General features: G+C 37.2%; 1 protein-coding gene and 1 pseudogene across 1 annotated transcript; one reads left to right on the top strand and one right to left on the bottom strand.

The window, feature by feature from the left end:
• The first annotated feature begins 5,002 nt into the window (after positions 1 to 5,002).
• Positions 5,003 to 6,349, top strand: LOC118573648 (melanoma-associated antigen 10-like). Its single transcript, XM_036173929.1, has one exon. It carries the CDS (start codon positions 5,003 to 5,005, stop codon positions 6,347 to 6,349), a length of 1,347 nt encoding a protein of 448 aa, XP_036029822.1.
• Positions 6,350 to 28,766: 22,417 nt separating this feature from the next.
• Positions 28,767 to 38,713, bottom strand: LOC118574611 (annotated as a pseudogene).
• Between the last annotated feature and the right edge of the window lie 33,376 nt (positions 38,714 to 72,089).

A 72,089-nucleotide genomic window follows, 5' to 3' on the forward strand; every position in this document is an offset into this window, starting at 1 on the left:
TGGACTTATGAATGGAACCTTCTTTTCCCCCACAGAAATAGTGGGAACACCTTCTTTTGCACCTCAGGTTACTCTGCTTTAGTTATGGGTCAAAATCCCTTTTTTTTCCAGAAGTGTCATGGCCAGAGTCCACAGGAAGTGAGGATTTAGGGGTGGTTTGGACTTAGGACTGCTGGGAAGGGTTCTGAGATAAGATAAACATTCAAGAGAAGGGGGACTATCAGGGCACTAAGGGAAGGATTAAGCAGCATCCCCCTTCCAAAAAAGAATGGAGCTGACCCTGTCTACCCTAGCAATCATCTCTGGCACACCATGGGCTGGAGAAGCAGTGTGCTGTTTCTTGGATTCTGTATTGATAGTCTCCAGGGATTGAGGCTTTTGGATTGTACAGTTCCAACCTTGGTAAACACCACAACAAGACAATAGCAGTTGAGGATTGTTAGTTTTCCCTTTCCCCATAAATATTATGGCCTCAAATCCCATATTTTCAAGCAGCTTCCCTAAAGTCTTGGGGTTGCATGTCAAATTTTGGATGAAATAATTTGTTTCCCTGAATTCCATGTGGAGAATGCAAGGAAGATAAATATTTTATGGAGTGGGCTGGATTCAGGTCGGCAAAGGAAGTGATCTCAGGATTGGGAAATATTGAGAAGAGATCCCCTGAAGAATGAATGGAAGATCCTGATGAGACTTTATGAATCTCCTACTCCCTCACACATATAGGGGTTTGGGCTTCACCTTTTCCAGAATTCTTATGAGGAAACACCCAGAAGGGGTAAGAGACATTCTATTTCTAGCTTATATCTGATTAGCTGTGGGCAATTTTCTGTGAATTGTTTGGAGCATGTAGTGGAGCACATTTATCTTTGGAGAATCCTAGCCTTAAGGGTTAGGGTCCTAAAGGAAAAATGGAAAGAAGTTTCCCTGACCACTATAGAAATAGTTATGTGACTGTGCTCCTTAACTAGGCTGTGTCCTGGGAATTACTAGGCAAGGCTGCAGCTCTAAACATTGTTTCCATAAATTCAGTATCAGGAGTCTGTGGGATCGGAGGCCTTTGGAACAGGCAGGCTAAGACTCAGGAGAAGTCCTAATCTGGAAGGGGAGAAACCTGAAGGACAGTTGGAAGCCTTCCCACCCCCACAGTAATAATTAGGCTTTAGTCCTGTTTGACCAGATTGTGGCTCTGGGAACCTCCAGGCAAGGTTGCAAGTCTCAACATTGTTTCTACGAACCCAATATCAGGACCACAGGACTTGAAGTTTTTGAGAATAGCCTGAAACTGGTTTATCAAGAGCAGTCTCAGCCTCTAGTAGGAGGAGCCTCAGAGACTATTGGGGGCTTTCTTTTTCCGTACAAAAAGAGGTGTGGCCAATTTCATTTGCTCAGACTGTTGCCCTAAGAGGTGTCCAGTCTGTTCCAGCTTGGTGTTTGTTACCTGGAGCTCCGTGTCCGAAGTGTAAGGCAGGTAAGGCCTTTTGTGAGAGGGCACTGGGTTTAGTGGAGCACAGGTTCTGACCTCAGGAAATACTGAGGAGAGAGCTCTGAGAGTGAAATAAATAGTTGAGAGACGAGTGGACCCACACAGTCTGTCCAGTATTCATCTCGGAAATGTTCTAGAAACGGTAAGTGGTATATTGTTGCCAGCTTTCTTCTGGGATACTGAAAGCAGTAAGACATTGAGAGTGTGCAGAACTGGGTCATCAGGGCATAAGTCCAAGTCTGGAGGAATGTGAATAGAGGGCCTTGGAGGGACAGTGATCGGAGATTGGGAGAATTGGTCTGCAGCAAAAATAATAGGGGCTTATGGATCCTTCCCTGGTAGAGAGGCTTTTAGGGAGGGAGCTAAACTCAGCTCATTGAGTAGAGAGATGCTAAAGGATAATGTGAGCTTTTCTTCCCACAGAAAGAGGCATAAGTAGTCTCATTTCTGATGTAGGACCTCTAGGAAGACCCAAGGAAAATGGGTTCATGTTGTTTGTTTCTCTTTTCTGTGCCGAGAGTTCAAGGGAGATGAGGCTTTTTGTCAGGTGGCTGGACTGGCTGGCAGGGAAGCAGTCCCAACTTCAGGAAACACGGAGTAATGCAAGGATTTGGGGCCTATCCATTTCCCACAGAGAGAGAGGCTGTTCCACTTTCTCAAACAGCATTCATCTCAGGGAAGCGTCAGGCACTATGAGGCGTCTACTGCGTCTAGGGTTTATCTTGCAAGATGACAGAGGTGAGGCTTTTGTGGAAGGGCTAGGACTCGGGTCACCATGTGTCAGAATCTGAACGTTTAAAAGGAGGAACTTGAGAGAGCAGCCTTTTTGCTATCCCCTCCCCTATAGAAATTGAGACGGAACTTTAGTGCTGTTTGTCCAGGAAATTTCTTAATTAATTAAGCTCTAAGCCAGTGGTTCTCAGCCTGCCTAATGCTGCAGCCCTTCAATACAGTTCTTCCTGTTGTGGTGATGCACAACTATAGCATTATTTTCATTGTTACTTCATTTTGCTACTGTTATGAACTGTAATATCTGATATGGGGGATATCTGATCTGCGACTCCTGTGAAAGGGTCATTTATCCCACATGTTGAGAACCACTGCTCTAGACCATGTCACAATACAAAGTGCTTTGCTACCCTGGTGAAATGTTCAGGGACTCACAGAGGTAACATTTTAACATCTGATATTGACTTGGGTTTTTCACTTTAATTCCTTCATGGAGAAAAATCAGGGGCAGATCTCTAGGGAGGACTGGGAGGACTCTGGGGAAAGATGAAGAGTTTGCCTGTCTTCCACAGAAATAGACCTCTGCTGCTATTTTCCTCAGCTCCTGTCTCTGTGTGACTCTAGGCAGGCCAATCAATGGGACATTTCCCTTACTCTATGCTGAGTCTTTTCATCAGGGTTTTAGATACCAAACACCATACTTAGGAGTTCCAGTCTTGAGAGACACGAGTCTGAGGGAAGAGTCAGAGCTTTTACTCCTCCTACAGAAATAGTAGGGAAACAGCCCTGCACACTAAGGTACTTGCTTATTGATCATTAAGGAAAAATAACCTGAAGGAGACCTGTTAAAATTCTGAGCGAAGAGGAGGATTCCTTGGAAGAAGGAGTGAAACTCTCCCTTTCCTTTCAGAAATCAGTCGTGTTAGTCCTGCTTCCTCAGGCAGCTTTACCAGGATGGTGAGACAAGGTGTCAGCAAAAGCACTTTTTAACCACAATTCTGTGTGCAGATCCCAAGGAAGATCTGTTCTGTCAGAAGGGGAATGTATTCCAAAAAGCTGGGAAGGATTCTTAACCTTGGAAAATATCCAAGAGACTGCCCCAGTGATGGAGGACTAGGGAAAGTCTGACAGAGTCCTCTCATTGATATTTTACAAACCTCTGCTGCTAATTACAAAAGGCCTCCCAAATTGAAATCATTGACAGAGCATACCTACCCCCTCTCTGTCTGGAGCCCCCAATTACAGACAATCAGATGGAAGGGTAAGTGAGTTCCTTTACACCCTCCCCTATAGAGTGTACTCCAGCACCTCCTAAAAGAGCCTCATTAACTTCAGAGTCCCAACATGGAACTCAAGAATCTGTAACAGTTCTGAATTACCTGAAGCATCTCAAGACAACTACCTGGCCAGTTAGGGATGTTTTCCTTTAATTCTGTGGTAGTAGAGAAGACTTATAGTTCTTAGGGTAAAGCTTCCTCAGTATTTCACCTCCTCATTGTTCTCTGTATTCTCAGGAAGTAAGCATCATTAGAAGAGAAGACCATCTGGAAAAGAGGAATAGCAGATCAGCAGAGAGAAAAATCTGTGTGGAGAGCAGGTAATAGTCCTGAATGAGTAATGAGGACACAGTCCTTTTCCTTTTAAGGACAAAAGGCATGCTAAGCTCGACTAAATCCCATTGCCATCTCTTGGAGGAGCTGTGTACATGGTCATATAAGGTTTATACCTTATCTCTATGTTCAGTTAATTGAGTGTTTGTTCTGAGGGGTAAGACCAGGAGCAACAGAGGGAGAGCTCTGAAAGTTATCATTATAATGAATGAAAGATCTTACAGCAACTTGATGTGTCATGCTTTGTTGATATCCATGGGAGGCCTGCCTCTTTCTGAACAGAAACAGAAGAAGAGTGGATTGGGGGGAGCAGAAGGGAGGTGAGGGGAGGAAATGGAAGCATAAGAGAGAGGCAAAACTGCAGTCAGTATATAAAATTAAATTGATAAATAAATAGATAGATATATAATAAAAAGAAAAAAGAATGAAAGAACCTCTAACCTAGGGGAAATGTGATCCCTGCAGTTTGGTTGGCACTACCTTGTCATTCAGTTAGCCTGACCTGGTTCGAAATGGTGCTCCATCACTTCCGCTTCACTATGTTAGGGATGTTAAGTCTTGTCCTGTGAATTTGACCTCAACCTACCAGATGGGTATAATCCATCCTTTCCTAGGGAAAAGATAAGCACAAAGAGGGCCTTTCACCCCACAACTGTTCAGATTTCAGCCCCAACAGCCAGGAGAACACACTGCTCTACTTTTATTCTTAACCTATAGATGCCACCTAGTTTCCTATTACAAAACTTCCAGGAACTATATGAGTACCTAGGGGTTAGTTACATGTTTTCAAAATCATAGAACAAAAGAGACTCAGCAAGTGTTAAGAGTCCAAGTTAGATACACACTTGAATATGAACAAACACAGGGACTCCAAGGCAATTGATCCCACATACTCTAGTGTACTTCCTGAAGCCAGACTCTGCCACCCTAAATACCTTTATCACTTTCTTCTATAGGTTCCTAAAGGACAAGCCAAATAGAAAGGCTGCAGAACTCCGAGGCTATACCATATCTCCTGGAGAAGAAACCTGTAAGTTGGCTTTTGTTAGAGTCTTCAAGAGCAGATATTTCCTTTTGATGCTGCCCACTCTGTTAGTTTTCTTGTCTCTCCATGCCTGTGGAATCCCTTCACCCTCACTCCTATTTACATTTCTATCTTCTGTCTCCAGAAAGCAAAATAATGTCTCGCTACGGAAAGCACCCACGCCTCAGCCTGGAGGAAGGTGTAAACTTCCAGAACCCAACTGAAACGGATGAGTTCCCACTGGTTCCCACACCTGAGAAGGAGGAGAGAGAAGGAGAAGAGGAGGTAAAAGTAGAAGAGGAAGAAGAAAACAATAAGCAGAAAAATGAGGAAGATAACGAAGAGAAGGAAGAAGAAGAGGAAGAAAAAGGGAAAGAAGATGAAATGGAAGAGTGTGGTGATGAAGTGAATGATGAAGAAAATGAGAAGGGAGAGGAAGAAGCAGATTTAGCTTCCATCTTTTTTTCATCTTCTAATGTCTCTTCTCCTACTTTTACTCTTCCTTCTCCCTCCTCTCCCTTCTTCTCCCCTTCCTCCTCCCCCTCTTCCTTCTCCTCCTTCTCCTCCTCCTCCTCCTCCTCCTCCTCCTCCTCCTCCTCCTCCTCCTCCTCCTCCTCCTCTTCCTTCTTTTCTCTGTTTCAGAGCAACCTAGGGGGGAATGAGGACTATGCTGCTGGGATGCTGAGCATTTTTCAGAATGCTCAAAGTTTCTTCCCCTCACCTACTTTAGGGGAGAATTTAGATGAAGCAACCAGCCACCAGGAAGAGAGTTCAGATGCCGTTCAGTCTCCAGAAGACCCTGAAGCTTTGCTGAATATGGTGATACAAGAAAAGGCTACTGATTTGGTGTTTCTTTTCATTTACAAGTATAGAATGAAGGAACCCATCACATTATCAGAAATTTATGAGGTTGTCACAAAAGATTATGAGGATCATTTTGCTGTCATCTTCATTGAAGCTTCTAAATGCTTGGAGATGACCTTTGGCATTGATGTAAAGGAAAGTGATCTTCTAAGCAGTGCTTATGTCTTTGTCAACTCACTGAACCTCACCTATGAGGACATGCTGAATGACAATGATAGACTGCCTAGAAATGCTTTCCTCATAGTTATTTTGGGTGTAATATTCATAGAAGGGAACTGTGCTTCTGAAGAAAGAATCTGGGAATTTTTGAAGCTGGTAGGAGTGTATGATGGGGAGGAGCACTTCATTTGTGGGGATCCCAGGGAGTTCCTCACTGTAGATCTAGTGCAGCAAAATTACCTGGAGTATCGGCAGGTGCCTGGTAGCCAGCCTCCATGCTTTGAGTTCCTGTGGGGTTCAAGAGCCTATGCTGAAACCACCAAGATGAAAGTTTTGGAGTTCTTGGCAAAGATGAATGGGTGTGACCCAACCGATTTCTCAATCTGGTATGAAGAGGCTTTGAGAGATGAGGAAGAGAGGGCCTGGGCCATACATGACTCTGCAGATGGAAGTCCAACCACTTGGTTTTTAGAGCGTTGATTATCAGTTTTTCTTACTTCGTGTGAGGGACCTGTTTCTGCATGGATTCACTGTAATTGTGAAAGGAGCAGCCAAAATTTTAAGTAAGGGAAAAATCAAGCTTAGGCTCTGTAGTAAAGGTTAAAGAATCACTATGTTAATTGGTGGTTTGCTTAGCTGTTTAATTTTTGGTTAATTTTAAATGTTATTCCTTGTAAGCAAAAGTTTATTTGCTTTACAATCTATGAAACTGGTAACACTTGTTATAGTTTTTTTTCAAAAATACAGTGGAAAATTGTGTAATGTAGTTAACTTTTGAATTGGTTTGAACCTTTTAGTTTATTCTGTAAAATTAAAATGCAGTGTACATTTATTTACCAGACTCATGTAAGAAAACAGGACATATTAATAAATCTTAATAAAGACTGCTCACTGACTCGTTCACCAAATATGAGTGAATCTTTTCTGTTTTGGAAAATAATATGATATTGAGGTTAGGTGCATAGAAAAAATAAGACACGTCCCTCCAGAAGGAATGGTAGAGTCTGTGAACATCTATCATATAGGGAACATGGTGAGATGTGTGTCAAGATGTAAAGATCAAGTGGAAAGAAGGAACAAATGAGGAGAAGGGTTTCCAGTTATCAGAAGCCAAGTGTAGAAGCTCAGAGCCAGTGAAATTGGGGGATTTGGGAAATTAAATGTTTTGGGATATATTTTACATTAAGCCATGAAAGGCATCACAGGCCACAGGCTTGGTAAATCAAAACTGAGTGTTCTATACTTAAAGGTCCAGGGATTTCCTAGGTGAAAGAGATGCATCCTGTCAGTCTGCCTACAAATTATCAGTGCATCATTTGCCCCCTGCCCTAGGAGTCAGAGCCCTCTCTCTTTCAACACATTAAAGTGGGTATTCTTGACTGCCATTTGTCCTAATTAAAACACAGTCTAGGATATGGTGGCAGTGAAGTTACTGTACAAAGCATATACAGAGAATGAACAGTCAGGAGAGAAAAAAAGAAAGAGATAGCTTTTTCTTTTTTCATTTTTAAAAGAGATTTTCTATTCATTTTACATACAAACCACATATTCCCCTGTCCTCTCGCCTCCTGTCCCCTAGTCTTCCCCCCAACCCAATCCCCTATTCCCACCTCCTCCAGTGCAAGATCTCCCATGAGGAGTCAGCAGAGCCTGGTACATTTAGTTGAGGCAGGTCCAATCCCCTCATCGCTGCTCTAAGGTTGCACAAAGTGTCCCACCATAGGAAGAGCTAGCTTTTTACTTTATTGGGAGCTTCCAATTTTTTTTTTTTAGCTAAGCACACCCAACTTAGCCCCCAAATAATATATTGTCTATAAGAGGGTATGTGGGTTTTAGTTGTAAATCACTTTTTTTTTTCTGATTTGGTATTCTTCCCCTCCCTGAGTTGCATTTCGTGACATATTCTGGTTAATGACAACAACAAAACCCAGGGTCTATACTCAAATAATATTCAAACTAACTTTCATTCATTAAATAAGCAATGCATTCTCACTCTGCTACCACATTTCCCAAACCTGCTTCTGAGAGACCAAATAAAGGCTTCTGGTTCTTTGTAATTATCCAAAGAACAGGCACCTGGTATGTGGCCAGGCTTGGACAAGAGTTTATCTATAGCACACTTTGTTCCCTATCTCCTAGCCCAAGGCATGCCTTTCGTTTCTTACTTCATTTCTTGCGGTTTCAAAATGTCTCAGCTGATGAAAAGATGCGGTCCAAATATTCAAAGCATAATGAGGATAAAAATTGTGATTGCTTTTCACATTACTAGTAGGGTTACCTTGCCCTTGTAACCAGAAAATTTCATAGCTGTGTCTTTGGAAGTAAACAATAGCTTTGATCAAATGTCAAATTTGCTAGTCTTGAAATTCCCAGCCCCCAGAAATATTTCATCATTCAATCAGAAAATTAATCTTCACACAAAGATGGTTAGATTTATGCAATAGCATCAAGATTTTTGGGGTTCCCATGGATGTGATTTAAAAATTCAATACACCACTAAAAGCTTCTTATCAAACAGGAGAACCATGGATCTTCTCAGAAAATTTATAGTCAGTGTATAAACAGACATGACCTGAAAGGCTATGGAAATATCCCTACATGAAAAAGTGCTGAAGTCCCTAGGAGCAAATGCAAAACCAATCCAGAGCCACATCATAGCTGCCACTCAGGTGTGATATGAAAGTTCAGTATAGCCTGAGGTAGGGTCCAGAGGAGTGAGGGTATGGAATCTTGGTAAGGACTGTGGTCATGATATACAATACCTTACCTGACTTGGCTTAGTGTATTCTTGAATTTCCAGTCCAACTCTAAGATTCAGTGTGATCTGAGCATGTAGGTATAAGGAGTGGGCCAGAAAAGTTCTAGATAACATATGTTGTGGTATAACACCTCTGGGTCAGGGAAAGTCAGCTGTGTTGTCCGTCTGCAAGATTCTGAGTGAGCCACCTCCTTTGTCCACTCTGATGGGTGTCTATGGTCTCTCAAATGTGCTTAATGCTCTCCAGATGGTATGTATTTCTCCTCCATGTTGGAAAAGATGACTCTGTTAATAGGGTGAGGGCCATGTGTCCTGTGATTTAAACAGGCAAGAAAGAAATCCAAGTTCAGTGAATAAAACTGTTCCGCTTAAGGATGAAGAGTTGAAATGGAAATGTGTAAGGATGAAGTGCTGAGTGAAACACATCTGGGAACATCATCCATATGATGTCCCCTTCTTAGACTTAGCCATTTTAATTTCTAGGTTTTGTCACCTTGGTAGGTAATTCTTCTAAGTTTGTCACTGTTGTTCCATGTTGTTACCAGATATTATCTGAGGTATTGGAACAAGGTATAGTTATCTTCTTCAGCATAGATAGAAAACATATGCAGCCAGAATAGATCCTTTTTATAGTAAAAGAAATATGTGACTTGAAAGACAGGGAGGGAGCTCCATGGACCACACTTTTGAAAACTTCTTCATATTGAGAAAATGTTTAGGTGTGAGGAGGAAATGTGCCAAATGACACCATGCCTTTGGTCCCCATTGAAATGCTGAATGAACAGATCATTGGCACCATTTCGATTTTCTACCAAGGAGGTGGAAGACCATGGTAGAGCTCATGTTCCACATTTTGATTCAGCACATGTGACCGCAATTTTATGCATTCATTCACTCTTCTGATCTTTCTTTGATTAAATATTTACTGAGTAAATGTGGAGAAAATACCCAGACAGCACAGGATTATAACTAGGTATCTAACTTAAACAATGCAGGAAAATAGTTCTAGAGAAGTTAAAGAATTCATGCATTGAAGTGGTGGTAGCCTGTGTATACTACCAACTAATTCCTCAAAATTAAAACAAAAAGGTCTTTTAAATTTTTTTAATCGATGATTCTATGTGAATGTCACATTATATATCCTAATCCCATTCATCTCCCTGTCCTCTTGCTCCTTCCCACTGCCCTTGCATCCCCCCAAAAAACAAAATTTAAAAGTAAAACTAAAAACCAAAACAAAACAAAAAGAAAAATCAAAACATTATCATAACAAAACAAATAAAAAAATCTCAGTGTGGAATTTATAGTGTGACACAGTGAGTCACACAGTGTATCTCTTAGTCCACACATTTTTACTTTAAGTGTTTATTGCAATTCGTCATTTGTCTTGTTTGAAACATCTAAAAAATACTATCAAACTTTAGCTGTCAACATAAATAACAAGTGATCCAGTATAAGGGAAATTTATTCTAGGAATTATTGATTTTAGCATCTCAAAGTAATGTATTAACATTATATAAAACAATGTTTAATAGTTAAATGATTTAGTTGGGAACGATGATGTACTACTAGCTGCCACCATGTGACCCAGTAAAACAGAAGAATCCGAATATGAAAAAAATAGACATATTCTAAACAAATAAGGAGAGGAAAGTATCAGAAATTCACAAAGATGTTGACAGAATATCTGAAAATTGTGTAGGAAAACAGTGGTGACTCATGAAAACCAAGCAGAACATAGCTCCAGATTCCTCAAAAAGATAAGCCAGGTGGTCTGGAAGATAAGGATCTTGCAGTCATTCCTACCTTCAAAAGAAGCCCATAGCCTTTTAAGACTCAAAAGCAGATGCAGGTTTTGCTGAGAGAGTTGACCAGCAGTGGAGAGAAATTTCTTTCTAACAGGTTCTGTAACTTGGAGAGAAGGGACAGCATGCTAGTACAACTTTAGATGCAAGTATGTCTCAATTATTATTGTGGGGGTGGGATCATACCTGTGAGTGCTAAGGATGCACTCTCTGTCCCTGAAAGTTAAATGTTTCAAGAGGGCAAGCATGTAATGTTGCTGAGCATGAAAAATGTTACCGAGTAGGATAAAGAATAGTTTGAGAAGTTAAAGAACATTTGGAGGGCAGGGATTAAGTTGAACAAAATATACTAAACAGGTATTTTGAAACCTTTACTATATTTTTCTTAGTTATAAGGCATGCCATTTTTTTATCTAAAGTTTAAACAGGAATTCTTGACCCGTATAAAAGCAAACAATTTTTCCCCTAGTGCACTAAAAGAAAATGTGTTCAAGACATGTTGTTTAATGTGTGAAAACAGTATAAACTTCAGATGCCTGGTTGCTCTAAAGATGACTTTTCTTTATGTACCGAGACTGGCAAGTCCATACTCTCAAGTGGAAAATGTCTGCTTCCTAGGGACTGTTTATAAGTGTGTTCCTCATACTACAGTCTAGAATAAACATTCAGTGTTGTACTACCCCCCCCAAAAAAAAAGATAACTTATCCTTGGAAACTGAGCCACACTGGAGCCTCCAGGAGGAACAGCTGCAAGATTAGGAGATGACATGTAAACAGCTCTAGGGTGAGAGATAGCCCAGGGAAGCAGCTGTGGGAACAGACTCTGGAAAACTCATAAAATGCCACATAGATTCAATCCAGAAATAGTGTGCTCAGGGAAAGGAGCCATGTTCTTGGTTGTTGGAAGCAGATCTCAACTGAGTGATACTGGAATTTGATTTAATTAATCTTGAGATCAGCCTAATGGTCATTCACTGCTTTTGAGCCTGAAAACTCTAAAACTTTTGACTCATACTCAACACACACACACATCCAGCATCAGAAGATCATGGAATTATAAGGACAGATTTTCCACCTATACAGATTTCATTGCTATGGCTTCTTTTCAATGTCCTAACACAATTGGGAGGCACCTCCAGGTATCCTTCCTAACTTAGCAATACTTTTATATTTTACTATTTTTACAAGCATATTTTGCTCCTTATCTTCATTAAAACATTCATCTAATTCTGTTTATACCTTTAGTCATTATCCAACAATCTTTTTTCCCATTTTTCTCTCTACAATAATTTTCATATTATTTTGTTGTTCTTTAAAAACAATGCTTCCTATTACCCCAAATGCACTTATTTAATTTTTCATGTTATTTTTTGTCTTTTGTAATTTCTTTCTCTTTTTACTTCCCCTCTTTAACATCCTTATCTACCTGTCCTCTCTTTATTTCATTTATGTAAACTAGCTTCTTTCATGTTTACCTTTTCTCTGTCTCCTGCATTTTTCACATTCACTATTTTTAAAATTTATCCCAAGGAGACTTTAAAATTTCTTCTCTAATTTCCTCAATATATTTTTAATTATCCAAATACTTACATAACTTATTTAATTTTCCTTATTATTGATTTCTGGTTGCAATTCACTGTGGTCTCATTGGACACAAAAATTCTGTATGTGAAATTGATAACCTATTTTGGTTTAGGAAAAGTTGCATAGATTTCTGTGAAAAGAAAAATGGTTCTCCTTTGCTGGTTTAGAGTCATTGGCGATATAAGCTTTAATTCAATTTTGAGTGTCTTTCTACATCTTGTACAGTTTGATGTTGTTGCCATTGGAGATGAAGCTCTCAAGAATTGTCTGCTCAAAAGGAGGAGCTACAGATAATGCAGGGAGAGATATCTGATGAAATAGATGATCAAAGTGTATCAAGGGAGTACAACAGGTGTTAAAAAATAAGCAATATGTCTCCTCCAAAAAGACAAAGTCAAACAAGCAAACAAACCCGAAAAAAAGAAAATGACCTTAGCTCCTCAACTACTGAGTCAAAAAGTAAAATATAAAAAATGTGGATAAAGATTTCGCTGGGTGGTAGTGGCACATGCCTGTAATCCCAGCACTTAGGAGGCAGAGGCAGGCGAATCTTTGTGAGTTCGACGCCAGCCTGGTCTACAGAGTGAGATCCAGGAAAGGTACAAAGCTATACAGAGAAACCCTGTCTTGAAAAACGAAAAAAAAATGTGGATAAAGATTTCAAAAGTTTAGGTATAAAAATGAGCAGTAATTTCAGACTACAAGTAGATAAATGCAGTGCTGAACTTGAAGAGGAAAGTCAGTAACATAACAGAAAACATCAATAAAATGGATAACAAAATCAGTAATATTGATGAAAGAGCAAACAATATAGAATGAAAATTCATGGATGAAATTGTGATCTACAAACCAACAGTGAATGACAGACAAAATTAAGAAAATAATTTTATGAACAAAACAATAAAATTATAATTAGTTAATATAATACTCAAGATTGAGTTTTATATAATATATACATAAATTAATAATGAGAACCTACAAAATTGGACATTGTGGTGCATGCCTTTATTCCCAGCAATCGAGAAGCAAAGGCAAGTTGATCTCTTATGAGTTGGAATCCATCCTGATCTACAGAGTGAGTTCCAGGACAACCAGGGCTGTTCCATAGAGAAACCCTGTCTTGAAAAACAAAAAAAAAAAAAAAAAAAACGCATAAATATTGAAATATAGAGTACAGAATAATTAAAAATTGTTTATAAGGTAATTAATACTTGCAAATTGGTCTTAGAATCCAATGCAATCTTTAGCAGTAGTTAGAAACTGGAAAGCTTATCCTAATATTTATATTTACATGGATATGGCTTTGAAGTAACAAGATAATTTTGATCCATAAGAAAAATCAGATGATTCTCTTTTCAATTTTAAAGAAAATGAAATAACCAATAATCTGAGCTATGTATCTGTGACTAAAGAAATAACCATTGTTTTGTGACCAGTCACATTTTTAACAAAGATGTCAAGACTACTGAGCAGAGAAAGTCTAGTCTTTGCAACAAATAGTGCTATGAGCAATGGATATAAATGTAAACATTTCACAGTATGTACAAAAATTCAGTGAAAGTGGATCAAAGAGCAAAGTTATAAACATTTCATAAGAAAATCTGGGAACTGGTAAGATAACTCTGTAGGAAAAATGACTGCCACACAAACATGAAGATCTGAGTTTGATCCACAGAATCCACATATACAAAAGTCAGGCATAGTGATGGGAAATTGTAACTCAGCTCTAGGTAGGCAGAGAATAATAAATACTTGAGGCTCATTGACAAGCAAACTTAGCTTATTGGTTGAATTCTAGGCTACTGAGAGGCCCTGGATGTGGTCTCTATAGGAACCTGTATAACCACACAAAAAAAAAACCTTAAATTTTTACAAAGTTGTACTGCACCTGATGAATAACACCCAAAATGTTCCTATGGTCTCTATACATATAAGGTCACCTACACACACAAAAAAAAACATGTGTACATATGACCGTACTTGCGGATGTCTGTATTTGAGCACATACAACACGCCCACAAACACATATACACCTACAAATTCAAAGGAAATAACTATAAGTCATCATGGCTTTGGATTAGACAATGGCTTTTTGAAACTTTCCTCCTTACTATTAGAAAGTAAATAATTTTAAAGTTTCATTTCATAAAAATATTTTTGTTTCAATGAACATTATAGTGAAATGTGAAACAATAACCAAATATAAAGAAAACACATGTGAATCATTTATATGAGAAGGCTCCTCTCTATGTACAAATAACTGCTAAATGTCAACCAAAAAAAGAATCAATAATAGTTCAGTTTTCATAAGTTGTACTAATTGTAGGAACAGAGGTCAAAATTGTAATCAAGCATTAAATGAAATGCAAATTTTCCATACTGTTGGATTAAAGCAAAGTAGAAAAATAGCATAATAATAGGTATTGACAAGGATGCTGTGGATATCTCTCTGTGTAAATAAAGTTCTGATTGGCCAGTGGCCAGGCAGGAAGTATAGGCAGGACAAGAGAGAAGAGCATTCTGGGAAGTAGAAGGCTGGAGAGAGACACTGCCACCCGCTGCCATGAGAAGCAACATAAAGACACCGGTAAGCCACAAGCCACGTGGCAAAGTATAGACTAACAGAAATGGGTTAATTTAAGATAGAAAATGTAGGTAACAAGCAGCCTGCCATGGCCATACAGTTTGTAAGCAATATAAGTTTCTGTGTGCTTTCTTGGTTGGGTCTGAGCAACTGTGGGACTGGCGGGTAAGAGAGATTTGTCCTGACTGTGGGTCAGGCAGAAAAACTCCAACTACATAAGGATGTATGAAAAATTGCTTCAGAAATAATATTTTCCAATTCCACATTTACCCAACACATAATTACCACGTGTTAGTAACTTAGATCTCAGGTATATATACGAGACATTTAAAAACACATGTACTCAGAGTAACGTGGTCACAAATTCTCACTACAGTATTCATAATTTCTGAAAACTGAAACTACCAAAATAGCCATAAACTAAAACATAGACACACAAATATGCTTTACTTAGTCATAACAAGAAATGCTGTGACATGCTACATCATGGATTAAGCTTGAAAGTAATATGCTAAATGGTAGAAGCCAGATAGAAAAGACTCATATTGCATTTGTACATTTAATTAAATACATAGAAAAAGGGACATTGAGATAAAAAAAATGGACTAGTTCACATCAAGAAGGATCAGTCGAATGTAGAAATGTGTATGTTTTTGAGATTTTAAAATTATTCCAGAATTGGGTAGTAATATTGTTTGAATGAGAAATATCCCCCCATACTCTTGGGCATTTGAACACATAGTCTCCAGTTGTTGATTTAGGTTGTGCACCCTTGCTAGAGGAAGTTTATCACTGGGGCAGGCCCTGGAATTAAAAATCCTCACCTATCCATCTAAAAAAATCAACAAAATGATTTATAATGATATTTACTATATTCATAAATTAGTGATTTATCCAGCCATCATCAGAGAAGCTTTCCTCTTGGAGCAGATGAGAACAGATGCAGAGACCAACAGCTGGATATCATGTGAAGCAAGAGTCTAAATTTGAGGTTTCCATCAAATATGTCCCCTCAGAGTTCAGGGAATCCTGTTGAAGAGGAGGAGGAAAGATCCTGAGAGGCAGATGGGATGGGGAGAGACTAAGAGAACAAGGCCCTCTGAATCAACTAAGCAAGACTACAGAGACTGAGGCAGCAAGCACATGGGTCTGCATCAGTTCTTTGTGAATTCAGTATGTCTATTAGCATAGTATTTTATGGGACTCCTGACTGTGAGAATGAGTGTTTTTCTCACTCTTGTGCCTGCTCCTGGGACTCTGGTTTCTTCCTTTTGGGTTGCTGTGTCCAACTTCAATGTGACAGTGTTTACTTCATCTTATTATATTTTATTTTGTCATGTTTGAATGTTATCTCTTAGATGCTTGTTCCTATCTAATGAGAAATAGAAAGGGAGTGAACTTGGGGGAAAGGGGAGGTTGGGAGGAACTGGGAGCAACAGAGGGGGGAGAAACTGTAATTAGGATATAGTGTATGAGAAAAAAAAATCTTTCTGGAGCTTTGAAAAAGCGCCTAGTCTGTGCCTTACTTTTGTCATCTGGAAGACAGTGATATTACTAGAATCTCTTGCAAATTTGAGCTGATATGTGCAGAAATATTCATGAACATGAACAATTTTTGAGTTCTTGTACTTTAATTTCTGTAATATAATCTTGATCTTGGTTGGTTAAGGGACCTAACCTTAGTTTGAAAGTTGACATTAATGTGGATGTCTGTCTCTCATTATACATCTTTCTATTAGTATATATTAATTATACAAGAAAATGGATTTCATTGTAACTTTTCATACACTCACTCAATATACTTTTATAATACTCATCATGCCCTACTATTATCCTCCCTTGTATGAAGAAACAGGAGCTGACATACAATGTTAACCCAAACACTTTTCCTTTGCTCCTCTTCCTCTTTTCAAACACTAATGCTGATGTATTTCATTTGGTTTTATAATTATTATTGAAAATAATATTTTCATGCAATATAGTCTGATCACATAAACATTATACAATTCTTGGAAAATATATACTTCCAAATTCTTTTCTTTCTTTTCTCACTGACTCCACTTAGGTAAACCTGGTCAGAGATTTCCAGTATGTTTTGATATCTTTAACAAGAAACATCAATAACTAGAAGTTACTTCTATACTGAGCCCTGAAAGAAATCTTAAAGCTATGAGTTACAAAACACTGACGTGCTTGCTTAGAGAAAATAAAAATAGACATATAGAGAAAATAATGCCATACTCACGTGTTAAATCTCTTATTATATATAGTAACATATGAACATTCTGGGAAGGGGAGTACAATTTACCATTTGGGGATATACAGTTATTATGTTTGTCTATTTTCTTTGTACAGATAATTATATTTACCTTTTATATTTTTCCAAAATGTAGTTTTATATATTTTTGCTTGTAGTTAATGTGAATTAAATCATTTCTCAAGTTATTTAAATATAGAATAATTTTGGATCATTGCCATATAAATAAATAAATATTGTCATATACAAAAGTTCGTATTCATTTCAATTTATTTTCTTTCTGATTTTTGGTTTCTGACTAGTCTTATACCATGTGGAGCTGTTTTTTTCTTACATATTCCATGATGACATCAAACACACAGAAATCCTTCTGCCTCAGTAGTTTGAATTATGTGGTTACAGATGAGAGCCACTAGACAGAAACTTGATGTATTTTCTTAAAAATTAAATTTAGTAATTACAATTTTGGACCTAATGACATAGAGTTAATAATATATGGTAATTCTATACATTTATCAGTATTTCAACTGCATGTTTAAAATATTCTCTTTCACTCTCAATATGTGGGGAAAGAATATTTGGAATCCAGATTAATTGGAGTTTGAGTCCTCTTTCATTGTGACAAAGTCTGAAGGCTGCTAAATGGTAAAGGCAGAGATAAACATTTGTAAATGGTTAAGGAAGAAGGGAGAATACTACTGGTTTCCTGTATTTATCACTGGTGTTATTTAGAGGAGCCCTGAGCTTAATTCAACTCTCTGTTGCCACCATCACATAATTGGTAATGATTTTGGAGAGAGAGTGGTTTCACATTTTCATTTTGCACTTTGTCCTATTCAGGAAAGTATTCTTACCATTGGAATAACCCAAGAATTTGAACTCAAATGACACGTTCTGATATTTTATAGTCATATGGCACTGTGTTAGTTACTTTTCTATTGTTGTGAATAAGCACCATGAACAAAGGGACTTAGATAAGGAAGGGTTTATTTGGGGCTCATAGTTCCAGAGGGATAAAAGTTTATCACCATCATGACAATGTGTATGGCAGCAAGTAGACAGGCATGTCGCTGAAGCAGCCACTAAATCCAGATTCACAAAGAGGAAGCAAGGAGTACACTGTTAATGGTGATGGCAGGAAGTTAGGTGTGTGGGGCATCATTAAAAATCTTAAACCCACTCCCAGTAACACATCTCCCCTGACAAGGCTACTTATCCCAACCCTTCCAAAAGACCCTAAATGTCTTCAAATGCCTGATACTTGTGGCAGACGTCTCATTCGAATAACAACAGATATCATGTAAATTTGTAAAATTTAAAACAGTATAAAAAAACAGCTTTTCAGATTAAAAAAAAAACCAGAATAGTTCTGTCTTTTCATTATACTGCTTTAAATGAGACAGCCCCTTTGGCTCACAGCTCTATCATGAATTCTGTAAAGATCTCTTTAATTTCTAGTAAATGTATATCAATCATTTTCCACTATCCAATTATTATTCACAATTTGCATTAGCCAGCTTTCAGTTATTGTAACAAAAATATCTGAGAAACTTGATTTAAATGAGAAAGAAATTACTTTGCTTCATGTTTTTAGAGATATGAGCCTATGGTTAGTTATCTCCATTAGTTAAAGGCTGTGGCCAGATAGAGAATGATGCAGAACTTGTAGTAAAGTTAAGCTCCTCACTTAATGGCAGCCAGGAAGCCAAGAGGTAGAGTTGTCTTAAGAAAGTTCTTCCAAAAAAATTAAAAAATAAATAAAAAAGAAAGTTCTTTCCCCTAAACTAATTAAGCTATGAATTTTTGAATGGACTAATCTATTATTAAGATGCCTCATGACTGAATCACCATAAAAATTCTTCTTTTGTACATATTACACTGAATATAAGAATTTCAACACATGAGCACTTGACTGACAGTCTCGATCCAAACAACACTGCTTCTCAATTTTGCTTTGTCTTATCTTAGATCTCTTTCTTATACTTGATTTCTAGGAGTGGTGTCTATAACGTCATTGACTTCCATTTGAAGAAATTTAGTTTGTAAGTACATCTTGTTGGAAAATATGTGGAGATAGTTCTCTCTGATATCTTGTTTTACTGTGCTATACTTAATTCAATTCATAAAACTATATCAATACATTTTCAACATAATGCTTTCAGTGGGTTTTAATAAATATATTGGGACATGGATACACAATTAAAATATCATGCAGAATAATTTCATTACTGTCAAAATGTCTTGTATTCCTCCTGTTCACTAATTTTCCTCATTTCTCCTAAGTGATCCACACTTGCCTAAATGTGTCAGTCAGTGAGACTTGTCATTTGCACATCCTTACACTTTTGAGAATGCCACATAGTTCTCTGTAGCTTTTCAAACTGACTTTTGAAACTTAGCAACAGGCTTTTAGCAATGTTCCATGTCTATTCCTGGATAGCTTATTTCTTTTTAGCTCTGAGTAATACTCCATTTCATGAATGTGTCATGGATTGTTTATCATTAATGTACTGAAGAACATCTTGGTACCTTTGTAAGTATTGACAATTACAGACAAAAGAAACTATAAATATCTGTGCACAGATTTTTTTGAACCTTCATTTTCATCTTACTAAAGTAAAATATAAAGTAGTGTGTTGTTGAGGAAGAGTGATTTAAGACAGGGCAGGTTGCATATCCTGTTCTTATTCTTGTTCCTATGGATTTTCTTATACAACAATTGGACATTTATTAGTTAGTTCTTCCAAGTCAAAGTCTTTCATTTTACCTTCCCCATATGCAATTTATTCCATCAACATAATAAGATAAAAAACAGAAGTAGTATGCTATTAATGTTAAGGAAATCCTCTTGATATTCCTGTTTGTGTATTCAAAAGGAAATTTTGTTTCTCAGTTATCTTCCACACAGTTTTCTTTCCTTTATTTTAGTTAGAGTTTTCCTGCCTGGCCCACAGTCAGGACAAATCTCTCTCACCTGCCTGTCCCACAGCCACTCAGACCCAACCAAGTAAACACACAGAGACTTATATTACTTATAAACTGTATGGCCATGGCAGGCTTCTTGCTAACTGTTCTTATATCTTAAATTACCCATTTCTATTCATCTATAAGTTGCCACGTGGCTCATGGCTTACTGGTATACATGTTGCTTCTCATCACAGCGGCTGGCAACATCTCTCTGTCTCAGCCTTCCTTTTCCCAGAATTCTCTTCTCTGCTGGTCCCGCCTATACTTCCTGACTGGCTACTGGCCATTCAGTATTTTATTTATACAGATTGATATCCACAGCACTTTATATAGTTAATAACATTAAGTATTATATAATAAGATGTATAACAAAATTATTTAAGAGCTATTAATTTTACAGAAGGAACATTTAAACATGAGGAGTGATAGATAAATTGAACAGGTCCTTTTATGGGGAGAAATAAAACCATGCTTAACTAATATCTACACATCTGATTTTAGTCAATCATTTAGCCAATTAGTTACTCAAATTTCTTTCTCCACTCATGTTAATAAAGATATCAACACTGTTTGAGTTTATTTCTTGCTTGTGTAATTAACAAAAATCACTCCTGAACCTTTCTGTTCTTTCAGTCAAGTTCATTCAATAATATTTCAGTTTGGTCTCCTGGCCCTTTAATCGAGAAGCTCGTGTTAATGTATTAACAACCAACGGACTAGTAATTATCTGTATTTTATTATTATATTTTCCAGTGTAATATATTATATATTAATGTGCTTATAATATATATATACATTTACCAAATATAAAGAGTTTCAGAATTTGGAAAAAGTTTAAGAATTTTTAAGAATGACATTGCATTCTTTTTCTCACAACTGTCTATGAAGGAAAGCTATGTAATTCATCCATGTCAATTTTTAATATTCACCTAACAAAATTATTGCATTTGATAATCTAAAAATGCATATTCTACCCTCCTATTACTCACAAACTCAGATTTCTGAAAGTATTTTTGCCACCAATGGCTGAAACTTTAATTCTAATGACAATTTTCTGACAAGTATCTTTTCCTTGGCACCCTTTCTTCTCTTGTCATCTCTGACTTATCCTCCCATTTTCTTCTTACCATTCTGGTGTTCTTTCACAATTTCCTGCAGACACGTCTTCAGAGAATGAGAAAAAAAATAATGTTTGACTTGCTTCATGCTCTGGTGTCTGAGTTGAGAAATGGTAATAATCCTGGTAATAAAAATCCTGGTATCTGATAGTGTGTGAGGCATCTAAATGAAAGTTGTACTTACACAGAAGTCACACCCCCCACACACATTTACAATAACAGAAACATAATCTAGAATTACTTTTAGATTAAGAATTCAACAGTTTTAATGATAGTGATTATAGCTATGACAACGTGGTTAGGAAATATATTACTAAATAATAAAATCATTTGTATTGAGTCTTTTTTCACATTAAAATACTTTTGAAAATTTAGAACACCTTGTCTAACAATGTTCATAAAACTAAAGACTTCTTTTATATAAAATTATAACCTTAATTATAAATGACATTGTCCCTCAAAATTCTCTAAGGCATTGCTTCATTAAAACCACTTATTTCTTTAACCTCCAGCTATAACTCTTGACATGTCATAAGATATAGCATGTGACTGCAAAAATATATACAATAAGGGAAAACTATAAAGCATTTAACAAATTGTATTTTAAGAATTTCTTCCAAATTTCCAAGGTACTATGTAATCTTCAGAGAGATTTGCATTTCATAAGTATTGTTGTGGTATTGTTTTTCTTTGTTTGTTTCTGAATTTCTTGTAAGATATTACCAAAATGGAGATAGGTCTTACCATTTTGATACTATACATTTCTGTGACTGAGGGAAATACCTCAAGTAGGACAATGAATAAAGTAATCCAAGTTAGTAAAGCCTCAATACTGTAAAAAGAAGCCAGGATCACCCTTTATGGTGTTTATGATAAAAATGTAGCATTAGGCATGGTATCACATGCTCCTTAAGCAGAGAATTTGAGAGGCAGAAGCAATCAGATTTCTGTTAATTCCAGGCCAGACTACAGAGGAAGCTCTAATTCACCTGAAGCTAAATATTGATACCTTGTCTGAAATCAAAACCAAAGCAAGCAAGCAAACAAACAATATTGCAAGCCTCCAATTTGACAGCAAAAAAATGGACAATTATGATTTCAACCTTGCTTTGAATCTTGGCTGCTGTATTGAGAATATGACCTTGACTCATATCTTTGGACAAAGGATAGTGATAGTAACCTCAACACTTAAGAAAAGACCTGTAGAATATTCGTAAAGCTTCACACAAGATTAGACATTTAGTTACACTGAGGAAAGCATTAATAACGAGAGGTTTCAGTGATTACAACCTACCTTGGTGTCTCCTTAATAGCACAGCAATAAAAATTGCTTATAAATTAATGAAATCTCTATGATGTTTAGTGTTGTCAGTGTGGTGGGATATATAATCATCTGGGAGGTGAGCATCTGGATATGCTTGTGAGGGATTAGCCTGATTACACTAATTGATGTGGGAAGATTTGTCCATTGTGGGTGACACCATCGCTTGACTAGGATCAGGGACTATATTTAAAATAGAGAAACCAAGCTGAGCATGAAAAAACATGTATTCAACATAGTTCTCTGATCCTGATTATAGAAGTGTGAACCAGCTCCCTTGAACCCTTTGCTGTGATTCCCCACTGTGGAGTATAACCAGAGACCATAAACTGAAATTAAAGTTTTCTCCCCTAAGCTTCTTTTGTCAGAGTATTTAATTGCAGCAAAAGGAAAAAGACATTAATCAAACTCACCACTCTGACAGTGAATACACTTAGTCTCAAAGGGTCAACTCTACTAGATAAATCTAGCTTTAAAACTCCTATCTATATTTGCCATTCCCTGAGCAAAAAGTTAAATATGCAATGAGTGAGCAATACTTATTAGCAATTTAGGCAACCAGTGAAAGTTGGGTATTCTGATATTAACACACATTTAAATACATAATGTACATGTGCTATATATAGTAGTTATAGTTATTGTTTGTCTAGCACTGAAAATGGACAATTCTGTCTAATTCTCAGAGTAAGGAGAAAAGATTAAGAGTGATTCATGAAAAAATTCTGGTCATCACTACCTACTGAATAAAGCTATCAATTTAGAAAAACTCCTATGTGTTAGAGGACTTTATAAAATGTGTACCAGTAAATGAGCACTTCATTGAAACAAATAATAGATCTACTTAGCACAGTAGTCCTACAGATGAACCTGTTCCTGGGATACCACTTCTTCCTTAGTGAAAAACTTCTGGTGGGCTTCTCTGGGACTCATCAAATATCGGGCCTTCTTTTGGTGGTAATTGAAATATATTCTTTCACCTGTGCTTCAAATTTCATCCCTTCCTTTTGACTTCTTTGGTTTTATCATATTAATCTTCATTATTTACTTTCTACTGGCTATTTTTTGTTATTTTCTTTTATTAAAAATTGATTTTTTCATGCAATATATTTTGATTATGGTTTTCATTCCCCCTCCTTTTTACAGATCCTCTTCACCTCCTCTGCCACCCAAATTTCACTAGCTTTTTATTCATGTTCTAAAAATGTGTCTATGATTCACAGAGCTAAAAAATGAATAAATTTAAAATTTTCAAGGCCAGCTTCTGGAAGGCAGTATTAAAATTTTTGGTATTGTGCTATGTAATGGCAAATGCCTTTAATTTCAGCACTTGTGCAGCAAAGACAGCATATTCTGTATTTGACTTTGAGTCCTATATAGTCTATATAAAGAGTTGAAGGCCATCCATGGCTAAATAATGAGGCAATCATTTCTCAGAAAAAATAATTTTCGTGTGTAGTGGGTGATAGGAGTCTAGTCCTTTTAAATATACATAGTAAGTTATTGTGAATCATTTACTAAAATACTTCTCTGACCATAAAAATTGCTTCAGTGTATCTGTCAAAATTCAGTTTGGTGGGCAATTTGGAATTTTGAAATGGTACTTTCAACTTTATTCTTAAAATGAATAGAAGATACAACAATGGTTATCTAGAGTATATTCTATTCTTTACTTTAGAAAAAATGTATTAATTGCCATCTATCATGATATTCAATATAAAATATACACATGCTCTTTATGTGATTGAGATAAGTCCCGCTTATTTTCAATTTGCTGAGTTTTTTCTCTTCAAAGAAGACAGTTATTCTATTTTAGGTAAATAAAATACATGAATATAGGCTTTCATTATATTAGTAAACAGGATTATTGTGATGATATTGTGTTCCCCAAAATATTGTGCACCCTAATAAACTTATATGGGGTCAGAGAATAGAACAGCCACTAGATATAGAGGCCAGAAAATGGTGGCATGCAAGCCTTTAATCCTAGTATTCCAGAGGCAGAGATTCGTCTGGATTTCTGTGAGTTCAAAGCTGCACTAGAAACAGATAGGCATGGTGACAAGAGTCTTTAATCCCAGGAAGTGATGGCAGGAAGCAGAAAGGTATTTAAAGCATGAGGATGAGGAACTAGAGCCTGGTTAAGCTTTTAAGTTTTTGAGCAACAACTCAGTTGAGATTCATTCTGAATGAGGATTGAGAGGCTTCTAGTCTGAGGAAACAGGATCAGCTGAGAAAATGGCAAGGTGAAGTGTCTATGGCTTGTTCTGCTTCTCTGATCTTCCAGCATTCACCCCAATACCTGGTTCTAAGTTTGTTTTTAAGATTCGTGCTACAGATTATATTGATCAATCTTCATAAATTGATTAACTCTTGTTATTTTGTGTAAACCTTTATTTCACATAAAGTGTTGTGCTTTGTGTATTTGGACAAATGATTTGCCCATATTTAGCTAAACATTTTACATACATATTCTTTGAAAACTAATGATCACTAATATTATCATTATATTTTCAACATTGTTCTCTGATCCTGATTACGGAAGTGTGGTAACCAGTTCGCTTGAACCCTTTGTTGTGATTCCCCACTATGGAGTATAACCAGGGACCATAAACAGAAATTATGTGTTTATAAGATTTATAATGAGCTTATTTGTGTAAATCAGAGGATAAATTTGAGTACTCAATTCTCTCCTTGCACTGTAGGTTCTAGGGGCAAAAAAAAAGGTCTTCAAAATTGGTGGCAATTATTTTTACTTATGAGGCATCTTGAAGGCACACGTCTACACTCTTAGTCTCTAACCTTTTTTTTTTTTTATTTTAGGCACATATCTCTCACTTATGAGTTAACTTTCAACATGTAGAGTGTGGATTTTGCTTACATTTTACTATATTTTCTGCCTGCAATATCAAGTTAACATCATAAAACCTTTGGAGACAATCTCTATTCTGTCTCTTGGATGAGTTTGTACATAATCATTATTAAGTAAGTGTTACAGAAGATTGACTAATAATGACTTTTTAGGAATTTTTCTTGTGAAAAGATTTTTAATCACAAAGCCCATTACTTTATAAGTATAGCTCAGTTGTGTTTCTTGTTCTTTGTATTTTTAATTGTTATTTAATTCTGAAATAACTTCAAGAGACATTCAATTTTGATAGCTTTATTGAGGTATAACTTACATGTTATTAAATGTACACAATTATACAGAGTTCAGTGGTTTCTAGTTTATTCAGAGTTGTACAAAATTGGGCATTATCTCATGGGTAGACATTTTGAATACTATTGAATAAAATGTCAAAAACACCATTAACCAATATAACTACCATTCCTCTTTTGTGTGCTCTGTTCTTCACCCTGGAAGACAGAAGTATACTATTACTCTGTTGAATATTATGGATCACTTATGAAAATCAAATTAGACCATTTGTGGCTTTTTTCTATGCCTTTATTCACTTAGAATAATAATATAAAATTTTATCTATGCTCTAGAATGTGTCAGAACTTTATTCATTTTATTACTGAAAAGTGACCTATTTCACATCTATATACCAGTTTATTCAGCAATTAAGCAATTCACAGAGATGAGAATTATTCCCTATTAGAATATATTAAATAATACTGCTGTGAACATTTGTATCCAAGGTTCATTGCAAATATGTTTATTGTTTTAGGCACATATCTATAATTTATGAGTTGTGTTTAATCTTTTCATGTGTTTAATCTTTTCAGTGTATAGCAGATTGTTTTCCAAATGTTTTCAGTATTATAGGAAGTTCTCAGTTATTATTTGCTATCAATATCATAATTTATCATCTTAAATGTTTTCTATAGTGGTAGTAGTGAACACTCTGAAGCGGTAGCTTATTGTAGTTAGCATTTGCATCTCTTATTAATTTTATACATTATTGGAAAAAATGCCCATTAAAATGTCTTGGCAACATTTCAGTTAGGTTGTCTGTCTTTTTTTCTGTTGAGTTGTAAGTTTCTTACATACTATAGAGTTCAACCTTATCTGACATATGATTTGCAAGTAATTCATCCGATTTCATAGTGCATCCTTTGATGATTTGATAGTGTATTTCTTGACACATTAAAAAGTTTATTTTTTTCTATAATTCAGTTTATTTGTATTATCACCAAGATTAACATAGTTCCACTTATTTGCTTGTCCAGCAACTGTCTTCAGATGCAAAGTATTACTGTATTTGCCTACTATAGAGAGTCTGAATATACTGTCTTCTTTTTAAAAGGTTTATTATTTACTCTGTATGTGCACATGTATGTGGGTGTTCATAGAAGCCAAAAGAGAACATCAGATCCTCCTGAAAATAGAGTTACAAATGGTTGTGAAGGGCACTTGATATGTATGCTGAGAACCAACTAGGATCCTCTAGAAGAGTAACAAGCAACTTCTGAGTAAGTTCTTCAGCTTGTGTTGTCTTTGGAAGAATGTTTTGGATTTTGGTAGGGGTGTTATTTAAGGCAATAAACTGATGCTTGATCATATATATTGAGAAAAAATTGTTTCATAGTTTGTTACAATTAAACTATGAAATACTGAGGTTTTATACCAATTTCTATAATTGTTGGAATGAAAACAAACTCTACAAACCAAAAGATGAAGTGTGGAGTTTTCCCTAATACACTATTTAGGGTTTAAAAAATAAACAAATGGATAGTTGACACAATACTATTTTGGGCTTCTTCTTTGGGGCTATCCTTCCTTAATTTTTGATTCATCAATGAGATTAATGCTTGTTAATATTTCAAACCAATTAGATGATGAATTTCTCCTTAAGAATATTTAATGATAACTCTGGATTGTCACAATAGAAAAGTCCTATAATCATGAATTGTACCCAATGAATCCTCCTTTTACCAGAACTTGAATCCCCTCCAATTTCTGCTTGTTTTCACTCTGACTCTAGTACCTTAAAATCAATTTGTTTTAAAATTGGCCATAATAAGATAATCATTCTCTCATGGAATTAACTATATTGCCATTACCAGAACTAAAAATAACAACATATTTATTTAAATGAAAATACTAGAAGACGTTCTTATGAAGCTATAACTTTAAAAGCTTAACTGAGCACCAAAGACCTACTTATAATGCTCCCACACACCCAAGTCCACTCCTGAATGTGCACCAGCTGGGTAGTGAGTGTGCACCAGATGGGTGAATCCCACACACCCCCTGCATACCACTACTACATGCCCAGGCCCATCTGTAGTCTCACCTGAATATGAATCATATAGGTGAGTCTCCAAGACTCACACCTGCAATGCCTCTATCTGTTCAGACCAATCCAGAGCTGCACCAGGATGGCTACTCTCTGAGTCAGTCACCCCAAACCTCTTCTACTTTCAGGCCTCTCCTGGAGTCAAACCCACTTATACTCTCTAAGTGAGTCTGCTCCAGTCCCTAGCCTTGGTCTATCCCTCCATGTCCAAATGCAGACCCAAGTCACAATCATACACTCTTTTGGTGACTATGGCCCAAATCCCTTGTCACAAACCACTTCTCTATACCAATTAACTGCCTAGGAGCTACATCTTCATGCTTCAACTGGTACCATTGAATTGGAGTCAACCAAGTCTCTTAAAAGTAAGCACTAAGTATAGGAAGGATACCTGATCAGAAATAAACTAAGTTTGGGCAGTGGGAAAAACTTAAACGAAACAAACAAAAAAGGCAATTTTCACTCAACAGAGGTAGACTATAGTCCCATATCAGGCAATTAATGAAATCATTCTTTATGCATAGGTCTTGTTCACAAAAAATACAAACAACACAACAGACTAAGACTACCCCACCAAAGAAACCCAAACCATCCATTGAAATGTTTTCTAATGAGAATAACCTAGATGAACTCCATAATACATAGCTTAAAAGAACAATCAGAGACATGATAAAATAAATTTAAGGAGTATAAAAATGACACACAAAATTATCTCAAGGAACTTAAGGAAGAAAATAACAAATGTCTGAATGGTCTGAATAAAGTCCCAAGAAACACAAACATGAAGTTAAATGAAGTGATAAAGACAATTCAGGATTTGAAAAGAAATTCAACAAAGAGGTAGAAATACTGAAGAAAATTGAGTTGAAATAAAAATGGAATTGAAATTCTCAGTAACCAATGTAGAAAACTCAGGGCAAAACCTTGCTGGTAGAATGGATCAAGTAGAAGACAGAAATATAAGGACAAAATAAAGGTGATAAGTGCATAGCTAGCATCATCAACTAAATGGAGAAAAACAAGAAGCAACCCTATTAAAATAATGAATGAAACAGGGCTGTTCAGTATCCGCACTCCTTTTAAATATAGTACTTGAATCCCTAGTTAGAACAAGAAGACAAGAGAAAAAGATTAAATTGATACTAACAGAAGAATATATCAAACCATTCCCATTTTCAGATGATAAGATATTGTGCATAAGGCATTTGAGTTGTTGGTCAGGAGGGTTTCAGAGACCTCCTAAAACAATTTAGGCTATTGTCACTGTCCTTGGTTGTATCTAGATTTGAAGGTAAGACCTTCTTGCTGAAGACACACTTTCTTTAGACACAAGACTTGGAGCAATCTAGGCGGAACTGATTTGGAAGTCTCTTTCTGAGTACCTGCTCTCACGTGAATGAGCCATTCAATCTGCCAAAGAAGAAAACAAAGAGTAGCCCTACTTAGCTGCAAAGCTTATAAACAACAGTGACCAACTATAACACAAATTGCTAACAGGTCTTATTAATAAAAAACTCATAGCCTGGTATTGGGGTGAAAGCTGAAAGATCAGAGAAACAAAACAAGCCACAGCCACTAGCCTACATCTACAGAATTCTCAGCCTCAAGAGAGAGACTTCCTGTTTACTCAAGCCTTATATACCTTTTTGTGCATTGCCATCTTCCTTCTTTCCTAGTGCTGGGATTAAACACATGTGCCACCACACTTGTATCTGTTCCCAGTGTGGCCTTGAACTCACAGAGATCTGTATGGATCTATGCCTCCCAAATGCTAGGATTAAAGGCATGTGCTACCACTGGCTGAACTCCATGTTTAATATAGTGGCTGGCTTTGTCCTCTGATCCCAAGGCAAGTTTTTTGGGGTATACAATGTATTGCCATAGCCAACTCAGGAAAGATTGTTTCAGAGGTGCATTAATGGCATTTTGTTCACAGGGATAACCAACAACTGTCATTTGGATTAAAGGCCTGACAATAGAAGGGAACTGACTGATGCTTGACACTATGAATGCAACCAACTAGACCCTAGAAGAGAAGCTACTACCATCAATTTTCTAAATTAATACAGGTTCTAACTATACTCTAAATATGTGTTCTTTATAAGGGGGAGGTACTTTCTTATTTTAGATTCCAGATAAGTTGGACTGAATGTGAGAATACCATGGGTGATGTGGGAAAACACAAGGCACATGAAGGTAAAGAGGCATAAGAGACTGTCAGTTTAGATATAGTGATTTGTCTGTCCATTGCAGTAGAATCTGGAGGGAAGAACAAGGCTCAGATAGCATAGCCTCTGATCCTGATAATCCCAAATGAGAAACTCTTAGTCTTCACATTATGGCCCTAGGAAGTCACTAGTCTGTGTATGCAAAAATTGAGAGACAAAAAATCATCCAGAACCTTTAGAAAGAATGGTGACAAGGGACTAAAATAAAACTCAGCCAATATCACCTTCTCCAAGATTGTCTATGTTTAGGTTTTTTATTATTTAAAACATTCTCTATCATGCATATGTAACTGAGAAGGGGGAGCTCCTCTCCAGACAGCCAGAAACTGAGATGTAGAAGGAAGCCTGAGTTTTGCTGATTGGAACAGGGGATGGTGGAGGGAGGTCAGACTCTCATCATTTTTTCCTGTCCCACTTAGCACCCTGGCTTCATAGAGATCTCTTACATGGCTTAGAACCAGCTGGCTCTACCCTCTAACTCCAGGTGCCCAGTGGCCCTGGATTTCACAAAAGGTCACTCCACTATCACTGACACATTTTTGTTACTTGCAAAGGCAGCTTCTGCCTTAAGGACAGTGGACCAGCAGACCCTTTTGGTGAAAGGGGTTCCATCTTGAGTATGTGTGTTAGTAGACCATAGAAACAAAGTTGCCAACTTCACAGCTGCTGTTGTTAAGCAGTGGTCACTCACCCAGCTATGGACACTGGCACTGCCCTACCCCTGCTGGTGTGAGCAAGAGGCCCAGAGGAAGTGCAGATAACCAGGTAGGATTTTGAATTACACCTTCTTCCCACAACTTGGGCATGCAGCAGTGTTGCTGGGGTGGTTCCCAGAACATACCTCAAGTTCTCTTGGGCCAGATCTCTGAGCCCAGTGCTTAATGATTACTTGACATTTGGCCTAGTTCCTTAATACAGAAGTAGCATCTGTCTTTGATCAAAGACAAGGAGATAGATGAAGAGCTATGGAAAGAACATGGATGCTTTGGCATCCACTCATCCAGTGACTCTGAGATGCAATTTCCCATAGCCAAAAGGGCAAGGAGATCTCCTGAAGATCTTGACATTCTCTATGGGAACTAGCCAGCCTCTAATCTGGAGTATCTACAGTTGCTAGGTGTGTCAAGACAGGGAAGCAGGACTAGTAACAGCCTCTGGTTTTAGAAAGCCTTAAAGAGTTACCCTTCAGTTCTAGGGAGAGGTCGGATCAGCTTGTCTCTCCTGGTCAAGTGGGAGCAGATTAGTGCCAGGAGCCATCCCAAGTGGTGGATTGGTCCTTTAGAGGGTGTAGGGGGTTGGTGGAGAAGGAAGTGAGCCAGACCTTGGTGGTCTAGAGAATCTTGCAGGCTGACTGGCTAGCATCCAGAGTGTTTCTTTATTTATACAGAACAGAATTTAGTTAGCAGGGATATATTCATGATGTTACAAAACATAGATCATATAATTTTTGTTTTTGGACACATGTTTCACTTCCTTTTGCTCATCTTGTAGTCATCATTAATAAACTATGGACAGAACAGAGTTATCATTTCCAATAATTTTCCCTCAAGTTTTGACATCATAAATGAACAGAGTTATCATTTTACTCATAAACCCCATAATCCAATTTTTGAGACTCTAGAGGCATATGACAGCCTGTGCTCAGGTTGGTTGCTTTGGTTGCTTCAAAGACATTAGACCAAAACAAAATCTTCAACCACCCTGGGCATTTTGCCATGTCTCAAGCAATGAATTATTAACTCTTAGTGGTCAGAGTGCCCAGAAAAAATCCTCAGGCTGAATCTGCTGCAGTAATTATTCAAATTCTTAATATAATCAATGTTTACATTTATATTTTTATATATGTCTAATCCTGGCATTCTGTTGTTCCTTGGTCATATGACATTATAGTGGCTCTACATGAGCTAACTTCTAAGAGAGGGAGGTTCTAATATCTCATACTTTCATCATCTTTCCACTTCATACTTTGCTCATCAGTATGTCTCTGTGTAGGGCAGAGTTGTATGCCACATAATTGTCTGAGAGTACAGTGGGAAGAGACTTGTAATCTGAACTGTGGACAATTCCTCTAGACCACCGAATCTTGTTGACCCTTTTGAATTTACTTTGTTTTGAATATCTTGTTCCAGTGTAAGTACAGAGACAGATGTTTCAAGAATGTCTCATAGCCTCACGAAGAGACCTCTGGCTTCTTTATGTCACAACCTCCAAGGCATAAGGAAGACCTTCAAGTAGATAAGGATATCTCCTTAAAATCAGGGTGGTGGGGTTAGTATGTTCAGGACTTTCCTGGGCAAGCTTAGAAGCAGCATTCCTTGGGGAAAGCATAAATGATTCATAAGGAATTTTCCATCAATCCAATATCCTCAAATTGTACAAATATTAAAAGTACCCCAAGTATGTAACAGGTGGAGATGAAAACCAAAGGTGGCATGGCAACCGTCATGTGGCTCAGCTTTGCTGGATCTTTGTCAAGCAGCTGTGCTGGCTTTATGACTTCTGCCATTCAATTCAGATATGGTTGTGCCGGATTAGGTGTGGCCTGGGGGATTTTCCAGACTAGTGTCCTCTGTGACTTAGCATATCCATTTTCCAGACTGAACCTCCTCATCTCCCAGGAGATCTTGTCAGCTCATCAACACCAATAAGTGCTCAAGACATCCCCTTGAGTTGGTAAAATGGGGAGAAAAATCCATGTCCATGTGTCCAGGGCTAAGAGGTTTCTTGGGAGAAAAGCCTCTCAGAAAGAGTGGGATGGGTTGGTGGACCACCCTATACAACAACCAGACTGAGGATCTTGTCAAGAGCTGGCCCATGAGGTCTACATGAAACAATGTTGATGCATGGGTGGCAGGAAGCAGCCCTCCTATGGCAAGAAGCCTCATATTTTGTGATACAGGGGGTAGGTGAAAAATGAAGTTTATGTCTTCTTCCTTTATAGCTAACTTTTCCTCCTCTCTGCTGCTAGGCATCTTCCTATCCTAAACCCCAATCAAGGCTGCTGAGCTTGAGTGAAGGTCCCCAAGTGCCCTCTGATGAGGCCAGGCCATGAAATTTCCATAAGTCTCAAGAGGAGGAGGAGGAAAAGGAAAAAGCAATAAAGGGGACAATGGGACCCAGACCCAGATCTTTTGAGCCAGTGAGTTCTCATGCTGATGACCTGGAGTTATCTAGGCTGACTGAGGTAGGGAAAAGAAACAGGTAAAAGGCTTCTTGGGAGGAGGGTGGCCACTGATGGGCTGTCAGACATACCAACTGGGATCTGAGTGTGCTAGGGCAAGAGAAAAGGAGAATGGTGGGGGATTCTAGTTGGACTGAGAAGGCACAGAGCCTCAGGAACAGCCGCAGGGACCTCTGCAAGCAGAGTGTCTGGAAATACTCCTGCTCTGAGGACCTGACCTCTGAAATCAACACCTCCAGGAGCACCCAATCTAAGTCTCTTCAGCCCTGGGCACTGACTATTACCTACCTGGGTACACTGAGGTCTTGAAATTGTGGGTGTTGCAAATAGATGTGCTGCCTTTTGATGGGTGAGGAAGGATGCTTCCTCTGGTGGTCTCTAGCCTAAAGGATATCAGCCCTGGCCCATGAAGAATTAAAAATACCAGAGAAAATGTGGTGAAAAATCATTCCCTAATGTCCTTTCATCACCACCTCCTCATGTGCTCCCCTGCCTCCAGAGCCTGCACATGGCCAGGAAGCAGGAAACCCCCTCATCTCAGACATCTCAGAGCTCCAATGAGGTAGCAGATATGGAAAGTTGAGGCTGTTGGCTGTGGAGGTCTCTACATATGTCTGTTCATCTGTCTGTGTGCTGGACTGTCACACCTTGGCCTCTAGCATCTCCAAAATGTTTGTGTGTGGTCACTTTGAACTGCAGTTTTACAGTATAAAACTGTTTCACAGGCCAGGCTGTGGTGGTGCACGCCTTTAATCCCAGCACTCAGGAGGCAGAGCCAGGTGGATCTCTGTGTGTTCGAGGCCAGCCTAGTCTACAGAGCGAGATCCAGGACAGACACCAAACTACACAGAGAAATCCTGTCTCTAAATAAATAAATAAATAAATAAATAAATAAATAAATAAATAAACAAACAAACAAACAAATAAATAAATAAATAAAAGAAAAAAGAAACTGTTGCACAGCCTTGGTTGCTGTCTGCTACAGCAGGGTCAGTGTCAGCAGCAGCTAGCTTGTCCTCTGTGACTCCTTATGGTGCTGACTCAACTTGTAGTTCTGCAGTGCCCCATGTGACAGGTTTAGCAGTTTCTGCACAGCCTCTAGGACATCACTGTACATGGAATTGGAGTTGGCAAGGACCAGAGCCTTGAGTATCACAAATTCCTCATTTTCCTCCTTGAGCTTCTTGTACCCTCTTACCAGCTGCATGATGGCTTGGTAAAGTTCTGTCAACCTGGCCAGGTAAGAGTGCTCCTTATCCATGATGTAGTAGTCTTTCACGTGCACCAGCTTGACATCATAGGACAGTGAGAAGTACAGGACACCCAAGATGAGAGTCTCCATATAGTCACTCTGCAAAGATTTATCTGATTCCCCAGTGATAGATTTGATAATCCAAGGATGTGCTTAGCCTAGCTAATGATGATCATAAACTTTGTATCTGTTAGGTTACAGATACTAGCATACCAGGGATAGGAGGCATAGCATACAGCTTGTCTAGCCCAGCCACCAGTAGATATGAGACAATCTTAGTCAGTGGCTTTTTAGCAGGTAAAGAAATCTGTTAGCTTAGATATGGATAGTTTTCTTAGTTACTTTTACTGGTAGTAGCCTCCTTGTCCTCAGTCAAAGCATCCATCTTCTTTAAGCATCCCCACTTTGAAGAAATACACTAAGTTGAAAACCTGACAGGACTTGGCCTTTGTTTGATGACCTCACACTGGTTGGTGGCCAGGCAACTGTACTGGATGTTTCCTTAAATGTTCCATTTATGAAAGCCTTGTAGGCCTCACAGGAGATCACACCACAGTTGTAGTCAGAAGAAATGAACCCTCATAGGAGGCACAGACCTTTAGGCATGGCTTTGAGCATGTACTTGCATTTAATTGTCAACTTGTATTTGCAGTTAATGGTCAAGTTCTCCATGATACAACTAAATAAGTTCTCACAGTTCTTGTGCCACAGAATGTCTCTCAGTAATTCATCTATAAACACAGACTATTGGCTTGGGTGCCCAGGGCCATGCCAAAGCTACCACTGACATCAAACAAGCTACTGGGGCTCTGGTGACAGATGGATTCAATGATTGACAAATGGCTGGATGGTTCTGTCTTGATGAAGGAGCTGCAACTGGAGCCCAGGTGCCAGTCTTTCAAGAACAAAAGGTTCAACCTAAATACTTATTCTTATATCCTATGCTAAGTGCAGCTCCAACATCTCATCAGATAAGCTTCATTTTGAAGCAGAAAGATACTTCAAAGATGCACAGCTGGACAAGATTCAGAGAATAAATGACCATTGGGCACGTCAGCCCCACTTGATGTATTTACTACATAACCTAAATCTCAGGAGATATTTCAGGAGAGGGGTCAGCAAGATTGTAAGAGCCAAAGGAGCAGAATCAATGTCTTCTAGACATGATAGATATACTGCTCCCTTGAAATTTGAACAATATGGTTTGCTAAATGATACCTACATAATCTCCATACAAATATACAAGTAGATATGGATGGTGTAAGTTTTGTAGTATCTAAGTCCTAAATGAAGAGCTACAGATAGTCAGCAGCTGCTGGAAGAGGAAGAACTAGTTTTCTCCAAGCATGAACCTAAGCACATGTACATATAAGCAATGCTAAGTGGACTCAGTAGGTTATATATGTGTGTATATTTTATTTATATTTTGACAATATATTTATATTTGACAATTATATTTATATTTCAATAATAATAACTATGCAAAGGAAGTCATGAATTCCAGAAGTAGTTGGTGAAGGACATGGGAAGAGTTACATAGGAGAGGAGAGGTGAAAATGGTGTTCATACTGGGTGTTCATATATGAAATTCTCAAAAAAAAAGGTATAATTGAACTTAGATCAAAATGTATAGCCCACTATTAGAAAGATGAATAATCTTTATAAAATGTATAAATTTATTTTGGCAACATATTTTAGGAACTTAATTATACATATATCAAACAGAATTATTGTGAAAAAGTCCAATAAAACTTCAATTAAGCATCTAAATTATATACTTAATCATAGTTTTAAACTGCACAAAACTGATTAGCATATATTTTCATTTGAAAAATGCTTAATGTGAGATAAATATTGCACTTATGTGCAGTCTCAAATCTATTAGTTATTTATACTGCAAATGGCAATGCATTAATTTATCAAGTTTATTTTTGCTTCATCTGCAATTTACTGTTAATCTAAAACTTTTTCTTTCTTAAATTCTCAGTACTAAAATTGATAAAGTTCATTACTTTTACCTTTAAATGCTATATTTATGCAATGGACACTTTCAGCCCCAATGTTCTTAGTATTGTTACGTGATTTGGTTGAGAGTGCTACTCAACAGATAAATAGTCAACAAGGGCTTTAATATTCTTGGTTTGGAAAACTCTATGTGAATTTCCAGCTCTGGGTTTTCCTTCACAACCAAGAATATTAGACTTAACTAATTCTTTTTCCCTCAAATTAAGTTACAGTATGAAGATAATGGACATTGATTGTTAGGATGTACATTACTATCCCATAGATAAAATTAAATCAGTTATCATTTAAATATTAACAGCACTAGGAACAAGCTTTTTGTTAACATTATTTTAGAAGTATAAATGGGAAGAAAGATTCAATTATATGTAAATACACATGTCTTTCTCTGATCAAATTATTTAGCTCTAATTCTGATATTTCCTGAAAGGAACTGGTAATTTTTTTTAAGTAGACTATATTCACAGAAAAATAAAAGCAGAAACAATAAAAGAAAGTTCAAGAGCACACAGGTAATTTCAAGTTTACACAGTCTAAAGAACACAAGACATTCCTTAAAATATAATAATCATGTTGAATATTAATCTTAGAAAGAGTCCAATTAATCTACATCTCTTGCCTTCTGCATTGTTCTGATTGAAAGGCATGTTTCCAAACTGAAGTAACTCATAGGCTTTTTTTAGTATATTTGTTAATTTATGATTTGAGAATTTCATACACATTTACAATATATAATGATCATGTCCACCTTTCTGTTGCACTCAATTTTCCTTGAAATAATGCTTCTGCCTTCTTTTATTCTGTCAAGGTAATAAGTTAAATGGATTGATCATTTTTCTTTCCCTTTGTATTTTCCTTAGAAATAGCAGTAGAGGTCAGAATTAGTGATATTCACTCCTGTCAATGTCAGCTAGCACATTTAAATATGTAATAGTGGGCTTTCCATAAACACAGGAAAACAGAACTCTTATCTCATAATAAATTCATGGAGATGTGCATGTTTTGTATGAATTAGTTTAATATTCAGTCATTTGCCATATATCCCAAAATTTTGGAAGCATAAAACTGGAGACAGCACTTGTTTATGAATTTAAATAAAGAATAAGATTAGCTATTGCTTTATTAAGTGAACTTTGCTTTTTGACAAATATTGCTTTAATTTTTAAATTACTTTTAGTATATAATTCACATAACTTAAAATTTTCTCTTTGATTTTCTTTGTTTGTTGTTTCTTCAGAGCTATTGCTAGCACTGAATCTTGGGTGCTTTCGTCCTGGGCTTCTTGCCTACTTTGTTTAGTGGCTTTCTCCGAATGTATTGTTGGACATCATCTTCTTTAGAGAGATTAAAAAGTTTTCAGATTCTGCTAGCTCTTTTAGGTCCCAACTGACAAGGCATAGTAGTATGTTAGTCCAGGAATATCCTTCTCTCCTTTTGTTACAATAACCAAGTTGAGAACACTCAGATAGGCTTCCATGATACATCCTCAAACAGACTTGTGCTTCCTCTCTCAGTTCTCCTTGGTCTATAACAAGAATGCTCCTAACTCAACAGCGGGAACACTCTGCTATGGGTCAAAACACCTTGCTTCATTAGGAAAACCTTGTTTGTCATTCCTGCCACTGATTTGGACCACATAACCCCTCTACTCTTCACTCAGAGCACCAGCAGCTACTTGGATGGCCACGTGCTACTGATAGAATGTATGAAGCTTGTGTTCATCATACACTTCAATGAGTTTCTGGCAGCTGGTGGCAAGGAAGGAGGTATTCAACTTCATCTTGAATATGCTAAACTTCTATCTAAGAAAATTGTAACCTGGACAAGATTTAAAGTGAAGTTAAGGAACACTGTGGTGTAGTGATGAGAAGGTCATAATTCAAGGAAGAAGCAATGTTTAGTACTATATCTTAATTCCACCATTCACAGTTGTGTCTTATAGTTTCCAGTTTGTAAAACAGGGACATTAGTGCCTTTGTTGAATAAAACTACAAAGAAGAAATATTCACATGTTGTAAAGGTTCCTATTACATATTTATTGTATATATTATATGAATTATATTTAATAGATCATATGAACAGCAAAGTCTAACAAGTCAATGTAATTTTATGTACTATTTAATCATAAAGAATATAGCATGAGTTTAAATGTCTTACTTCATTGCTTAAAAAATATGAAATTCATTTCCTGTTCCTATCATTTCAATTGCACAGGAACATTTATATGCTAGAGTTAATCCTTGGTAAATACACATCTGTTTTTATTAAATATTCAGAAACCTTTCATTAGATGAAATCTCTAGCTAAACACTGAAATGCCAGTATGAAAAATAATTCTTCTCCATTAGTTTCTCTTCTATAGAAACTATAGACCAAGGTATAACCTGTCCACCCAATTCAGCTTTCAAACTCTATAGAACTCTTTCTTTTGCCAGAACACTTACCAGGAGCTTATCTGCATTTGAGCAAGTGCCAGAGTCTGAATGCATACATCTTCATGAATTGAAATTTTCACCTCAAACATGTTGGCATAAAAAGTAGAACTTTTGACATTAGAAGACATAATTTGACAGGAGACTCCCTGATCCTTTGGCTCTTATGATCTCTCTGCCTTTTCTTATACCATGTTCCCTGAGCCTTAAGTGAAGCATTGTTTTGTAAATGTATCTTCCAGGACTGTCCTCCACAACTCTGCAGTTTTATTGGTTGTGGTTTTATGTAATGGTTTCCATTTGTTGCAATGAGAACTTTACTTGTTGAGGGGTGAGGACTGTACTTACCTGTGAGTATAACACAAATGCATAAGAATGTAGTTAGGGAATCTACTGGTGTCTCTTAATAATGTCAGAAACTACTTGCATAATGTCCCACAGACATGACTGTTTAAACATGAGCTGAACAAGGACAACAACAACATAGATGTGAAAGTGGAAGGGGGAAAGATTATAAGTCCTCAACCCTACACAAAGAACTATAAGAAACTAAGTAATGCTGAGAGTTGGAGGAATAGTCTTTTCCAAATATAGTTGGATATTTGTACACTATGTGGGGATATACTATTGTGATTGGTTTAATTAAGAGCTGGACAGCCAACAGCTAGGCAGGAGGTATAGGCAGGATTTCTGGGGAGAGAAAGGAAGAGGAGGAATCTAAGCACAGAGGACACACCAAGGAGACATGGATGGAGTTGGACTTACAAAAGGAAAGAAAAACAAAAAGTCACATGGTAAATCATTGATAAATAAAAGTAGGTTAATTTAAGTTATAAGAGCTAGTGGGACAAGCCTAAGATAAGACAAAGATTTTGTGATTAATAATAAGTCTCTGGATCATTACTTGGTAGCTGATGGTGGGACAGAGAAAGATTCTTTACATATGACATCCAACATGGAAGCTCAAATATCCACATAGGGCCTGTGAAAATGGTCTCTTAGGAAGGATCAGTGTACAAAAACATGGCTCTTTTAAAAGGCCCTGCTGTATAGCCAAGTACTTGAGCAGCTGATACTTGGTGCAAACTTCTGCTTAAGGCAGACAAAATAAATTCCCAGAGCAGGGGTGGATAAATGTGGCTCTAGGAAGGTACCTGCCAACGTGAGACTAGGCTAGGCTCTGATGAAACTGAGGGGAGCAGAGCAGTGTGCCATATGCTAGGCAGAGCTGTGGGTCTGTAGCCTAACAGTTGAAGATTTGGCTCATATAGTCAGAGGAGGCTGCAGTTGCATGTGAGCACATATGTGCACATACAAACACACACACACACACAAACACACACCACAATCACCCCAAAAGGCCAGATCCAGACTGACAAAACCTCTGAACAGGTTACAGTGTGTTTAAAAATGTACTTAGATGGTAAATAATTTAAAGAAAATGAGTATAGACAGTCATAGAAAAAAATAAATAAAAATTAAACTCTTTAAAGAAAGAATGAAGAAATATAAAAAGCATAGGCCAAGTAATGATGGAAAATACACAGGGCATCTGAATCCTTTATGATGTTTTGTTGACTGAATTTTTTACATGCTAATGTACAAAAAAACAATAGCTGCTGAGAGACATTGGATAATGAAAACTGCTAAATTAAACCAATCTATATATTTTAAGCATGTCTTAACTTCAGAATGGAAGCAAAATCATGTGTTGCACTGGAGGAGAGGTTATTTCTTTGTTTCCACAGAAAACAAGATGCTATGATTATCTACAAAATTAATGAAGATCAGAGTTGATTGGGGAGACCTCCTGAAAATCTTGGCAGCAGACATGAAAAAGGAAACCAAGAAAGACCACAGGACAGATGAGTTATATGCTGATCCCTTGGAAGAGCTTTGAGACTGGATGAGACATGATAAATTTTGTTGGCTACAAAGTTCTTGTGACTTAATATTACATGTCATCCTTTCATATGGCATGGATATAGAGGTTTGGTTATACAGTTGAAATGGACTTAAAAAGAAAACAGATGTCTTTTACATAGAACAAAAACATTTTTAACTGACATGTGCATACCACATATTCCATATTTGTGTTAATACAGATATGTATGTTAGCTTTAAAAGTTTGTGTGTTTTCAGAAAGAAAAAAAAAAGGGAGCAGATACCAATGAAGCAGCCCAGGTTATCCAGCCTCTCAAAATGCTCTTGTTGCAATTTCCTCAAAATTGACCATCCAGAACAATTTCAAAGCTGTTAGCTGAGATGATCTAGCCTCACAAACTATACAGCCAGAACTTCAGATAAGTTTTGCAATTTTCTATCACACCAAGACTGGACAACAGTTATCTTTCCCAGGACTTGACCATTTTCTCAAATTTCTCAGTATCCCCTAAAGATGCTATCACCCCCAGACAACAGGAAGCAGTCTAGAGAACATGACACCCACATTCCGAAGAGGTGGGGGTGTTTTTTTGGTAATTCAATAGATTATGGATTTTTATCATCATTGGGAGGATTGGTTTCAAGTTGTTGATCAAGGTCAGGTAAAAAACTAAACAAAGAATATTAGATTCAGGAAACTCTTTCTGAAGGGAAGAAAGGGGGGTATATTATAGAAATGCTATAAAAGGATGGATTGTTGTCTACTTTTGAACAATTACTAGTCTCAAATATTTTTACATTGGTAAAGTTTTTGTATATTGACACAAATTCAAGCTTATTTTGTTATACTATATATACTTTACTACATTTGTTTAATGTATTGTACTTATATGCAGCTCATTTAACAATGTAATATAAATTTCTACTCCTTAAAAGTTATTGTTACAAACTATTTAGGATAATTAAGAAATATAGGTTAGTAGTTAGTCATCCCACAATCTAATATGTGGCCATGTTAGGTATGTTTTCAAGGTCCAGAAGAGATATATTTTAGATAGACAGATGGTGTTCAAACACTTCAGAGACCTACAGAATTGCATTTAAGATGTTTTAATAATCTAAGGTTTTTCATAATAGTAAGACATATCTCCTCCTGGTAGCACCAATTTACTTTATAAAAGGATGATGAGCATTGAAGAACCTCCATATTGATTTTGCTTTCTTTGTGGCAAAAGATATTGAGGCAAGAAACTATCCTTCCTTTGAGTGCTGAAGTGTACTGTCCAAACTCATCAAGTAGGACACAAAAGAAAGTGATGCTGAACTTTGCCAAGATAGGGTAAGACAGTCCTTCGAAATTCCTGCTTCACAGAAAAGTCTGTTAGATATTCTAGGCCTGTAGGCCAAAGATGTGTGCCCCAACATTAGAGAGGAACCTTGAGTGACTGTACTGTCAGCTAGCTGTTCTGTTGTTTCTATATTTTTGGAGGTGGTTTGCTCTATACTTCCTGTTTACTCAGGTAATATTATCTTTCTTGAGCCTTCGATGGGTTGGAGACTAGAAAATTATAATTATAATTTTCCTTGTTACCAAACCCCTCAAAAAGCCCTCATAAATGAGGCATAAAGTATATGAAATTGAGAGATATAAAAGCTTAGCATTTTTTTATCTAAAAATATTTTGAGGTCTAAAAAGATAGTTTTAGGGTGGCAATACAAGTTATGACAAAAATACTTTAGATATAAAACTTTAAACACATCAAGGTAAGATAGAGTATTTTCTCTGAATATGCCAAATACAAATGGACTGGACATTGTGAATGCAATTCTTACTTGATAATTTTTCTTATATATATAGTTTTACTATGTTAAAGTTAAAATCTTTCCTTTTTATTTAGACAAAAAGGGAAAATGTTGTGAGATATTTGTATACTGTGTGAAGATATATCCCTGTGATTGGTTTAATAAAGAGCTGAATGGCCAATAGCTAGGCACAAGGTATAGGTGGGACTTCCAGAGATCGAAAGGAAGAGGAGGAGGCTTCAAAGTACTGAGGACACATCAAGAACACATGGAGGGAGTCATACATACAGAATGAAAGACAGGTAAAAATGCATATGGTAAAACATAGATTTATAAAAGCAGGTTAATTTAAGTTATAACAGCTTATGGGGGCAAGCCTAAGCTAAGGCCAAGCTTTTATAATTAATAATAAGTCTCTGTGTTGTTATTTGGGAGCTGCTGGTTGGACAGAAAAAGACTAGTTTTATACACACACACACACACACACACACACACACACACACAAAATTAACGAAAAATGAGACAATGAAGTTGAAAAACAACAGACATATGTGAGAATTTAGAAGGATAGGGAAGGGGAAAATGATGTAATTACATTATATTCTCTACAAAAGACATGATTTTAAAAATGTAGAACTCTGGACAGGGGATTGGTGAGATTTTTAATGGGATTAGTTAGCAAGGAAGATTCCAGGGAGCTTATTTGCTCAGAGAAAACACACTAATTATGAATTAAGAAATGTGTTCATATCTAACCCTGAATTTTCTGTTCTAAACTGAAGCTATGGTCTCTATACTGTTTCTACTGAGTCTCAGAGGAACTAAATAATGACAGAAATGTAATTTTGTAATTTAGTTGAATACTATGTTAATTTCTAAATCTTCTTGTGGTACTGGTGTGGAAATTTAACCCAAAACATGTTTTATTGAGATGTCCATTTTTTGTATATTAATTGCTGTATCCATTCAGTAATTTTTGAAACCTATTCTGGGAATGGTATAGTGCTTACAACCATCTACATGAAACTAATGTAGAATTTATCCTCAAAAGAAACCCATAATCTTTTGTGTGGTGGAATGAGGTAATAATATAGAAAGATATAGTTGTGACTTTTATTTGTGATAGAGATATTCAGAAAACACTAAGAAATGCACAGATTAGATAGTTCAAATGAAGAGGGTTTAAGAATTTATTGAAGATGTTGATATTTACAGCATATGTCAAAAATGTCTAGAAGAGCAAGAAAAAATTACATTATATATCACAGTGCATCAAGGAGACTTGGAGATTTATTAGATAGCAGAGATACATGGGTGAACATAGTTTAGTCAAGACTAAATACATTTCAGAATTACTGGCATATGAAGTGCAACAAGTTTACTATTGATAAGATGTAACTTTTGAGGTAAAGTTAAAAGTCACATATACAAAGTTGTATATCATCTGCATAAAACTGTACAATTTGTGTATTAAAAGAAGACTTTCTCAAAGTATGGTCATCAGGTACCTATGCATCTGTAATATCATCTCACCTAATCTACAAGGCCAGACCATGCATAGGTCTTCTTTACATTTAACATTTAACATTTTACATCTTGAGATGCAAAGCTAAGTCCACAGAAATCATTTCTGCTGCAAACTAACACACAGTGGTTGTCTCCAGGAAAAACATTTGTGTTATTGCTTTGTTATTTGCATGAGATACTGTTTTGCTCAAGAGAATGGTTGAAAGAACAACTTGTCTAGTTTAGGTACACATACTATCTTAGAAAACAATAATTAAAATATTTGAAAGGGGTAAAAAATAACCCAATATTTTCTAACTGTTGTTAGTATATATGTTTTTTCTTGTATTTCAACCAAAATGATTTATTACAAAAGAATGGGTAAAGAACAAATATAAGAATCCAACTGTCTTCTATTAAACTACATATGAAGGGAACAAGTAGAAAAATATTCATACTTCTCTCATTCATTTTTTTGCAAATAGTTATTTTAATAATTTTTAAAATTAATAATAGATTTATTTCAGTTTGACTTTAAGTTCTAATATAGAAAATTTTGATAGTTTTTGTCTCCACAATAATTATAATGAGTATAAAAGAGCCTTAAAATCAGAAACTTTGAAAAGTGTTGGCACACTTTAATATAAAGAGGCTGTGATGGTTAATTTTTTTTAATATGTAAAAATGGTTCCACCAGAGTGGCAAATCTGAAGAGTATTTTATTGATTAATGGTTGATGTGGGAAGGCACAGCCCACTATGGGTTTGGTGACCTTTGTTATAGTTATCCTGGATTCTATAAGAAAGCAGACTGAACAAGTAATGAGGAGCAAGCCAGTAAGCAGCACCCTTCTAAGGCCTCTGCTTCATCTCCTGCCTCTATGTTCCTGCCTTAAGATCCTGCCTTAGCTTCTCTCAATTATATACTGTAATTTCTAAGCTAAAATAAACCCTTTCCTCCCAAGGTTGACTTTGCTTATGGTGTTTTTCACAGAAAAAAAAATGAACTAGGATAGACTTTGGTACTAGGTTTATGAGTCATTACTGTGACAGACTTTACCATGTTGTTTTGAGGGCAGATAGTTGACATGTTTGGAACTTTTGACTGGGAAAAGTTACTGTATGCTCAGAGCTTTGTGAGCTGTTCTTTAGGGAGTTGGAAGGTAATGCTGAAAGCAGTTCAGAAAATGGAGGCCAGTTGGTAAAATTTTAGATGGAAGCTTGAGAGAGTCCCTCAAATATTCTATTGGAGTCATTTGTGTGATTATTTTGTATTAAGAATCTGTGGTTTCTTCAGCTAAGTCTGATTAACAAAAGACTAGTGCCACTGAAGTGAAACCATTACTTAGGTGTTACAATTGAAGCAGGTTAGGTAGCTCTGAGAAATGAGCTGTGCTTAACAAGAGACAGACATCACTGAGTTGAAAACTTCTGGGAATACTTCCTCGGGGTCAGCACACAGAGCTGTGGTTCAGGGTAGCAGTAATCTGGCAGCTGGAGTTAGTAAATTCTTAGTCTCCCATTTTGTCCTGGTTTTGGTGGCATGGGATATGCAAGATTGAAAGGGTCATGGAAAAGAGCTCAGAACTGGCACCATTAGAGGCCTAGAAGGGCCATTTGTGAAGTGAAGATGAAATGGAAGCCTCAGGATTGAAGGGGTCATGGAGAGAAATTGAGGCCCGAAGAGCACTGATGAAAGTGTGGCCTCTGTTGCAATAGAAAAGGAGTAACAGGGACAAGCTGAGGCTTTGGCACCTTGTAGCAGGGTTAGGGTGCCTCAAGAGAGCACAGGAGTGGCAACTGGGGAAGGTGTAGCCTCAGTTGCATTGGATATCTCAGCATCTTGAAATAGTGGGGTGATCACCAAGGACAGTGTCAGGTACGGGATGCAACAATTCTGAACTGATGAGACAAGCTTTGTGTACTATGGAGGGCAAAACCAGAAAAATGGAGCTGTGCAAGCCCTTTGAAACCCAGATCTGACTTTGGTTTTGCTTTCATTGTGCCCTATTTCTTCCCTCTTGGAGTAAGAAAGTAACCTATTTTTGATTTTACAGAAGCCCATTATTTTTTATGAGACACTTTGGAATTTTAAAGAGATACTGTTTTGTTTTTTTTTTTTAAAGAGATTATGAACTTTTGAGATGTATGTTTAAATATTTTAAAATGTGGAATGTTTCAAGTTATACTAAATGTTATACTGTGATATGAGCCTGAGATCTTGGGGACAAGTTATAAATAAAAATGATGTATGCATTTATAGTCAACTTGGAAAGGGTTTAGTTTTAGGTTTTTTTTTTTTTTTATAATCTTGGTAGAAGCTAGAATTATCTGGGAAGTGGGAAGCTCAATTAAAAACCCTTCCATCAGATTTGCAGGTAAGTACGTCTGTGGGGGCATTTTCTTGATTAATGACTGATATGCTAGGGCCCAGCCCATTGTGGGTGGAGCCACCCCTGGGTTGGTGGTCCTGAGTTCCATAAGGAAGCAGGCGGAGCAATCCAGGAAGAGCATTCTAGTAAACATCACCTCCCTATGGTCTCTGTTTCAGTTCACACCTTCAGGTTCTTGCCTTGAGTTCTTGTCCAAACTTACCTCAGTGATGGACTGTGACAGGAACATGGCCAAGTAAACTCTTTCTTCCAGAGTTTGTTTACATAATGGTGTCTTATTACAATAGAAAGCAATTTAGGACAGAGGCCATCACCACATTGTTATTTTGATGTATTAGTAAAGCTTTGATTTTTGTGACTGCTGACAAAAATCAAATGTGCAAGATGTCTTGTTTTATTTTTAGCTCCTCATGTTTGGAATAACAATTTTTTTATGTTATAAATATTAAACATGTCTAGACCACGAACAAAATTTAAAGAGGGTGGGAGAATTTGGAAGAAATAATGAATTTGATGTAGAAACTTCCGTTGCACACTTTAATTACTCATGCCAGGATTTGAACTCATGATATGTCTACTAGCTATATAGTTTCCAGAGCACTATATTTCCATCCTTTAATTATGCATTGAAAAATGCAAATATTCCTTTCACTTTGACTACTTGAGAGATTCCTCTTAATAAGAGTTCTTTGAATGGGCAAGATGGCTCAGCTGCCACCAAGCCTTTGTTTAATCTCCAGGTTCCAAAGAGTAGAAGGAAAAACTGACTCTTACAAGTTGTCTTGGGACCACACACTCATAATTCCCATGCACCCACACCCACACATTATATTTGCACACACACAAAATATGATAAATATAGTTTAAAGACACCTGCAAATTTTCCCTTATTTTCTTGCTCAAATTTTGCATTCTCTATAGAAGCCTGAGAAGCAATTTGTTTCTTAGACAAATACATGGTCACGAGGAAACAACTTGCACTCATTAGTTTAAATACTTTCTCATTTTATTAGTTCTTTGCAATACTGTACAAACCTTATTCTAGATTTATGTATCTTTTTCCCCATTCTCTGACCTAGTATTACCTACAAAATCAGTCTGAGACGATAAGAAATTGAATGCCTTAAATTCTGCTGAGGATGAGTTATTGCTAATTGGTTCTTTGAACAGACTGAATGATGTGAGCATCTTTGGATTTGCAATTCAAGAGAATAAATTTTATGTCAGCAAAATCCATAAAGATTTTTATGGTGTTTGTCTCAATTTGACACATTGTCTTTTCATTTTCATCAGTTCTCTTTTTTTTCTGACCAGACATATTAGAAGGAGGGAAGAGAGTCAAGAGGATGGCCCTGATGTATTTGTTTTGACTGTACATGATGTATATTTCTCCTTTGGACAAGTCTATAAATTTTTCTCAGCAAATCTATAATATGACAGCAGCTTCTGGTTCTGACTTATTGTTCATCCAGACTCAACGCATTCATATTCCTCAGTAATTGCTAGTTTACATTTCCAGTTTTATATGTCAAAAATCCTAGCATTTTAAATATGAACACAACAATACAATGAATAAATAAGTACATTGATACACATCCATTTGTTTATCTAAGGATGGACATTGAAGTTGTTAATTACATATGATTCTTCAATGACTACCATTCACCTAGGTTTACACCATTCTCGTTCTTAGAATTATTTGTTGTTACTTGCTGCACTGTGCATTTGAGGGCATTTAGAAATGTCTCTAGCCTCTTCCAATAGCACCCTTACTTTCTGGCAAACAGAAAACATTCCCAGATATTGTCAAATACCTCCTGGGGATCAAATTGCTGTTAGCTGAGTAATCACTCCCTTAGAATGCATGCTTCCATACAATTCAATTATTTCTTTTTGGCAAAAATTCCTGGATCAGCATTTATTTACCAACCAGATATTTGTACAATTCTAGATGTATTGTTGAATTGTTTTACTAAATGATATCTAAATTTTCTCTGCTCACCAGTAAAATTATGCACTAACTGCAGTAGTCTCATATGATATCACTTTATTTTTAGTTTACAGACATAAAGAATTTTTCACTATTACTACTTGATTTGTATTTTTCTTTGATAATATTAAAATAAAGTGTATGAGTCAACCAGTTATTTGTATTCTTTATATTTTTGAAATGCCATTTCAAATCAGCCCACTGGTGTTACAGGGTTTACATAAATAATAAAGGACAAATGGGTAACAGAAGTGGATCATTTTTTTTTATTATTATTTGAGGTTAGAAGATTTCCTCAGGACAAATCTCTCCCACTTGTCCCCCAAGTAAACACACAGAGGCTTATACTTATTACAACTGCACAGCCATGGCTCAAGCTTTTTGCTAACTAGCTCTTATATCTTAAATTAGCCCATAGGTATTGATTTATGTATCGCCACATGTTCCGTGGCTTTACCTGTGTCCATTACCTGTTGCTCCTTGGGCAGCTCGCTGGCATCTCCCCTGCCTTCTTCATGTCTCTCTGTTTGAATTTTCTGCCTACTTCTAAGCTGCCTTGTCATAGGCAAAATGACGTTATGTATCATCCAATCAGAACAACACATATTTGAAGTGTACAGAAGACATTCCCCCATCATTTTTTTTTTTTCGAGACAGGGCTTCTCTGTGTAGCTTTGGAGCCTGTCCTGGAACTCACTTTGTAGTCCAGGCTAGCCTCAAACTCACAGAGTTTCACCTGGCTCTGCCTCCAGAATGCAGGATTAAAGGCATGCATCACCACTGCCTGGCTAGGTCATTTTTTTCTAATAAGAGTTAACCAATTAATTTAAAATGTTTGTGAGTTTTTGTTTCAAGATTTCATTTTTTATTCAGAAAAAGGCAGTATATGAGATCATCATTAAATCTTTCTTTATGATTTTTTCCAGCCTTTATATTTGTGCTTTATGTGGAAGACATGATCTAGAATACAGAAATGATACATCTAAAATGTGTTCCAATATCTGGTAGAAAAAATTAAAAATATGTTCACTGGTGCAGTAGTGCAATAAGCATCATGGGAGTAACTAACCACTTTCAGATTAGGTTAAAGTCCTACTCAGGATGAAATCCACTCCTGGTACCACTTTCAGGTTAATAATCTGTGCCTAGCTTAGGGGAGAACCCACTCTGTTATTTTGTTAAATGTGTGTAATATTATATGGACTCTTGATGAATTATCATTATACTCATATAAACAGGTACCTTTTATTTGCAGTAGATGGTGATTAACACAGAAACCAACAACTTTCAGAGATGTAGAGAATAAGGGACTGTGGAATATTCGACACTAAGTGGGACATCTATATCATTCTCCTCCTTCCAAGACTCAGCAATAATTATAGAAGAGATACCAGAAAGAGTGTAAGAGCTGGAGCCACTAGCTGACTAGGAAGCAGTGTCTTCTAGACACAGCAGGGCCACTGCATATATGAACTCACAATGATTATGACAGCATACACAAGATCTGTACAAGCTTAAGCTAGACCAATTCTCAGCAAGGAGAGGAAAGGGATTCACGAAGTCCTATCCCTATCCAAGGAGTAAGTGATAGCTGATAGGAGAAGGAGAGTCAGTTTTCTTCCCGGGTACAACCCCTGGTGAGTTGAACACAGTCAAGCAAAAGATCAGACATCCCATAGTATATGGAACACAAATTGGGCTTGAAGGATTGAAAAAAAAAGGGGGACACAAATTTGGGAGGTTAAGAACGGAGGTATGGAATAAGAAAGTAACTGGGGAGGAGTATGATCAAAACAAATTCTGAAATAACTGATAAATTTTAATTTGATAAAATTATTTAAATATTATAAATTATCTTCATTTACTTTGTGAGTAAATTGATCATAAAATTAAAATAATATCTCTTAATGCTCTGTTCTTGAAAACAAGGTATTTCTTCACTGTATAAATGATAATTTACACTTCTTTTACATTATCTGCTTACTACTTGGCCATGTGTTCTTCTCTATTCTGAGTGTCTCATACCACAACCATCTTTTCCCTATCACACTTCCTAGCATAACACACATACTATTGAATAATTCTGTTTATTATGTCTAGCCAAGAAAGACTAGAGCAGTCAACTACATAAGAATGGATTATCTTTCTGAAAATCAATTTGCTCATCTTTCTGTTGAAAGCATTGAACTCACAGACTCCATAATGACCAAAATGAAGTCAATCAGTAGCCATAATTCTCAGTCCTCCTCCAGGTTCTATACTGTTACTGTTGAAGAGCTAGAAATTTCTGTGAGGAAGTCAAGATAAAGAACACAAATGCCAGTGTCTTTACAAATTAAAAGACCCAGAATCATTCAGAATTCCATCCTGAAGTGAGGTAAGCACTACAGCAGTAAATATTTATGTTTTAAGAAATTTGAATTCCATCTTAGTAGTCATCAGAATAAATAGTATATATGTTGGTTATATAGCACATCTATTTGTAACTTTCCTTTATATTAACTTTTTCCACTGACTAAAAATTTTGTCATAAAATACCGAGTCTATTGGTTAAAATTAAATTCCTGAAGATTGATTTAAATTAAATAAGGGATGTCTCTTTAACACGACTACAAACTGCAGCTAAATAGACTTTTAAATGACAGTGTTTCATTTTTAAAGCAAAAAAACATTCAGTGTAATAACTAGGCAATCTTGTTAAATCTTCAGTTGTGATGTGTTTCTGCCCCGAAATGATCACTTGTCTTCATTTTGCCAAGTTTATTGCTCCAAAAGGATACCAAAAGGGCACAAATTGCTACCTGCAACAAATGGCCTAGTAGATTTAATATCACCAGTAAGGCTGTTTCAACACTAGTTTGGGGGTTGTTACTCTAAGGAAAAAAATCTTTTCATTTTGCTTGTGTTTCATTTTTGAAAGCTTATCCAAGCAGTTGAATAAGACAGCTTATACAGACTTTTACTAATGAACAAATCAGAAGCTGAAGCCTGGGACCAATGATCTATACACTTGACTGTATGAAATGTTGCTGGCTATATCTTGCATCACACAACTGCACAGCTAAGCAGAATGTAGTTATAGGATTCAGACATCTATGCAAGGGAAATAGGCATGGGATGCAAAGGTCCATATTAACCAGTGAAGTCTCAGTCAGAGAGAGAGAGAGAGAGAGAGAGAGAGAGAGAGAGAGAGAGAGAGAGAGAGAGAGTTGGGTTTTTTGTCTGCTTTTTTATTGGATAGTTCAAATGCCGGCCTGAAGTTATAAGAATAAGGTCACTTTATAGCATTTATAGTTTCCTATTTTATGTAGCATTGAGTTTGATGATTTATTATCAGTGGTCCTATTTACCTTTTACAAGATAAAAGTGCTTAGTAGAGGAATAAAAAAGTAAATATGTCTTATGAGGTTATTCAGAGAACTCTTTTGGAAGAATGATGGGTGATTCAAAATAATAAAAACCATTTATTCTCTGTATGTGAAGAACATTGAGTTAGTTTTTTGGACATTTTCAATTACTTTTCACCTTCATCTTTCTTTCATTCATTCCTTTCATTTCTCTCTCTCTCTTTCTCTCTCTCTCTCTCTTTCTCTCTCTCTCTCTCTCTGTCAATAGTTGTATTTAACTTACAGTTCTCTTTCTTCTTCCTTTGCAGTGGTGGGATTACAAGTGTGTGCTACCATGCTCAGCCAGTTTGATTTCTTTTAAATTCTCTATTAAAGTTTACACATAGAGAAAAATCTGTCTTGAAAAAGGATACAATCTCAATTTTCTTACTGGATATGTTTGCTGTTTTTGCCTTAAACATTCTTTTCAGAGTATTTATATTAACTTTTCAGAGTATTGTGTCAGTGCAACCATGACCCTAGGCATTAGATGTTTTGTGTTAGCTCATTTAGTACATTCCATATTTTCAATCTAAGCCATTTTTGGCATGGAAAATCTTAGTATAACTTTAAATTCAGAGCAAATTAAAGTGTTGACAAGAGCTACTTCTGAAGAAGTCTAAGAATGCTTTTCTTAATGCCTTCTGTCGATTGGAAAGATTTCCAAGAAATTAGAAGGGAAAATATGAGCCTGTCATTTTGTATGAGCTTTGGAGATCTCTACTTATTTTTTTTTGAGGTTATTTCTTACTATGTATTCCAAGCTGGCCTCAAATTCAGTACTTAGCCCATAGTGGTCTCAAATTCATGTAAGCATCCTATCTCTTTCTCTGAACTCCTTGGGTTATAGGCATACATCATCATTCCTGGCTTGGAGTGGATTAAATCTTACTAGTGATATTTAAAAAGATATATATTACTTTTTAATTATGTATATATGTTTGTGTCTGTGTGTATGGATGTGCCATGTGAGTACATGTGCTAGTAGAGGCCAGAAGAGGATGTGAGATCCCCTGGTATTAAAATTGTAGGAAGTTGTGGGCACCTACAATGGTTGCTGCGAACCAAACTCAGGTCCTCTTCCAGACCAACAAATATTTAACAACCAAGTCATCTCTCCTGCGCCCATTTTTGTATATTTAGTTATAGTGATAGAAGTTCTTACAATAGTCCTTAAAATTTCTGTTTCCAAGATTCAGTCCACTATGTAACTGAACAACACTGAAAAGAAAACTTCCTTCAGTTTTGAAGCAAATCTGTTGCTTACTTCAGTGTTTAAAACCTTACTATCAAAGCTTACAAGCTACAATCCTCCATTGTATGGGCAGTGCAAATAATATCCCATAGAAACTTTCTATGAGCCTCCAAAGGATTGATTCAAGCTTAAAACCAAACCTATGAAGTAATAACAAGACAAGGTACAAAGGAGTTCTGCTAATATTATTCGAATGTGCAAATGCAAGAATGAATCTAGGAGGTAACTATGGTACTTTTTCTTTTAAAGATGAGTAAGTGGGTTCAGCATCGTTAAATTACTTTCCCAAGGCTACACATTTGTCCAAGCCATTAATAAAGGGTTATTTTTTAATTTTTCTTTTCTTTCAATGATGCCTCTTCCAATCACCTATTGAACTAAGAAGAAATCACTCTGAATTTTAATTGTTAACATCTCTGCAAACCAAGAAGCAGTTGTAAAGATTTAGGCCATATGTTATTTTATTTTATTTTTAATGTGCCATAATTAAGGGTACAATTAAAAGTCATGCTTGGTTTCTTTCTTCCTATTTCCTTTTATTGGAAATAGATTTTTTCCTTACTTAATATATCCTAATTCTGGATTCCTTTCCCTTTCCCACTCCTAGTTCCTTCCTACCTCCCCTCCAATCCAGATCCACCCCCTTTCTGTCTCTCATAAGTAAGCAAGCAGGCTTCTACAGGATAATAACACAATAAAATAAAATACAAATACTAACACACTGGAGTAGAACAAAACAAACAAACAGATAGAAAAGAGACCATGAAAAGGCACAGGATACTTGGGAATCCCATCTTAACAAAACTGGAAACCATAGTATATATACAAAGGACCTACTTGTAAAAAAGAGGGAAGAAAAAATTTTATATACATACATACATACATACATACATACATACATACATACATACATATATGTATATATATATACATATATATATATATATATGTATATTAGAAATAAAAGATAAGACAAAATTTAAAAAAAAAAACCCTGACACAATATTATGAGACAATGAAAGATACTTCTGGGCAAAGAGCCTACCCTTAAATGTAGTTTGTTTTCCCAGTGAGACTCCTTTGGAGAAAAGTAAATTTTCATTTGAAAGTGGTTATCAACTGGTGGTAGCTTCTGAGCTAAGAATAGGGACATGTGCCCACTGCTTTTTTCCAGCTCTAGGGCGCCCTCTGGTGCAGACTCCTGCAGGCACTCTTCATGGTGTCTCAATCTCTGTGAGTTAGTTCACACGTGCTTCAATCCTGTTGATTTATAGGCCTTTGCATTCTTGTTCTCCTCCACGTTGTTTCACTCTTATACTCTTTCTGCCTCTATTTTTGTCCAGTTTCCTTAGATCTGAGGGGAGATATTTGATGAGACATCCGATTTAGGGCAGAGTGTTCCAAAGTCTCTCACTCTTTGCATGATGTTTGGGCTGTAGGTCCTGTATTTGTTCCAATCTGCTGCAGGAAGAAGCTTCTAGAATGGCTGAGCAAGGCACTGATTTGTTTTATTGCTGATGTATTTGGGGGAACATTAATATTTATTTACACATAAAGATACATTGATTTATTTCCTTCCTACTTGTATCCCCTTGATCTCCTTCAATTGTCTTATTGTTCTTTCTAGTTAAGACTTCAAGAACTGCATTGAATAGTTACGGATGTAGTGGACAACTTTATCCTGTTCCTTGTTCCTTGTTCTTGTTTTAGTGGGAATGCTTTGAGATTCTCTCCATTTAAGTTGATGTTGGCTATGGGATTTCTGTAAATTGCATTTATCATGTAGAGGTATGCTCCCTAGATCACTGATGTCTCCAGGCTTTTTATCTTGAAGTGGTGTTGAATTTTGTTGAAGGCTTTTTCTGCATCAAATGAGATAATCATGTGGTTTTAGTCATTCTATCTGTTTATGTAGTGTGTTACATTATGTTGAACCATCATTGTATCTCTGGGATGAAGCCCATTGGATCATGTTGAAGAAGTATTTTGATATGTTCTTGGATTCTCTTTGCAATTATTTTATTGAGAACTTTTGCATCTATGTTCATAAGAGAAATTGGTCTTTATTTCTCTTACTTTGTTGGGTCATTATGTGTTTTGGGTCTGGGGTAACTGTGGCTTTGTAAAATGAGTTGGAAAATGTTCCTTCTGTTTCTATTTTTGTGGAATAATTTGAGGTGTACTGGCATTAACACTTCTTTGAAAATCTGGTATAATTCTTCAATAAACCTATCTGACCCTGCTCTTTTCTTTTTTCTTTTTTTTTTTGAGTTGAATACTTTTAATTACTCCTTCCATTTCACTGGCGTTTATTGTTCTGTTTAAATTCATTTGATCTTGATTTAACTTTGCTAAGTGGTATGTATAGAGGAAATTATCCACTTACTTTAGATTTTCCAACTTGGTGGAGTACAGTTTGTTTTTTTTTTTTAAGTATGTTCTTATTGTGTGTTTCCTCAACATCTGTTGTCATGTGTCCTTGATAATCTGCAACTTCTAACTAATCTAACTTTTAGTTAATTTGGTAAAGGTTTGTCAATCTTAAATTCTCACAGAAGCAAGTCTTTGTTTCATTGATTCTTTGTATTTTTGCTGTTATTGTTTGTTTCCATTATTTAATTTCAGCTATGTATTTGATTATTTCTTGAAATCTATTCCTTTTGAGCATGATTTCTCCTTTTGGTACCAGAGCTTTCAGGCATTTTGCTACAGAGGTAGTAATGAGAATGGAGAGTTGGAATTGGGGTGGGGTGGGGCTGGTGGGGGAATCTGAAGATAGTCTACATGTTCTGCAGGCCTACTTGCTAGTGGGCTCCCAGGGAATGCCTGCTAGAGTTAGGGGCTGGTATAAAATGATGAGCAAGTGTTCCTCTCCCCTCCCACCCCCGCCTTCCCCCCAAGCCACTCCCCATTCCCGTCTCCTCCAGGGCAAAGACTCCCCTGGGGATTCAGATCAACTTGGTAGATTCAGTCCATGCAGGTCCAGGCCCCTCCTCCCAGGCTGAGCAAAGTGTCTTTGAATAAACCCCAGGTTCCAAACAGGAGCTCATTCACTAAGGACAGGTCCTGGTCCCATTGCCTGGGTGCCTCCCAAACAGTTCAAGCTATTCAATTGTCTCACTTATCCAGAGGGCCTGATCCAGTTGGGGGCTTCTCAGCTTTTGGTCCATAGTTCATGTGTTTCCATTAGTTTGGCTATTTGTCCCTGTGCTTTTTCCAATCTTGGTCTCAACAATTCTCACTCATGCAATCCTGGAGCTCCACCTGGGGCCTGGCCGAGGATCTCTGCATCCACTTCCATCAGTTATTGGATGAGAGTTCTAGCACAACAGTTAGGCTGCTTGGCCATCTGATCACCAGACTAGGTCAGTTCGGGCTTTCTCTCAACCATTGCCAGTAGTCTACAGTGGAGGTATCTTTGTGGATTTCTGGGGACCTCTCTAGCACTTTGCTTCTTCTTATTCTCATGAGGTTTTCATTTATCATGGTCTGTTATTCCTTTTTCTCCCTCTCTGTTCTTGATCCAGCTGGGATCTCCTGCTTCCCTAAGCTCTCTTTCCCTCAAACCTTGCCCTTCAGTAGCCCCACTCACGTCCAGGTTGTTTATGTAGATCTCATCCATTTCTCTGTCATTGGGCGATCCCTGTGTCTTTCCTAGGGTCCAATTTTCGAGGTAGCCTCCCTGGAGTTGTGAGTGGCAGTCTAGTCATCTTTGTTTTACATCTAGTATCCTCCTATGAGTGAGTACATACCATGTTTGTCTTTCTGAGTCTGGGTTACCTCATTCAGGATGATTTTTTTCTAGATCCATCCATTTGCCTGCAAACCTCATGGTGTCATTGTTTTTCTCTGCTGAGTAGTACGCCATTGTGTATATGCACCACATTTTCTTTATCCATTCTTCAGTTGAAGGGCATCTAGGTTGTTTCCAGCTTCTGGCTATTACAAACAATGCTGATACGAACATAGCTGAGCATGTGCCCTTCTGGTATGATTGAGAATTCCTTGGTTATATGCGCAAGAGTGCTACAGCTGGGTCTTGGGGGAGATGGATTCCCAATTTTCTAAGGAAGCACCATATTGATTTCCAAAGTGGCTGTACAAGCTTGCATTCACACCAGCAGTGGAGGAGAGTTCCTGTTGGTCCACATCCTCTCCAGAATAAGCTGACTTCAGTGTTTTTTATGCCATTCTGACAGGTGTAAGGTAGTATCTTAGAGTCATTTTGATTTGCATTTCCCAGATAATTAGGGATGTTGAGCAATTCTTTAAATGTCTTTCAGCCATTTGAGCTTCCTCTGTTGTGAATTCTCTGTTTAGTTCTACAGCCCATTTCTTAATTGGACTGTTGGACATTTTGATGTCTAACTTCTGGTGTTCTTTATATATTATGGATATCATCCCTCTGTCAGATGTCGGGTTAGTGAAGATCTTTTCTCATTCTGTAGGCTGTTGCTTTGTCTTGTTGACCGTGTCCTTTGCTCTACAAAAGCCTCTCAGTTTCAAGAGGTCCCATTGATTGATTGTTTCTCTCAGTGTGTGTGTTACTGGTGTTATATTTAGGAAGTGATCTCCTATGCCAATGCATTCAAGACTACTTCCTACTTCCTCTTCTGTCAGGTTCAGAGTAACTGGATTTATGTTGAGGTCTTTGATCCACTTGGACTTAAGTTTTGTGCATGGTGACTATCTCTCCTACTTTCTTTCTTTCTTTCTTTCTTTGAGCTGAGGATCAAACCCAGGGCCTTGTGCTTGCTAGGTGAGCACTCTACCAGTGAGCTAAATCCCCAACCCTATCTCTCCTATTTTCATCTCTCTCTGTCTTTCTTTCTGGCTTCTCCCTGTCTCTCTGTTTGTCTGTCTCTGTCTGTCTGTCTGTCTCTGTCTGTCTGTCTGTCTGTCTGTCTCTCTCTCTCTCTCTCGTGTGTGTGTGTGTGTGTGTGTGTGTGTGTGTGTGTGTGTGTGTGTATGTGTGTGTGTCCCATTTAGTTTAATAAGAATTTCTATATGAGCATGGATAGGAATTCATTTACTGAAGTTGGGCAATATTTTCATTTAAGTAGAAGAGGAAATCATCTAACTACATGTTTTATTCAACTTAATTAACAGAAATGCTATTTTTGTGAAATAGATGGAATTGACCATGTTAACTGAAAAAAAAGCCACCATCACAAGCATAAGTACAGTATCTTTTCTCTCCTATATGAAATCTGTTGCAGTTAGTGAGGAAATAGAAGTAAAAGAGAAATATTAGGGATGTGACCAGGGGAAGGGAGGATAAGAAAATGTAATAGAGTAGGTGGGTGTTCTAAAAGTACATTACATGCTCATCTAAGGAAGTCATAATGAAACCCATTACTACACACACACACACACACACACACACACACACACACAGAGAGAGAGAGAGAGAGAGAGAGAGAGAGAGAGAGAGAGAGAGAGAGAGAGAGAGAGAGAGAGAGAGAGAGAGAGAGAGAGAGAGAGAGAGAATAACTACTATCACCTAGAAAACGAATGAGTTTCTCACTGGAGACACAATCCAAGGCATTATTCTTTATAAACCACTGGAACACTTTGGGTATCATTTAACAAACAACAAAATTTTTTCCCAACTCAAGATCTTGGGAATGTGTAGAAGGGATAATTTCTGCTCATTTTAACAATTAGTTAGTTGCAAACTCTCCACTACTAAGGTTTTCAACAGATCCATTATTATGGAGTCAAACTGATTAATTTAATCTCTGCCTTCTCTTTCTGTGCTCTGAGCAGCTCTTATTGGAGGTGATAATGAACAGCAACGTGTCTCAACACACAACTACCAGAAGTCAAAGAGGAGCTTAGTAGGAATTCCTGAACTTACTGCCTGACATGATTTGTAATCCTCATCAATATTTCTTGGTTCAGAATGGAAAGATGCAAGTTCTGATTTATTTCCCATAAAATATGTGTGGGACCTGGAGCTGGAGATTGTAAAGAAAGAGATTAGTGGTACACAGCCAGACCACCCACCTACACAGCAAAGAGTAGCAGGCTGTTAAAGCTTTTTTTCAATAAGCTTCACAAAGAAGTAACTTGGGGCTTTACTAATACCATTCACACTAGAGGACAGAAGTTCTTGCCAATCCCACATTGCAGTGAGGGTTGTGTTTCTTACTATTTTGTTATATATGGTACTAAGTACTATAATTTATTCATTAATTAATTGTTATTCTGAACTGTGGTGGTATTGTGTTCCCCAAAATATTGTGTAATCTAATAAACTTATCTGGGGTCAGAGGACAGAACAACCACTAGATAGATACAGTGGCTAGAAAACGGTGGCACACACACCTTTAATTTTAGCATTCCAGTCAGAAATCCCTTTGGAGCTCTGTGCGTTCAAGGCCACATTGGAAACAGCCAGGCATGGTGACACATGCCTTTAATCCCAAGAAGTGAGCCTTTAATCCCAGGAAGTGATGTCAGAAAGCAGAAAGGTATATAAGGCATGAAAACCAGTAACCAGAAGCATTTGGCTGATTAAGCTTTTAGGCTTTGGAGCAGTACAGTTCAGCTGAGAGGATCCAGTGTGAGGAAACAGGATCAGCTGAGGAACTGGCAAGGTGAGGTAGCTATGGCTTCTTCCGCTTCTCTGGTCTTCCATCATTCACACCAATAACTGGCACCGGGTTTGATTTTATTAATAATTACCTTTAAGATTCCTGCACACTGAACTTTATTTAATTAAAGCTTTAACCATCCGTCAAAATGTTTATAGGAGACTTACAGAATGGAGGCTGAGTATAACCTTTTGAGACAGGCTTTCTTCAATTTCTCCTATATAGCCTACCCAAAGGTCACAATTACTAGAAAGATGTACATTTAGCTTACAAGGAAAGAATCAGAATACCTTAACCAGATATTGTATAGATTTCTTTTTATTGCATTCATTTATTGTTTGTGTTTGGTGGCATACATTTACCTTGCTCTCTGTGTAGAGGCCATATAACAGCTTCAAAACTGGTCCCTTCCTTCCACCATGAAGGTCGAAGGTTCAAACTTATAGGCTGATTTAATTCTGTAGTTTTTTTCTATTAGCCAATGTCTCTTCACAGCTGTTGTTCCTTTCTCATTAGCACTGAGAAAAGTCGAAGTTAATAGAGCATTATGTAATCTATTTCTGGGGGTTTTGTTACCCCTTTCTGTTTATTTAGCATATCCTTTAGAGTTCAATTTGATCTTTCTATGACTGCTTGGCCTGTAGGATTATGTGGCATACGTGTAATATGCTTTATATTTTAATAACCAAAAAACAGTTTCATTTTAACTGAAACATATGCTGGAACATTGTCAGTTTGAATTTGTGCAGGTATACCCATGATGGCCATAACTTCTAGCAAATGTGTGATTACAGAATCAGCTTTTTTCAGAACTCAGAGCAGTTGCCCATTAAAATCCTGAGGAATTATCAATGCTGTGGTGTACATATTTTAATTTTCCAAATTCTGCAAAGTGAAAGACATCCATCTGCCAGATTTCATTCCTCTGAGACCTCATTGAATGGATCTTAGCTGAAATGCTGCTGCAAGCCTAAAAGCTTAAAAAGACCTCTAGTTCCTGGTCCTCATGCCTTACATACCTTTCTGTTTCCTTCAATCACTTCCTTTGATTAAAAGTGTGTGTCTTTCCCAAGCAAAATATCAGATCTCAAGTCCTGGGATTAAAGGTGTGTGTCAGCATGCATGGCTTCTATGTCTATCTAGTAGCTGTTCTGTTCTCTGACCCCAGATAAGTTTATTGAGGTGCACAACATATTAACCACACATATTCTTTGTTGTATTGGCAAGGGATCTTTGGAATCCCAGATTTCAGGTCCAGGGGAAGATTTACATTGCTTAGCAGCTACTACGAGGCATCTCTCTTTGCATTTATATCTAAACAAGTGCTTGATAAATGTTATGATGTCACTGTTTAAAATAAAGACTGCTGCAAGACCCAACTGCTAAAACTTGTTTAATATTTTGGACTCATTCCCCCACCTCATTTCTAAGGATATTTTATAGAACTAACTGCATGATAATAGTTAGGTCCAACTCAATAACTTGCTATTACTGGAGTACTTTACTTTTGGGACCATGAGTAATTTGTACAAAACAGAGTTAGTACATACTGTGCTATTTTCCATGTCATTTTCTTCATCTGTCTATCTTTCCAGTGACAAATATACTTAATTTAAGTATATACTTAAATTCCTCTAGTGAAGCCATGGCTGATTTTAAACCAAAGGGAGCAATTAGTTTTTAATTAATTTACATTTAAGATAAACTACAACACATAGGCATCAATAACACCTGTTCTTTTTCAATCCTTAGACTGAGCTGGAGGCCAGAGTTATCTAAAATAACTGTGGAGTCCAATGAAAGTGAAAATATAAGGCCTGTTGAAATCCAATTATTTCAAAGCAGGGATAATCAAATTCCAGGCTTCCAATGTCTAAAGAAGTATGAAACTGCACAGATCATTTGATGGACTTGCTAAAAGTTACTTTTTCTTAATATTCTTTTCTGAAACAACAACTGAGTCTAATTTCCAAGGATAGAAACCAAGTTTTATGAAGTAAAGAATACATTAGAAAATAGATACTAGTAACATTATACAGACAGAGATAGTTATATGTGGGGAATATATATATATATATATATATTTCATAACAACTAATAGACAGGAGACTAAGAATTTGAAAGAAAGTACTTGAAAGGATTTAAAGAGAGGAAAGGGAATAGATAAATGTAATCATAATCTTTAAAATAGAAAAATAAAAATATATTTTAACTGATTCTTATTAAAAACTGAAGTTTTCTTGAAAACAAATGCTGTAGCTAAACAAGGTTTAGAACTATCTGAGTATCTGAATATTAGGTAGTATTAGAACTCTCTGTTCTAGCTGAGTCAAAGTCCCCCTGTGCTAGAGCTTCAGAAGCATTGGCCAATAGACCTAGTCTGACCTACAATTATAACAGCCTTTACAGAGTTGAAGGAATGCAGTAGAGCACAAGTCAAGCATGTCTGGGAACCTCAGTTCCATTCTAGAAATGACAAATAAAAAACTATGAAAGAAAGAATAGATTCACATATCAAATGAATTTTCCATCTATAATTGGATGGGTAAAAACTAAAATTACTATTATTCACTCTTTCAAATATATAAAATTAAAATTCCAGTAGTCATAAGTAATTTTATTATAATACCCCCATTCAAATTAATTGTTCTGTATGTAATTTATTTTGCCCCACAATGGCAAATGGCAGTAAATGGACCCATGTAACCATAACTGAGTTCATATAGTTCACAACTATAAAGGCTCAAGTTTTACCTTATACAGAATATTTGGCTATATAATATAGCCAATGAGCTACATAATGTGAAAAAAATGTGTGCACATGTATTTAATTGGACATTTCCTTATACTTAGTATGTAACTTCCTTAAGGACGCCATCACAACCTACTACTATATTGGGTGGCTTAAAACAAGATACAAGGGATTGCTTCAAATTTGTAGAGTCCACAGTTCTGAAGTCAAGATCTTGGTAGATTTGGTTCTTTTTGAGGAATGTGAAGGAGAATATGATATGCTTCTGTCCTAGCTTCTATTAGTCATTATTTGATTTTCAGAAACATCGCTTTTATCCTTGCATTCATATTCATATTATTTGATTCCTTTTTGTGACTCTGTCTCACAGTATAACATTTACTTTTAAATAAGAACATTGGGCATATTGGATTAAGTAAACCTCATTTTAATGAGCTGATTTTTAAAAATACTTTATTTTCAAATAAGAAACCATGGTAGGTACAGGACTTCAATGTATTCAAATATACTGAAAGTATTGAAAAATCAACCTATAACATTTGATAAAATAAATAAGGAAATAGTAAGCAATAAATAAAAGTAATCCACAGTCTTATATTATTCCTTAACCTATTTCCTTTATCCCTTGCGGAACCATTAACCATGAAGAAATATTTTTTCTTCTCAGTCTTACCACTTTCATTTTACTTAATTCCTGAGATATCTGATTGTAGTTGATTCTTCCTCCAAATTCTTCTAAAGATTATAGCACTATGATTCAAGACCAAGCAATGTAGTAGAGGATTATAGTATGAATCATCTTTAGAACATTAGGAATTAGATGACAGTAGGGTCCATTGCTATATCCTTTCTGTCAGCTTAAATCTTGGTTCAATTATGGGTACATTTTAAAAAAATTTTTCCTGTTAGATACTACACACTCAATCATAGACTAATATTTTCTTGGATATCTAAGGCTGTCAAGATGTTCACTTTGTCACATAAATGTTCAGAAAAGGACTTTTGTATGTTTATGACCTTCAGTTCCTGAAACAGTATTGTGTACAACATAATCCCTACAATTGTAGGATGCTTATCTAGTACTTTAACATTTAAAAATCACTTTTATATACCAATCAATGTATCTTTATTTAATTGATTTTTTTTAACTTTCTGTGAAGCATGATATCCTTTACACTATATATAAGTAAGTGATGTAACATGAGGAAATGATTTAATATTGAAGACTCTTTTTAAGAAATCAAAAGTTTGTTATGGTTGTCTGAAAGTAAAGAATGCAGATGATTTCTTTGTCTGAAGGGCAGATTCATTTACAGTAACTTGTTTTAGACAATAACTTGTACATCACAGATGAACTGGTTAATAAATATTTGTTGGATTAATGAAGGAAGGAACCAAAGTACATTCTAATGCCCAGGATGCATCAAGAACTATCTACTATTTTGAAAGTATATATTTTTCTTTCATTTATTTTTAGCTCTATTAAGTATTAGACACATAAACTATATTTATCCATACATATACATTTTAAGGCCATATTAGTTCATTTTTATTTTGTTTCATCGAGACAATTATACATTTATACTAGGAATTTTTGATGACTTCCTCACACTGTTCACCTCTTTCCTGCTGTTCTACAACTCAGTCACTGACTTCCAAGGTAGCCACGGTCTTATTATCTCTCCTGTCATTTCTTGTGTATCCTGTAACACAGTAATCATATTAAATATATCAACATGAATAATAGTAAACTATGGTATGGCCTGCCATGTAAAGAAAAGAAATGCCTTTAAAAACAGAGAAATGCTTGTCCAATGTACTTATCATTCTTAAGAAATCAAATAGGAACAAAAGGAGAGAATGAGGCATAAAGAAAACTTAAGGCCAGGCATTGGTGGCGCACGCCTTTAATCCCAGCACTTGGGAGGCAGAGGCAGGTGGATCTCTGAGAGTTCAAAGCCAGCCTGGTCTTCAAAGCAAGTTCCAGGAAAGGTGAAAAGCTACACAGAGAAACCCTGTCTCAAAAAACCAAAAAAAAAAAAAAAGAAAAGAAAAGAAAAAGAAAACTTAAACCTGAAAGACTATACAGAAAATCCACAAGTTGGGCAGAGTTCATGAGAGTTGTGAGAAAGAAAAAACTGAATGGAGAGGAGTTATAAGGTCTACATGTTTGGAACTCAATGCCTTCCCATTACTCATATAATGCTTTATATTTTAACACATGACCCTTATGTTGCCTTATGGCCACATACTTGCTCTCAAATTTTCAATTTTTTTTTATTGATGATATGACTACATCTAAGGACCTTTATTTAATTTCTTGTATTCTTATTTTAAATGTCCATGAATTTTTTTTATTTTATATAAGAGATTTTCTAGTCATTTTACATATCAGCCACTAATTCCCCTGTCCTCCCTCCTCCCCCCAAGCCCTACCCCAATCCATCTCCCATTCTCACCTCCTCCAAGGCAAGGTCTCCCCTTGGGAGTCAGCCTGGTACATTCAGTGAAGGCAGGTCAAATCTCCTCCTCCCTGCACCAAGGCTGAGCAAAGTATCTCAGCACAGGCCATAAGTTCCAAAAAGCCAGCTCATGCACCTAGGACAGGTCCTGGTCCCACTGCTGGAGGGCCTCCTAAACAGTTCTAGCTAATTAACTGTCTCACTTAACCAGAGGGCATGGTCCAGTTCCATGTGGGCTCCTCCACCATTGGTTCACAGTTTGGCTATTTGTCCCTGTGCTTTTTTCATCATGGTCTCAATATCTCTCGCTCATATAATCCCTCCTCTCTCTCATCGATTGGACTCCTGGAGCTCTACCTTGGGCTTGGCTGTGGATCTCTGCATCTGCTTCCATCAGTCACTGCATGAGAGTTCTATCATGATGGCCAGGGTGTTTGGCCATCCGCTCACCAGAGCAGGTCATCTCAGGCACTCTCTTTACCATTACCAGTAGTCTATAGTGGAGGTATCTTTGTGGCTTTCTGGGGACCTCTCTCACATTCTGCTTCTTCCTATTGCCATGGAGTCTTCATTTATCATGGTATCTCTTTCCTTGTTCTCCCACTCTGTTTGTGATCCAGCTGGGATCTCCTGCTCCCCTAAGCTCTCTTTCCCCGAATCCTTGCCATCCATTACCCCTCCCCCCTCAACCCCAGTTTGCTCATGTAGATGCCATCCATTTCTTTGTCACTGGGCAATCCCTGTGTCTTTCTTAGTGTCTTCTTTACTAGGTAGCCTCCCTGGAGCATTGGGTTGCAGTCTGATTATCCTTTGCTTTACATTTAGTATCCACTTATGAGTGAGTACATACCATGTTTGTCTTTCTGAGTCTGGGTTATGTCACTTAGGGTGATATTTTCTAGGTCCATCTGATGCAAACCTCATGATGTCATTGTTTTCCCCTGCTGAGTTGTACTCCATTGTGTATATGTACCACATTTTATTTACCCATTCTTCAGTTGAAGGGCATCTAGGTTGTTTCCCGGTTCTGGCTATTACAAATAATGCTGCTATGAACATAGTTGAGCATGTGTTCTTGTGGAATGATTGAGCATTCCTTGGGTATATGCCCAACAGTGATATAGCTGGGTCTTGATGGAGATTGATTATCAGTTTTCTAAGAAAGCACCATATTGATTTCCAAAGTGGCTGTACAAGTTTGCATTCCCAACAGTGTAGGAGTGTTGCCCTTGCTCCACCACATCTCCAACATAAGCTGTCTTCTGTGTTTTTGATCTTAGCCATTCTAACAAGTGTAAGATGGTATCTCAAAGTCGTTTTGATTTGCATTTCCCTGATGATTAAGGATGTTGAGTAATTCCCTAAGTGTCTTTCAGCCATTTGAGCTTCTTCTGTTGAGAATTCTCTGTTTAGCTCTATAGCCCATTTTAAATGGACTGTTGGGTATTTTGATGTCTAATTTCTTGAGTTCTTTATTTACAAAAGCTTCTCAGTTACAAGAGGTCCCATTTATTAATTGTTTCTCTTGGTATCTGTGCTACTGGTATTATATTTAAGAAGTGATCTCTGCTGCCAATGTGTTCAAGACTACTTCCTACTTTCTCTTCTGTCAGGTCCAGAGTAACTGGATTTATGTTGAGGTTTTGATCCACTTGGACTTAAGTTTTGTGCACAGTGACAGATATGGATCTATTTGCAACCTTCTATACATTGACATCCAGTTATGCCAGCACCATTTGTTGAAGATGCTTTTTTCCCCATTGTGCATTTTTGGCTACTTTGTCAAAAATCATATGTTCATAGGTGTGCAGGTTAATGTCAGGGTCTTCAATTCGATTCCATTGGTCCACATGTCGGCTTTTATGCCAGTACCAAGCTGTTTTTATTATGGTAGCTCTATAGTAGAGCTTGAGGTCAGGGATCATGATGCCTCCAGAGGTTGTTTTATTGTACAGGAATTTTTGGCTATCCTGGGTTTTTTGTTTTTCCATATGAAGATGAGTATTGTTCTTTCCAGGTCTGTGAAGAATTATGTTGGTATTTTGATGGGAATTGCATTGAATCTGTAGATTGCTTTTGGTAAGATTGCCATTTTTACTATGTTAATCCTTCCCTATTCATGAGCATGAGAGATCTTTCCATTGTTTGATACCTTGTTCAATTTCTTTCTTCAGGGACTTAAAGTTCTTGCCATGAGGTCTTTTGCTTGCTTAATTAGAGTTACCCAAAGATATTTTATATCATTTGTGGCTATTATAAAGGGTGATGTTTCTCTGATTTCTTTCTCAGCCCATTTGTCATTTGTATATAGAAGGGCTACTGATTTATTTTAAGTTAATCTTGTATCTTGCCACATTTCTGAATGTTTTTATAAGCTGTATGAGTTCCTTCGTTGAATTTTGGGAGTCACTTATGTATACTATCATGACATCTGCAAATAGTCAAAGTTTGACTTCTTCCTTTCCAATTTGTATCCCCTTGATCTCCTTATGTTGTCTTATAGCTCTGGCTAGACCTTCAAGTACTATATTGAATAAGTATGGGGAGAGTGGACAGCCTTTTTTTTTTCCTGATTTTAGTTGAATCACTTCGAGTTTCTCTCCATTTGCTTTGATGTTTGCTGTTGGCTTGCTGTGAATTTTCTTCATTATGTTTATGTATGTTCACTGTATTCCTGATCTTTCCAAGACCTTTATTATGAAGGGGTATTGGATTTTTGTCAAAGGCCTTTTCAGCATCTAGTGAGATGATCTTTTTTTTATGTATTACATTGGCAGACTTTCGTATGTTGAACCACCCTTGCATCTCTGGGATGAAGCCTACTTGATCATGGTGGATAATTCTTTTGATGTGTTCTTCGAGTCTGTTTGCCAATATTTTATTGAGTATATTTACACCAGTGTTCATGAGAGAGATTGGTCTGTAGTTCTCTTTCTTTGTTGCATCTTTAAAATAAAAAACAAACAAACAAAAAACTTTTTTTATTTTCTGGAGTAGATGACCAAACCTAGGGCCTTGTGCTTCCTAGGCAAGCACTCTACCACTGAGCTAAATCCCCAACCCCCCTCTTTTTAATGTAAGAACAAAATATTTTATTTATTCTGGCCTAGGCAGGGACTTCCCTAACACCACTTTATAGTAGGTGAAGAGAGGGAAGGCCCCAAGCACTCACTTTAAGCATTCACATGCAGAATGTTACATATCTCGGGGGCTAGGGATGAGGTAAGCATAAGGTTACTAACTGCTAACAGGATTCAGGGTACCTATAGAGACATAAATTTGTATTCCACATGTCCTGCTTTGTTGACCCATTCAGATTTATTGTTGCAGTCCTACACTCTCTAGAGTTCAACTTCTGGTGAATCGAGCCCATTATTACTCATATCTTGTTTTTCCAAGTCTAGGATATACAGATTTATTATCACAGCCTTATCTTTCCCATAGGTTCAACTTTTGGTCAGTTAAAAAATAAAGTTCAGAAAATACCTCTAGAGGAAGAAGAGGGAGGGGGAAGGAACATCTTTCAAGATGGCTACTAATTTCTCCCTTTCAGTACCAATAGATTGGAAGAGTAAGTAAGCAAAAAGGTGGATGGATGGATGGATGGATGGATGGATGGATGGATGGATGATTTACCTTGATAGAAATTTGAGGACAGCCTGGGCTACAATGTGAGTTCCAGGGTAGTCTAAATACCACAGTGCATCCTGTCTCAAAAACAGCAGCAACAAAGATTTACCTTGATTGTTCCATGGTGCTATTAAGTTATACTTCTCTCCATAAAAATTAAAATCTTAGGGCAGATCACATGATCACACTGTAACTTGTGCTACAACACCCTCCCTTGCTTTATCCCAGTTCATCATGGACAAGCAAGGTACATAGTGAGTACTTGTTCTGTGTGGGCCTGTGATAGGCCCTTGGGACAGTTATTAAAGAATACTGTGCAGCTGTGCTCAATGGCATAATATTACTTGCCTGTAATCCTGGACTCATGGGGCAGAGGGGAGAGCATCACAAGTTTAGGAGCAGCCTGGGCTACATGGTGAGACCTTGTCTCAAAGAAGTGTTGGGGAAGAGGAGAGGGGCCAGGAAGAAGTATTCTGCCCCTCTACTCCCCCCCCAACCCTTGCAAGAGAATACTATACAGTTGAGATGGGATGGCAATCTAAGGTGCTGTGTGTCCACAGGTCTCCACCAAGTTTGAACATTAACAGTTCCTCCCAGTGTCCAGTCATGACCACTCATCTGGATGCACTTTCTCCCTTTCTCTCTTCTTGCATCTTGATTTCTTCAATGTTTATGGAACCCTGAAATTGCCAGTCTTTTTTGTCTTCCCCCATGTGAATGTCAGCTCATGAGTAGAGACTGTGTCTTTTTGTTCACTGCTGTAGCCTCATAGCTTAAACAGAAACCAGGAACAGGCAACAGCAGGTAGTTGAGAAACATAGTGTATATGTCCAATGGTCTGCGTTCCACATTAGTTGTATCCAGTCTGAGGTTAACCCTGTCTACTCTGGTTTTCTCTGCTAACACTATTATTTCTTCAGTATGTAGATGTAACAGTCTTGTTAAATAAGAAACACAGAGCCAACTGCAGAGTCAAAAGTCAAGAGGTCAGAGCAATAGCTGAGAGCTGAAAACCTTACCCTTCACTGCTGTAGTTGTCTTTCCTCTCCACAAGAGGCCTACTTCCTGTGTCCTGTCTTTTATATAGACTTTCTGTTCTGCCTTCTCATTGGTTGTAAACCCAGTTACATGACCTTCTCGTCACTGCATGTCTGTCTGAGATGTTGTTTCCTGTTTCACTATTGTGGTGACTATTCTTCTGTCAACTTGACACAAGCTAGAGTCCCCTGCAAGGAGAGAACCTCAATTGAGAGGATGCCTCCATAAGATCAGGCTGTAGCCGGGGAAGTGGTGGCACCACGTGTTCTATGGTTGGTATTGAGATTAAAGGCGTGTGTCGCCATGCTGGCTGTATCCTTGAACACACAGAGATCTGCCTAGCTCTGCCTCCCAAGTGCTGGGATTAAAGGCATGTACCACCACCACCCAGCTTCTGCTATGGCTTTCTCTGACCCCAAGGCAACTTTATTAACCTACAAATAAAATCACATTTCAATACAAATAAATACATTTGATTCTCTTTTCTATTTCAGCTATTTTTTGTTTTTGGTTTTGGTTTTTTGAGACAGGGTTTCTCTGTGTAGCTTTGGTGCCTGTCCTGGATCTCACTCTGTAGACCAGGCTGGCCTCAAACTCACAGGGATCCACCTGCCCCTGCCTCCCCAGTACCGGGATTAAAGCCATGCTCCACCACTGCCTGGCTCAGCTATCTTGTCTTGTCTGTCTTTGAATAGTCCAGGTGTAATTGCTGAAAAGTCATATTGATATTATCAAGACCCTTCCATGAGACTCTCCTCTTCGTCGTTTGTCCTTTTCTGATTGATTTGTTGTCATGCTGTCCTCTAACCCTATGTTGGCTGAGATGTTGTTCCCTGTTTCACTATTGTGCTGGCTATTCTTCTGTCAACTTGACACAAGCTAGAGTCCCCTGCAAGGAGGTAACCTCAGTTGAGAGAATGCCTCCATAAAATCGGGCTGTAGCTGTGAAAGTGGTGGCACATGCCTTCTATCTCAGCACTCACTTCCCTGACTTCTATTTCTGGAACCTGTATGGTGGAGGGAGAGGGCCAATCTCTGTTCTCCATATGTGGCCTTCTGGAAGTATTTAGGTTTAAAAGAGATTGGGTCCCCAGGATGGGATGAGTGTTCCTTTAAAAACAGGAAGAGGGCTGTTGGGATGGCCAAGGGGTCTAAGGCACCAGACTCAAGAACAGGAAGAGACCAGAGCCCCAGTCTCTGTAGTAAGAGAGGACACAGAGAGAAAAAAAGAACCACAAAAACCATCATTTTCTTCTTTTGAAGCCACAGAGTTTATGAAATCCTGTTAGATGAACCTGAGCTACAATAGGAACCAGGAAAACAATTTATGTCATTAAAACTAGGATCAGCCAGGCATGGTGGTGCATGTCTAATCTAGCACTTGGGAGGCAGAGGCAGCAGGATCCCAGTGAGTTCCAGGCCAGCTTGGTCTACAGAGTGAGTTCACAGGGCTGTTACACAGAGAAACCCATCTCAACAACAACAACAACAACAAAAAACACCAAAAGCAAAACAAAACAAAACAAAACAAAACAAAACAAAACAAAAACCAACCAAACAAAGATTCAGCAGTAAGGCATTTTCTTAATTAGTGATTGATAGGGGAGAACCCAGCCCATTGTGAGTGCTTCCATCCCAAGGAAGCAGACTGAGCAAGCCATGAAGAGCAAGTCAGCAAGCAGCACTTCTCCATGGCCGCATCGTTGTTTGGCATGGCAATCAGAGTAATTGTAGCCTCTTAGAAGGAGCTTGGTAACGTCCCTTCTGTTTCTGTTGTGTGGAACAATTTAAAGAGTATTGGTATTACCTCTTTTTTGAAGATCTGGTAGGATTCTGCATTAAAACCATCTGGTCCTGGGTTTTTTTTGGTTGGAAGACTTTTAATGACTGTTTCTATTTTCTTAGGGGTTATTGGTCTTTTTAAATAGTTTATCTGGTCTTGATTTAACTTACGTATGTGGTACCTATCCAGAAAATTGTCCATTTCTTTCAGATTTTCCAATTTTGTGTGTTGTGGATATCACTCTGTATAAACAAAATATTGATTGGCCAGTAGCCAGGCAGGAAGTATAGGTGGGACAAGCAGAGAAGAGAATTCTGGGAACAGGAAGGCTGAGTCAGAGAGAGGATGCCAGCCACTGCCATGAGAAGATGTTAAGATACTGGTAAGCCATGAGCTACATGGCAACTCATAGATTAATATAAATGGGTTGATTTAAGATATAAGAACAGTTAGCAAGAAGCCTGCCATGGCCGTACAGTTTGTAAGCAATATAATTCTCTTTGTGTTTACTTGGTTGGGTCTGAACGGTTGTGGGACTGGAGGGTGAGAGAGATTTGTCCTAACTGTGGGCCAGGCAGGAAAACTCCAGCTACATTTGTGGAGTAGAGGTTTTGGAAGTGTGACCTGAGGATTCTCTGGATTTCCTCATTGTCAGTTGTTATGTCTCCCTTTTCATTTCTGATTTTGCTAATTTGGATTCTCTCTCTCTCTCTCTCTCTCTGCCTTTTGGTTAGTTTGGATAAGGGCTTGTCTATCTTGTTGATTTTCTCAAAGAACCAACTCTTTGTTTCATTGAATCTTTGTATTGTTCTCTTTGTTTCTATTTTATGGATTTCACCTATCAATTTGATTATTTCCTGGCATCTATTCCTCCTGGGTTATTTTGCTTCTTCTTGTTCTAGAGCTTTCAGGTGTGCTATTAAGTCACTAGTGTGAGATTTCTCCAAATTTTTTATGTGGGCATTTAATGCTATGAATTTTCCTCTTA

The sequence above is a fragment of the Onychomys torridus genome, chromosome X, assembly GCF_903995425.1.
Source record: "Onychomys torridus chromosome X, mOncTor1.1, whole genome shotgun sequence".
NCBI lineage: Eukaryota > Metazoa > Chordata > Mammalia > Rodentia > Cricetidae > Onychomys > Onychomys torridus.

What these genes read in the sequence shown, in the direction of transcription:
- LOC118573648 (XM_036173929.1), top strand. Translation starts at nt 5,003, where the DNA reads ATGTCTCGCTACGGAAAGCACCCACGCCTCAGCCTGGAGGAAGGTGTA.